The 62408-nt window shown below is 39.0% G+C and overlaps 1 protein-coding gene and 1 pseudogene across 1 annotated transcript; both read right to left on the bottom strand.

The window, feature by feature from the left end:
* Positions 1 to 1803: 1803 nt before the first annotated feature.
* LOC103723528 (putative methionine--tRNA ligase) lies at positions 1804 to 32225 on the bottom strand. Its single transcript, XM_008814459.6, has 17 exons — positions 31951 to 32225; positions 31686 to 31830; positions 23205 to 23358; positions 22930 to 23085; positions 22538 to 22768; positions 22231 to 22374; positions 20122 to 20212; positions 17261 to 17367; positions 17055 to 17169; positions 11350 to 11468; positions 10632 to 10697; positions 10410 to 10538; positions 10113 to 10256; positions 9888 to 10008; positions 7280 to 7509; positions 7077 to 7178; positions 1804 to 2252 (listed from the first exon to the last, which is right to left on the bottom strand). The coding sequence occupies exons 1-17, from the start codon at positions 32069 to 32071 to the stop codon at positions 2022 to 2024; spliced, it is 2406 nt and encodes an 801-aa protein (XP_008812681.4). The 5' UTR covers positions 32072 to 32225; the 3' UTR covers positions 1804 to 2021.
* Positions 32226 to 38990: 6765 nt separating this feature from the next.
* Positions 38991 to 39731, bottom strand: LOC148699867 (3-dehydrosphinganine reductase TSC10B pseudogene; annotated as a pseudogene).
* Between the last annotated feature and the right edge of the window lie 22677 nt (positions 39732 to 62408).

Genomic DNA, 62408 nt, shown 5'->3' with positions numbered 1-62408 from the left:
GATATATCTATGTACATACATATATATACATATATATCTATGTATGTACATACATATATATATATATATGTGTGTGTGTGTGTGTGTGTGTGTATATATATATATATAGCTTTGATTCACGACTGACGACGCCCTGTGTACCGTAAGCAAGTTACTCCACCAAGAGAGGATAGAATCCACCGAGGGCATCCCCAGGAGCATTAGCTAGTTATATGCAAATGACACCCAAGGAAGGAACTGGGTGTAACAATATGGTACGTTCAAATTGTTCAAAAAAACACATACTTCAGTCCAGAATAACACAGTCAGCCCTGATTATATGCAAGCAATTTTACCCAAAAATATTATACACAAGCCATATTGACGATAAGTAATTGAATAACAAATGCACTTGATTGTGAGGAAGGATTGGTCAAAATTTCCATTAAAGCTTTCCCCTTCTCCCTCTCACCACATGTATTGTTGTCACCTTCAGCAGCATATATTTTGCTGGAAATGGTGAGAGATGGCACAAAAAAGCCTTTAACTGCTCTCACCTATTTAACATATTCAATGGCTGAAGGCAAACCAAACTTTCAGAAATTGGATAAAATTCTGATGCTTAGGAATATAAAACTCTTATCATCTTCTTCATGGGGATGCAAATAGTCCAGCCCCATTGGCATACAGGCCCTTGCCTCCTACTCACCAAGCCCCTCTAGCACTAGTATGAATCTTCAGTGTACAAGTGACAGAGACCTTTAAAAACTAAAGACTTTCTGCAGGACGCTAGAATTGGGTTGGAAATCAGATGAATGGTCTATCCTAATAGAAAAAATGGTCTACTCTAATACAAAAAATGGTCTACTCTCAAAAGCTCTCAACTGATTGCAAACAATAAAATGAAAAATAAAAACTTCCAGGATTGGCAGGTACAGTACAGAATGGTTATTTTAAAAAATGGATATTGCTCATGATCCTAATGAGAGGTCTAGAAAGGTTACTGGATGCAAAGGTAAGACCGCCGAACCATTCTGTTTGTCAAAATTTGAGAAATTTCAAGGCTGGTAACTCAATATGTCATTTCAAGGAGCCACCCTCATGTTTACTGGACACACACTACGGATCTGGAATAGATGGTTCCTAAAGATCAAGGGAGGGAACCTCATCGTCTATCCCTCAGTCTTTCTTCCCCATCCGGGGAGCGAATGCTCGTTCTGTTGGAATAAAAACCTCTCGATCTGATCTTGAAAGAGGGGAAGGGAGATCGATCTCAATCTGTCGAATCCTTCTCTCCTGCCATCGATCGTCCAAAGGGTCGTTTCGGTCGAGTGTCCTCAATTCAATCGGTCTCTAGCAAGTCCATGCCATCTTAACATGAGCCCCTATCAAGCTCCACCAGTATGTTAGTACTGCCATCTACAAATAAGAGGAGATCCTAAATAACCCTATAGTGGTTAAACAAGTACACAGTTCTAGGAAGAAGAGAATACAATGGACAAGCATGACAGCCTAACTTCTCTCAAAATTGACAAAATGATGGAATATTGGGGTGGAAAACACCACCAAATTTGGATCTTTCAACTAACATGGAAGATATACCTAGGCCTTCAAATCCATGAGATTACTGAAAAATTACCAATCAAAATTGAGGACTGATATGTAGCTGAAAAACTTTAAAGGTGATCGATAAAAGTAAAAGGTTTCTAGATGAAGGTAGAATGAGAGGGTATTTCTGAGAATTTTAAATGGCCCAAACTTCCATTTCAAATGCTCAAGATGAATAGAGCCACCAAAGAACACCTACAACCCAAAACATGGACATTTTCATCAATGCACATATTTCACCATTTCATATCATATGACAAACTTGATACAATCCAAAACCATCTAACATTTACAATTCTTATCTAGGGAAACATTGTATTACCAGTCCAAAACTATAGTGAAGTAGATTCCTGTGACAATAAATTGTGACAAAAAACAATGGCCGAGGGCAAAATCTGTTGAAATATGTTCTGAATGAACAAAGGATCTCCAGTCTACCTTATGGCCCCGCTTGCTATGGATAAGACCTTGCACACACCCGCTGAAGTCGTGAAAGGTGCATTCTTGTAACAGGCTACTAGCTCTGCATCTGTATGAAGATCAGCTTGCACCTTTTCCCAGATCTTACTTTTGGCATTTAGCACACCATCTGGCTCACCGGAGTAACCAGGAAAGCTAACTCGCTCTCCCACAACAGCAGATTCTGGTGGATCAACCAATTCAACCTGAAATTGCATGTACAAAAAGAATAACAACATATTTCCTTAGATATTGTCTGTTTCATGCACTTTGCGATTCCAGAACAACCATGTGAATATAGATCCCTGGGAGTTTTCAAGAGTGCATTCCATTTAGATTCCCGAATCAAGGAAGCATGGATATTTCAAATTGCATTCCATGTCTGCATCAGATACATATCAAATAAGGGAACTTGATGGATTCTTCTAGGATAAGTGACATGTACTTATTTCTAGATGTGCTATCTTTCAGGATATCAAAGGACTTCGGATACTTTACAACTACACCTAAGATGCTTCCCTGATACCTCCAGATCTGAAATGAGGGCTTTCTTTTCTTTTGTTTGTTATGAAATGTTCATCCTTGAATGATGAATAGTTAATTTTGCTGTGATGATATTGTTGTATGGAATGCGTTTATGATCTATTGATTTGAACGACGATGAAATGATGGAGCTTGTGAACGTTAAAACTATTGTACAAAGTATGAGTTAAATTAGTTTGGTGATATACCATACATTTTTGCAGAAAAAATCGACAATTCACTATACTTTATAGCAAGGTTTTGAAAACCGGACTAGGCTAGCCAGTTGAATGGGCTGAATAGATAGTAGATCAAGCCTCCAATTTGGATATACCTAGATAATCAGATCATCCAAGAATTGGCTTATATTTATCAAACCCATAAAAAAAATATGGTTAAACAAGCAAGTTGCACCAACTGTTCCAAGTTTGGACAAAGTGATTGGTTTTTTATACATAAAAAAATTGATCCAATAATTAGGGATTAGAGTAGGGATGTTATTACCTGTCCGGAAGAACGGGGTGATTTTAACTAAAATTAAATGGGGGATGGTTTCAGTGATGGTTTTAAAAATCAAAAGCCTTTCAATTTCAGTTTTCGGTTTCGGTTTTAGCTTCGATTAATTTTCCGACCCGAACCCGACCCGAAACTAAACCAACCTGAAACCGAACATACCTAATATCTCTTAGTACCCTTTATATTTAGTATAAATCTTATCTCTTTATCTAATTCATCCGGACCATCTATATACCATGGATGGGTAAATGACTAAATTGACAAACCCTAGAGGCTACAGAGGTGGCCTTTTTCATCAATTCGGTTCTTTTTCATGATTATTGTGTTTGTTGAACTTACTTTTTTTAATGTAGTTAGACTTGTTTTCAACTTGGATTATCATGTTTGTTGGATGGTTTTATTCTTATTTTTTGACATATTTATTAGGTGAGTTGATATGGATTATATGAAAATTATAGATGATATCTTTAATTTGGATATTTATATATGAAAATTTTGAAATGAATAAAAAAAGTTAAACAATTTTCAGTTTCGGTTCTGGTTTCAGTTTTGCAATTTTTTCGGTGGAAGCTTTGGTTTTTTATTTCAAAAACTAATCGATTTCAGTTTCGGGAAGCAAAGATAGATTTCGGATTCGATTTCGGTTTTTTCACTAACCACGTCAAATTTGCCTTGTTGACATCCCAAGATTAGAGTTTGGCTCAATTCGAAGGGTTTCCCTCATCCCTAATGAAGCACCATGACTCGACACCTCATCTTCCTCCTACATGACATGAATTATGAGTGGAAGGTAGAAGGCAAATGGCAACTTGTGAGGACCATGCGGGCATGTGTTTAGTCCCACATCGGTTATTCGTTGGGTAGATCTTGGATACTTATACAGGATCAAGGAACCCAAATAATACCTTCCGGCTAACCATTTTGGGCGAGGTCATGCGTCGTTACAAATGGTATCAGAGCAGACCCGACCCATAACCTATGTGAACTAGGAGATACTGCAGCACGGATCTATTGGGACTGACCACGGGCCAATCGTGGTATTTGTGATTAGATTTGAATAGATTTGAACCCTTAGCCTGACGAGGACGTCACGGCTTGAACGGGGGGAGTATGTGAGGACCGTGCGGGCGTGTGTTTAGTCCCACATCAGTTATTTGTTGGGTAAATCTTGGGTACTTATACAAGATCAAGGAACCTAAATAATACCTTTCGGCTAGCCATTTTGGGTGAGGTTTTGGGTTGTTACACAACTAGTCCCTGTTCACCTCTATCCTTAGCCCTCTCAACATCGAAGTGCAGCAACATGCTGACACAAATGCATCCTCACTAGACACTCTTCTCTCCCTACTTCCAGGTCTCTTTCTCTCTCACTACTCTCAATCCCCTCAATAGCTGAAGCTCAGCAGCAGCATCCCCCCCTCCACCTCCTAGTTCCTTTCTTGCTCTCAACCCTCTTGGCAGCTAGAAACTGGCAACAACACCCCGTCTCTCCCCTCCTAGCACATTTCTACTCTCAACCCCCTTCAATAGTCGGAAGACCAATAGCAAGCCAACATGGCAACACCCTTTCACACACAATTTCTCTCGTTCTCTCCATCTCACTATCTCTTTATTCTCTCACTCCAATTCCTTTCTCTTCCCTTCTATTAGTCCCTTTGGAAGTATGTTTTCTAGGAACCAATCATCCAATTCTTGTATCCCAAAAAAGTCCCCTACCAATGATTTATACCTATAGCAAGTTAGAAGAAAACCCAATTTATTGTACTAACAAATATTGAATTTTCCACTTTATATTCTTTATAATTTAATCTATTTTATTTATAAACAATAATTAATATATTATTATATCATCATGACTTCATAATTTCAATGTTGATTAACTTGACAGTGAACCACTGACTGGTCATTGAACTCTTTTTTGATTCAGTCAACCATTTTGAGCTCAAATCAAAATTCTAAATGGTTAGCTCAAGTTCAGCTAAGGTTAAGTCAAGCGAGGTCGAGTCACCTCTTGCTCAGTTCATTTTATGCCTAGTTAGTTCAAGCTTGGCCCAGGTTCAACTCGAAACACTGCATCTAGGGATCACAAAAGAAAAACCCAAATCTAACATTTCTTTCTAAGGAAAAACCCTCAAACCGCTTTCGCTCTACCTTTCATGTTTGAAATGTTGAAACTACCTCTGGATCTAAAGCCCTATGTTTGATAATGGAACGAGGTGGCATCTCACCGAGTTGAACCCTTCATTGTCCTCAGTGCTTGGATTGCAACAATAGAGACATACAAGTCAAAAATTTAGAGAAGGATGAGCTTTAGAGGGATGAGATGTGATGCTCTATGACAAGGAAGAGGTAGGGGAGAGAGACAAAAGTAGAAGTTGAGGTCAGGGAATAATAGGCAGATAAGGGGTAATGAGAGGAGAAAAGACAGATGGGACCATGGTGGAGTATTCGATAAAGGAAAATGGAATGAAAGGGCTAAGGAAACTTCAATTTCCTCCACTAAAAATCACCATTAGATATTCATTTGATGTTACCAATGCTTATAAAACAAATAAAAAACTGGAGAAGCTAGGTCTGTGAATCTAATTTTTTGAATGTTTATCGGTAAATAAATATTTGAGCTATTAGATGCAGATCCAATGGTCATATCAATTCACAAATAGTTAATGATAAATATATAACTATTTTTCTTTAGAAATTTTATAATATTTAAATTTAAATTTCAAGCTAGATCAAGCCAAACACAAGTGAGTTAGACCAGCTCATGTTTGGCTCGTCTATTTTTTAAGCTTTAAGTTCTAGCTCAATTCGACTCATTTACAAATTGAACAAGATGATATTTAGCTGAATTTCGAGAACCCCCGTCTATTCGATAGCCCCAGTTTCAAAATATTGCCTTATAGATGCTTTTATATATATACATATATATAGAGAGAGATGGCTATACTCAAGTAGATCTCCACTTACATCCAGTCAGGTCTATGATCAAACAATAGAATCCCACATCGATAATCCGGGTCGTTGGATGTGATCTATTACCTTTAAATTGCTTGCACACCAAAAATCAAATAATTTGGTGGCCTCTAGCCTGTCTAACAAGTAGTCAAAAAATTGGCCAGTTTAAATAACACGAAATATGTTTTTTTATCACTTGGTACATAGGCTAGAGGTCTCTAAATTACATGATTTTTAGTGTTAAGTAATTTAGAGGTAGTATATCCCAACCAAAAACTTGGATCATCAATGTGGGAGCCTCATCATCCGTTCTAGACCAGACTGAAACTGAGTGGAGATACACTCGAGTGTAGCCAAGTCTATATGTCTATACATACACACTATTGATACACACAAAAGTAGACTACGATCCAATTGACCGGATTTCAAATCAAATCCAGTCAGATAAAATTGGAATATGAAGGTCCAACATTGATTATATGAGCTGTTGGATATGATCTTCTACCTCTAATCTGCTTAACAAATAAAAAATTATATAATTTAGGGATCTTTGAAATAAAATAAAAATAATTTTGTTTTTGCTCACTAGCTGTAATGCTGCCATTTATTTTTTTGCAGGTTTGGTGCATAGCAAGAGATCTGAAATTTAAAAACAAAAAAACTCTCCAAATATGTGATATAACTTAGATCATGATCAACGATGCTAATTTTGTCTCCTAGCTGTATCTTATCCTAAATTTTCAAAATTTTTATTAGCATTCATCTGTGTCATGTCATATCCTCTTGCACTCGTACCCATACTTCATAGACTAGGATCTGCTTTCAAATGACTAACAGTTATCCAAGGAAATTGAAAATGCCTATATGATCTCATGCCTAATTCTCTCAACTATATTAACATTGTAACAAATGAGGCATGGTTTTGAAATAGCCGGAAGTAGTACAAACCCACTGCTTTTCCATAAACTAAGATTTGACTCCAGCAACTTATTAGATGAAAGATTGAAAATTAAAAGGTCAGTAGCATCATGTCTTACTTTACTGTGGTCCTCATTCGATGCAGCCAAGACCATCGCATGTGATTTAATACCCCGCATAGTGGCTGGTTTCAGATTACAAAGAACACAGACTTTCCGATTCTGCTCATTAAGTAATTATAGTAAAAAAAAAGAAAACATATGTAAAAATTAAAAATTCTCTCTCCAACTGAAACAAAATAATAATTTATGGAAAACAAAACCTGCATTTCTTCAAGAGAGATGTATTTGACAAGACCGCTAACAACTGTCCTAGTTGAGTTGTCACCCACATCGATTTCTTCCACGTACAGAGAATCAGCATCTGGGTGCTTTTGAACTTTCTTGACCATACCCACACGAATGTCAAGTTTAGATATAGAAATTTCTGTTTCAGAAGCCTTTGACTTTGAGCTACCAGCAGGCTTAGTCTGTTGTTTCTTTGCATTTCCTTCTGTACAAATTACATATAAAACTTAGTAGTCTTCTATAACCCCGAACAGAATCTGTACATAAGATGGATTCGATCAGCACATATTAAGGACGAGCTGGTGAGGAACTTAATTGGCCTTTGAGATGGTCCATAGAATTCATGTTCAATACTTTTTATGTACATGCACATCTGTTACTTATTCAGTCTTCACAGCTAAAGTTTTCCACCTAGGGTTTCATAGAAACCCTAGAAACCACTCCCAGTACCATTATTCTATAAAACAGCATAGTTGAATATTATGTATGTACCTCGTATTTATTTTTGGTTATAGAACACCTCAGAATAAGAAAAAGGCAAGAAATAAATTGGCCTTATGGCATCATACTAAAGTTTAGGAACCAATGCATCAAGCAAACCTTGCATTTAACGGGTAAATTGTGATGCATACTGTGTATTTTGGCAAGGCCATCATTTTAATCTATTGTATATTTTACTTGCAAGTTTAGTCTTGATCTGCCAATCTGTGGTCATGCTGTAATCATTAACCAATTCTCAAATCAGTTGTTCTGACTACTTATCCCCATTTGCTGAGGAGAACTTAGACATTGATACATTTGTCACTGCCTTGGCCAAAAAGGCAAACCCACTTCTCAAATGAAAGAACTGGCCAATGTTTGGAATCCATGTACTACTTGTGGATCCAACAATTATCCCACACTTATTTAAGATGTGAAACAAAAATAGTACTCTTTTATTATATTAGGATTTTTTGCATGTATACTCTCCAAAATATACAAAATTGTATGGATATCCTTATAAAATTTCTATTTGCATGTATACCCTCATAAAATACTTATTTTGCATGTGCACCCTTTTTTCTTTCTTTTTTATATATATGTACCCATACCATCTAACGCTGTTAAAAAATAAACGATTTAAATTTGAAATGATTAAAATATCCTTACAGATAGATGCACAAAAAAAAACTTTATAAGGATACACATACAAATAGCAACTTTGCAAGGATATTCATATAATTACATATATTTAAGAGGGTCTATATTTAAAAAATCCAATAAAAAAAGATCAAAATTCAGTAAAGATAATTCAGTTATTCTTAATAAAAAAAGGTAGCAAACAAAAATTAATATTATTATGTCACATGATTCCATGTTAATATCAACTCTTATAGAATAAATCATGCTACTTTTACAAAATTCTCGCGTCAAAAACAAACAACTCAATATTTACAAATCACTAAAAAATATTTTACTAATCTAAGCATCTATAATTAATTTAAATTTAATATATTTTAATCTTTTAAAAATAATGAAAAATATATAGATGTCATAGATTCAATAATGATAATTATATCAAAATTAAATGAAAAATAGCATTACCAAAATGATCAACTAATATTCCAACTTGACTGAGTCATGATCTTAAAAAAGAAAATTGAAAATATGGCTCAATCTTTTTTTGACTTGTCGATCCAACTGAATAATAAAAGACTCAGCAAGTTCCAGCCAAGTTTTAATCTTTTTTTAATGAATTTTTTGAATGTATACCCTTCTAAATATGAAAAATGCATGAATATCCTCAAAAAGATTTTATTAGCATATATACCCTTACAATTTTTTTTGCATATCTACCCATAAGGATATTTCAGTCATCTTACTTTTAAGCCGTTTATTTTTTAATGATGTTAAATGGTATAGGTACGTATGCAAAAAGAAAAAAAAGAAGGATATACATGCAAATAGTATTTTTACAAAGGTATTCATACAATTTCATAAAAAATCATGACAACATATAAAAAAGCCTTAATTCATCCATTTGGAGCAGCGACTCTGTACATCCTTTGTCACTTACTCATATTGAAGTGATACTCCACTTTCAAGAAAGGATTTCTTTTTTCAAATTCATCTGAGAAACGCTATCACAAATTTAAGACTAACTCTTTCCAGCAAACACAAAATTTGGAGTCTCCTTGTATACCATCTCTGGAAGTTTTCCATCATTTGGCCTCCATTGGTGCACAAGTTTGACCCTAATGTACTCATTTCTAACTACTACTTGTCCGTGCTACTACACATTAATCTCATGTTCACATTGCTGCAAGTCATCCTATGAATTTACTCCATCCTTATTGCCCATCAGTCTAAACACAAGCCTTTCTACTAATCCATTATGCTCTAATTCTTGGAAAAACACAACTGTATCAACTTTGTAGAAAAGAAATGGGAAGATAAAACTGATCAGTCTGCAGGCCGTGATGTCCCAAGATCATTCATTCTACTTAAAGCCTCATTCTTAATTGTGATTTCTACAGGCAATGAATTTTTCCTGACTAACAATTTCATTTAAAAGATGAGAATTAGAAATATAAAAATTTCTACCTCTTATTTTTGTGTTTTTCAGCTGCTCAGCAATTTTTTTCTCTTCAGCTTCTGCTTTTACTTTTCTATCAGCTTGACTACCGGCAAATTTCAACCTAAAGAATTCCACATCTTCATCTTTCTGTAAAAATGAGCATTCTTTGCTGATTGCGAGCAATAATTAATTGACGAACAAAATTAATAAAGTAAAAATGGAGCAACATCTGAACAATAAATTATACATACCAGTTCCCTAAATAGTGGCTCAGGTTTTCCTATTTTATGACCAGAAGGTAGAAAATCCCAAGGTTTTTTTGCCTTCTCAGTTTCTCCTTTCTCATCACAGAATGAAAGATGTGTTTCTGGTGCTATATTAAGCTGCCTTAGTACCTTGCATACCATCAGAAGAAACAATTTAAATCTCACTGCAGTAGCTAAAACTATAGGAGATTTGACAGCATAAATGGTGGTTGTATCATCCTTAAGGAGAGCAAAATGGCAAACAAAAAGCAACAAACAAACAAAAGGGGCAAAGTAATTTACTTCAACAGAAAAGGAAGGCATAAAAGGTTCCAACAATGATGCAAGAAGGTAGACAAGTCCAACTGAAGTTTTCATCACAATTGCGCATGAAGATGGATCTTCTTTGTAAAGCTTCCAAAATTGGCTGTCCTGCATTGCATATTCCAGAGAAAAGTAACAGGTTGGCAATGAAAATATCAGTACTTACAAAAAAGAAAGAGCAGGAAATGATACAAAACCTACTTGTAAATATGCATTTCCCTCGCTGGATATGCTCATTGCAGTTCTTAAACCTTGTTTCAATTTAACCTGTCATATAACACATCATGTTCTCTGATAAGATTGGTCAACAATTATTAGAGCACCCAAACTGTGGCTATTTGAATGTTGCAACATCATGAAGTAGCATGTCATAGACTAGTTAATGGGTCGAGCGGCCCACCCAGCTTGCTCGAGCCCAAAACCTTTTGGGCTTGCTCAGGCCGAAGGTTTTAGGCCCAGCAGCCTATGTCGGGCTTGGAAAATAGGTCTATTTAATAAAAGGGCCAGGCTAGGGCATTATGGCTAAAGGCTAGCCCAAGCTCAGCACGGCCTAAATTTTTTTATTTTTCTTGTGTTACTTGTTTATATTTGATGCATTTTTAGATTTAATTGACAACTATATTTTAATTATTCATGTTGCATCTTGCATGTTGTTGGCAATATTTAATTATTCATACTTACTATTTTTTAAAAATATTCTTAAACATTTTTTAACATTTTTTAAAAGATCAAAAAGTGGTTATGAAGCCAGAGGCCAGGCCCGAAGCCTAAAATCTGAGTAAGGGCTGGGTAGGCCCGAAGGCTAGGCCGAGCTAGGCTTGGGCCTAAGTAAATTATGTTGACTCTGGGGCAAAACCCGGCCAGCCGGGCCCATGAACAAGTCTACATGATCATATTCAAGAAAAATATACTTACGCACCTTTTCCATGGCATCAAGATACTGGCCAACCAATTTACCAACTTTCTCCGCTAAAGATTTTGTTAATTGATGTGATTCTGAATCAAGTGCACCAGGAATGACAGAATCATATCCTGCTCCTGCAAACAAGGATAATTAACTAGTAAGTACAACATTTAATGAAGCTATAGAATTTGCACTTCCCATGCATGAAGAAATGACAACCAGCATCTAAAATATAGCACTATAGATGCAATTTAAGCAAGCTCATCAATTTTCATAACTAAAAAAAAAAGTGTTAGTTCATATCAAGGTTAATTGCATTGATAAAGACATATATGCTGTGATGATAAGAGATTTCGATAATAATAGTTTGGACTTTACCTATCTTCATAGAAATGTTGATTGGGATGTCTCACACTAAAAGAGTGATGATTGAGTTCAACTCAAGCATGATTTGGAACTCCATAAATGTAGAGAAATTAACACATTGAATAGCAAGATTCAGTTGTGTGAATTACGTGGGAAGGAAAAATCCTTACAAGCATATCAAAGGTTAGTTAGGAAGATACATGAATGACGCTGAGGTAAGTTTCATTTTACTAAATAGCTAACTTCTTCCCAATAAATTTTGTTTAATTACAAAATACTAAATGCTGTCAATATTGATTATTATATGAAAATTGCAGTAACTACAGATTGTATGTGTACCACTGAATAGATCATTAATAGCATGTCTGGATTTCTTATTTCGAAATGTTATAGCACATTATGCCCATGAATGGACAAATATAAATAAGCTTTCCATTTCAAAAGTCTCTGAAAATACTAACCATTGAACAAAAGAGATCAGGTTTAAATGATGCAATGACTATGAATAATAGAGTTGCTGCAAATGACTACTGGGTACCAGGTTAAATAAATGATGATAAGATAATTTGATATCACAAGAAATTAAAATTAAAATATTTAAGTCACAGGTAGCAGACATTCTAAATAACACAAAATTTCTCATAGACAGGACAGCCCTGAAAAGCCAATTTATCAGTAAAGTAGTTTGCCAAGGTTGGCAGCCTCCCCTATATGCAGTGAATTTGGGCAAATAAACCCTCTTTCGGGTTGCTTGGGGGAATAGTTTGTTACTTCATAAATGCTTTCAGTAGAATGGCATCCAAGTTTTTTGGGTACTGGGTTGGGTCCCACCACACAAAGCTCAATAGCAGAGTCCATCTCTGCATTAGTTGACACCATACAATGTCATTATCTCGAGGAGGAAGGATATTTCTGCCTCAACAATATCGATAACAGAATATTTTCCATATAACCACCTAATAACTCCCATTTATAAAGATCTCATAATATATTATACATCATTTTAAAGTGAAAATAAGAGCCTAAAAATTTCTCTGGGTATAATCTATAGAATTATCGGCTTAGGACTAAGGGTGCAAAATGAGTTGAGCCAAACCGAGTAACAGGCTGCTCAGGCTCAGTTCATCATGTAAATAAGCTGCTCAAGCTCGACTCAAACTTGAGCCACACTCAAGAGACCTGCTCAAGCTTGGGTTGGCTATGCTTTGAGCCGAGCTTCAGTTCAGCCAAGCTGAGCTTTACCACTATACTTGAATCTAGGTGTTCAGGCTCGGCTTGTTTACAAACCAAGCTTTGAGTTCTGTTCAAGCTCTGTTCATTTTTGACAGAGTCGAGCCTGAACAAAGTTGCTGTCAAGCCAAGCCCAAGTTGCTCATGAGCAGCTCGGGTGCAGCCCAACTTGAGACATCATATCGAACAATAATGGCCTGGATGCACTCGCTCAGCAGTGAAGGAAGCATACGTTGGTGTGGAGAGATATAAATGCCCCCAGCCCCCCACTATACACTTCTGGAGGAAAAAGATTTTCTTCAACAAACATGTGTAGAACATTTAAAGGCAAACTATGTGGAATCATTACTAAATAGTTGTATTACAATTTGCAATTTTTTAATGGCTAACAAGCTGAAAGATTAGTATGTATTTGAACTTGCTAGAATCTACAGTGCTGCATGGACACAAACCCAGGAATATCCAAATGACTAGCTCAACAAAAGTAAAGAAAGAACAAGATAAAATGGGAGAGGGGAGCGAGATACAAGGAAACACAAGAACATGTAATTTTAGGTTGATTATACATATTCCATGTTTTCTAAATAATTATATAAAAATTAAAAGAAATCATTTCTCAAGATGTTTAAATTTACATGTTCGTCATCAAAATTTCAAAATTAGCTCAAGTATAGAAGAAACATAACATTTCTGCTAAGTTGTTCTGACTTTTGCATCCTTAATTAAGCTCTAAAAACAATAAAAGACTAGTTCAAACATTAGCCAGTCCCCACTCATCGTCAGAAAGACCAACTCAGCATTGATCGTTGAACATTGCAACCAAAGAATTTGATAAGTATTTACAATTTTGACATGTATCAACTTGCAGATATGTATCCAACACCGATTATTTGAGATGGACACAGAAGTCCATGCGACATAGATCTAAAACGTGGTTTTACATTGCCAATCAAGACAATCTACATACCAGCAAATATATAACTGAAACTTAAGTATACGTAACATTTTAATAGTTAGACTTCAGATATTTTGATAACCCTTGACACACAATTCTTCTATCACCCTGCCCTGTCTCCGAAACAGTTTTCTGAATATAAGATCTTCTACCTGACTGTGTCAGCAATATCCAACTAGAGTCATATTGCCTACCCCAATATAGTATCTTGGTTAAGCTCAATTACAGATGGAAATGACAATGTGGACTCTAATTAAAAGTTGAGGCCAAAGAATAAAATGGTGTAATGAATTTACTAACTCATTCATTAGGCATGAAAACTTACTATCCAACTGCATCTTTATTCCAGCCTCTAATAAGCTGGTCTCCAGTAATTGTAACGGCGGCATAAAGCATCTTCTGTAGGGTTTTTAAATATGTTTGAAAGGTTTTAAGAAAAATGTTACAGGCCTTTATGGTGCACAGAATATTTACCTAGTCAAATTTGGCAAGTTAACCATGTTAGCTTGGTTGACAGGACCTACATATCAACTAGAACACTATACATGATAGTTTGAGTTACTGAGTGATAGTCAAATCCAACTATGTTAGCATTGCATAAAAGTCAGTTTACAGTTTTTAAGGTAACAGATAATTCACAAATGTAGTAATAAGCCTTTGGTGACACACAATGAGCATACGGAGAAAGTGGCTTGTAGGAGAACCCAAAAAGACTAAGCTTTATGCTTATGCTAAAGTGAAGCTATTATTCATACTCGTTAATTATGATGAGTTTGCCCATGTCAAAGCAAACACTTTTCTGCATTTACAGCAATGATATAAGTGGACTAAGTAACTTGAATTCGAACAAGAACCAAATAGATTTAAGCACAAATCTAACCCGATATCTAAAAGTGGCTTCTAGGAGGAGCCAAAAAACTAGCTTTAAGCTCACACTTACGACAAGTGACTAGTCATATTTGTTGATAATCATGAGTTTGCCATGTCAAAGCAAACACTTCCTCTCTACATTTACAACAAATACTGAGTGGATTAAGTAACCAGAATTCAAACAAGAACCAATTTAATTTAAGCCCAAACCAGACCCAATATCTAGATTAGGATGGGCGGAATCGTTCCGAACCAGACGGTTCCTGTCGTACCGAGTCATCCTGGTAGCGGACCAGGACAGTTCCGGCAACGGAAATGAAACCTATTGCCGGAGGGGGAGAAGGAGAAGGAAAGAGAAAAAGAGAGAGCAAGCGAAAGAGGGAGGAAGTGGGAGAGGGACGGAGAGAGGAGGGTAGCGAAGGCCGGCGAAGGGCCGGCGCCTAGGCAGGTGATGGAGGCCACGGCCAGGTCCCCTATTTCGTTCGAAACAGAGGTCCGGCGGCTTTTTAATTTCACGATTTTTATTTTTCCGACTTCACTTAAAAATTGCGAAATTAAAAAACAGCCGAAACCCTATTTCGAACGAAACAAGAGATCCGGCCGCAGCCTCCGCCTCTTGCCCAGCCTCCACCACCCCTCTCTCCCTCCCTCTATCCCCTTCTCTCTCTTTTCCTCTTTCTACCGTTCGCCCTCTCCCCCGCCTCCTCCACTGTGTCGGTACAGGCTCGGCACGGCACGGCTCAGGCCCAAATTGACTCATGCCGCCAGGCAACCAGTCCAGTACCCGATACTGGCACAGCAGACCATGATCTAGATCTTTGCAATAGGTGTGTGGTTGAAGGTAAAATAGTGGATTTCACAAAATCACCCTACAGAGAAAGAACCAAGATCTTATTATAGAAGCTAAAGGTAAATCTTCACACATAAAGCATATGCATCAAGAAATGCTGAATCAGCCTGTACCGGCTGGTTCAACCCGTACCGAACCGGTCCAGTCTCTGACTAGTCCGGTTCGGCGTTAAAAAACAATTCTGGCCTCTATGGGGCTAGTACTAGATGCAAACCGGACGAAACCGATTCGGTATGGCTAGGAGTCGGCATGAACCGGTTCGTATGGACTTCGGTGCCACAGCACGCCATGCGCGCTGCGTTAAGACGACCGGTCGGTACCGGTCCTAACCGGTACCAAGCCGGTCCGGTGGCCGACTGGTACGCCTAACGGTACCAGTTCGGTGATTCTTGATATGCATCATTGTGTCCCCCCGCCTCCAACCTCTTTTTACTATTTTTCCTCTCGCAGACCTTATCTTTTGTATTAAAGGCAATAACAGTTGAGTATTGAAACTTTAAGCACTCAAATGCAACATGAAGACTAGTTCTAGTCTTCCAGGAGCAAATGTTGGTTGACCTTGCAAAACATTAGGGTATGCGACAATAATTTTAGGATTTAGATGGAGTTAATAAGGTAGTTCTCTTTTTTTTGGTGATATAAGGTAGTTCTTATTCACAATAAACCAAATAGTTATGGAAGAGCTTTTACCTTTCAGGCCAAGCATATGTTCAGAGAGGCCAACGGGGCCGCGGACTAGGTGGCTGCTTATGTCGCCTGCCACTCCGGAGGTACCCTGTGGGCTGGGGAGGGAGAGTTGCCCAAGGCACTCCATGACTTATTGTTTTCTAATTTTATTGGGTGTATCCGTACTCGCCCATTTTAGCAAAAAAAAAAAAATGAAAGAGCTTTTAGCTATAACTGAATAATTAGAAGAGAGAGGGAGAGAGGGAGAGAAAGTTGCACTAGCCAACTTTAATTTACATATGATGTTTTCTAATTACAACAAACTCAATCATACATTATTGCAAACAATTGCAATAGAGATTGCAATTTAACTGCAAAAGTTCACCCATTAAAATAAATAGGACCATTGTTAAGTAATACGATGTGCTTATACAAGCATCAGTTCATGCAGTTTAGCAACAAAACAACACTGTTGTGCAAGAGTGGTTCTACGGCATGTTATGAATATTTTAATTTTACATGGTTTAAGACAGACAGACATTTTTGAAGGCAAATGGCAAATCTGTACATGCACCAGCATCTAATATCATTTTTACAAAAGTTTTTAACAGATTTAATGTTCAAACAAACTGGTGATTCAGTATGCAGGCCTAGTATGTTAAGTTTAAAGAAGCACCGCAATGTACTAGAGCATGCTTTTCTAACTAAACATTAGGTATCCTGTACTCAACATCCTAAGTGACCATAGGCATATTGATTTAACATAAGTCTTTGCCAACCAACCTTGTGGTTTAGCAATGAAGCTCAATACACGATTAATAAAATTGCCCAAATTATTTAGCAACTCGCTGTTTAACTTAGCCTGCAAGTCTGCCCATGTAAATAAAGTGTCTGATACCTAAAACACAAAAGACAGTCAGAATTAGGTCTCAAGAACAGAGACAATGGAAAAAATGAACAGTTCTCAATAACAGCAAAATTTAACTCACCTCAGGCCTATTAGTTAGCAAGTAGTATCTCCATACTTCTGCAGGAATCTTCGTATCTTTTGCATCATTACCAAAAACTCCAATTCCTTTGCTTTTGGAAAACTTTCCTGCAAGACCAAGAAACATATATGCACATTAAAATCTCATATGCCACATATCCAGCCGTCATAGTACTGATGCATCAAAGTCATTCAAAATGCACAAAAAAATTGCAGCATTATGTTACAGTTCTCACTCTTGGCAAAGAAAAAAATAACCAGGCATCATTTGAAGAAAATGTATTACGAGAGCCTAAAATAACAGTGATAACCTAATTATAATGTACAGATATGAAATGAAATATGGAATTTCGGCATACAACCTGGACTGGAGACAATTTAAACAAAATTCATTAATGTCGATGTCATGCACCACATTGCTCTCCTAAGATATGATAAATAAAGGAACTACTAAAATGTTTTAGGGAATTGAGTAAACTATAAAAAAGGAGCATTTCTCATTCAAATACCAAATATGATCCAATTCATAGTAATTGACATATTTTAATAACTGCCCGTCGATCTAACATCAACCCTTCACCTTTCCCACCTGAACTTGGGACCAGCCATGGAGATGATTATAATATCATAACACCAAGTTGAAGAAGGTTGGATGATTATGGTTACGGTATTTGTCATTCATAATACCATGTTGGACAACTATACATCAAGATGCACTCATGTGAGGAAGTGCATATGCTTCTGGTGTGCACATGTTGACTATGAAAAAAGAATCTCGTTAAAGAAAAAGGGCAATTTTTCAAGTATCGACGAGGTTTTATGCACAATCTGGTGTCTGAATCCAGGTTTCTGATACAGAAGACCAGATTGTAGAATATATACCTATATATGCAAAATCAACATAGACGATGATTTTAGATCACTCTGTCCTCAGCCTGCAAATCTGATGCATTGTTGATGACCTATATTGCAACAGCCTTTTCTTTAAAAAGTGAGGTACTTCTCTTAATATTACATGGCAGAGTATTCAGATGTTGTACGAGACCTTTTATTGATGTCCAGGTCACTGGTCTACAAGTTAAACTGAGGATGGTATAACAAACATTGACTCTAATTTTTCTAGAATTAGCAAGAAGCAAGACAAGACCCAATCCTCGAGCATCAAAAAGGTGAAAATGATGAGAATTTTATGAAAACAGCCCACTTTATTTCCCTTTTGGCAGAATCGGGCCACTATTTTCTTTCCTCTTTTGGCAAGAATGGCCAAGTTTCAACACTTTTGAAGGCTTTTTCCCTTGTCCCATGGATACGCTCAGGCAAGTCAATATATAAGATACATGCATTCAGCATCCAACAAACGTGCGCACTCAGTTATAAAAAATGTGTTTGTTCGCTATAGAAAATGTGAATTCACTATAAAAAGAATATACGAACTCAACTCCACTTAAACATACAACTTGAGTGAACCTACTAGGGCCAAAAGAAAGGACATCCTTAAATTTCAAAACTGGGCCACTCCTGCAAAAACATAAAAGCAAATCCAAATACACAAAAAGAAAAAAAAAAGTGGGCTATTTTTGCAAAATTCACATAGAAGATTGACTGAGATCACCTCAGTTGTTTGATTGTGTAAAGCCATGGTATGGAGAAGTTTGATGCAGAAAGCATTCCATATGACCTATGAAGTTAAAGATTGTGAAAAAAGATAGACAAATATTATTTTTGCTAATAAGGGGGATAACTGCAGGAACCAACTTATCAGAAAAAGGTTTAACAGCACAAATTGGAAGACAGATCTGAAATTCAGTCCATAGAAGAAAGATTAAAGAGGATCATTCCGACTTTCGGTTACCAAGAAAGGAGGTAACTTGGAAAGTAATTCCCTGGAGCAACATGAGCATGAAAAAGATATAAATACAACTCTTACCATAAGATTGCAAAAGGAAAGAGATGGAATTGCATCACATATTCAGATTTGATCAGAATGATGGACCATTATAAAGATAGTGTGTTTTTCTAAGTACTTGCCTTTGAGAACACAGGGATTTGGAGGAAAAAGCATTAAAATTTATATTACAAGACAACCGCTGGGAGAAGTTAAATGATACTGAGATGGACTTCAGCAAGGAGAAAGGTAGGTAGTAGTTGTTCAATTGACCGGACAGGGACAGCTTCAACATATAGTTTCCGATTCCCTTATATCACATTGTCAAGAACAATATTGAGATCACCAAGGTGTTGGGATTCCAATAATGGATTCGGTAATTCATTAGAGACAAGAGCATGGAGAGAATAGAAGGATTGAGTCTAGATTACTACTCCAGATTCAGTGTACAAGATTGTTTAGAGAGTCATATCCATTCCCACAGAATGCGAATGAAGCAACTAGTCCCGTCATAGCATTATAGCAGAGTGCAACAATATTTTTTTCAGTATTTTGGGTGGTTTTCAGTTGATCACAAGTTCATTCAAGCTACATGAGGACTAGGTTCCAGAGTGTTCCGCAACTTGGACTTGGAAATCACCTTGATAGCGTGGGTTGAGGTGGCATAGTTGCCATTTACAACAAGAAGTAATGCAGGTCCATGTCTTACTTTGATGTGAATGAACTATCAAGTGTTCATTGAACAGAAAAGGAAGACAGTTAAGACTGTATACATTGGTTAAACAATATTTAGGCTCCTACATTCCTATGGTGAGGAACCAACCAAGAATTAATCTTTTCTGTAGTAACCTTTCCACTTACTGATCCGAAGAAAAAGGACAATAGGCATTTCAGCATTCATGATCATAGTTAAGAATATTTTTTCCATGTTTTGGAACAACTATGATCAACAAAAGTAAATTGTTACTTAAAAATACCTGATTCATAATTTAAATATTCTGTGACACTTATAGTCTTCATCATTGTCCACTCTTCACCAGTTCCAAGAAGTGTAGAAGGAAACATAACCTAGAATTGCCAGGTTAAGATTCAGTAAAAATAAATATAAACTAATAGTAATCAAATATATACTAATAGACAATATTCTGGCAAGCATGTACACATACCAAAATATGCTACACACACAGCATAATGCATCTGTCTAAACAGGATGGCATTTACTCATCAAGAATGTTGACATTAAAAATTATTTCAAGTCACATATCACTTTTGGTCTCAGTCATTTAAGTACAAGTTTACACAGAAGAGTAAGTCACATACATTCGTTAAATTGTGCAAAAAAAAAAAGAGCACATAAAAAAGAATTGATCCAGTACTAAATTCGGACGATGATAGGATGTAATTTTGTATGTGCTTGCTTGCTACCATTACTATAATTTGAAAGTTAAAAAATCATGATGAATTTAATGTTTTATGATCTTCCTTAATAATTTGGATGTTTTAAGAGGTAGTAATAGAAAATAAAATAGCTAAGAAATTGAATATTCATTATGGTTGAAGTTTTGAAGAAAATTTGACTGACGATATACAGGAAACAAAATAAGGGGGAGTTCATGAATGAATGATGCACCATGTTTCAGAAGTCTTCTGGTGCACTTGAGGTACACCACATGTATGAACCATTTTGTGTGCACAACACAGAAGCACTTGGTGTAGACATGCACTTGGTATACATGAGTTTAAGAGATCCAACTGACAGGGGATACTGAGCCCACAAACAGGGCCGGCCCGAACCCTAGGCGACTGAGGCGGTCGCCTAAGGCCCCCGGCCAATGGAAGGCCCCCGGGAGGCTGACCAAAAGGAAGCAAAGGCCCCATATAAAACGGGATCAGGAGCTGGCTACGAGTCTTCCCCCTTGATGGAAGGGAGGTGGAGAGTTTCCTGCCCTGCAGAGGGGCAATTTGGGAAGTTGGGGACAGTAGTTTTGTTTTGGGTGGGGGGAGAGAGAGAGAGAGAGAGAGGAGGGATTTGGTTGGCTTGATAGACGCCTGAAGCCACTCTTATCTTTCATCCCTTCTCTTTTTTGGTTTTGGTCTTGGTTTTCCTTCCCTCACATTACTCCTGATCCAGCTGGGCCATCCGGAAGAAAGATAGGGGGATTGGAGATGGACTTCTTGGAGGGTGGAGATTCTTTTAGTTTTCTCCTCTCGGTTTCTTCTCCCCTCTTGGGTGGTAGAGAGAGAAAAGGAGGGAGGGGGTTGAATGGCTGCTTGCTGTGATGTTGCAGTTGCTGCTTGGGTACTCACTTGAAAGGGGAGATGGTGGGATGGGACTTTTATTAATTAGATGGAGTGAATTTCCCATAATGGCCCTACTTTGTCTTATAGAGAGGTTCCTTTATGGACAAATTCTTTTCTTTACCTTGACTATGAAGTGCCATGGGATGACCTTTTCCTATTCGGCTCTTACTTGACATGGTAAACAGTATTGCCAAGCATTATCCCAGTTATTTAATCAGTTTCATGGCCCTTCATTTAGAGTAATTACTTTTATGTGCTTCCATTCAAGAATTATATTAAATTGAAAAGGCTTCTTGTCTATCTTTGTTAGATACATGTATCTTTGTTAGATTCATGTATCTTTGTTGAAATAGTGTACTTGATAGCTATCTATTTTCATATATTTTTTTAAGTATTTTATATTTATTAAAAAAAATTATTATTAAAAAAAAGAGGCCTCGTTCATTGGATTCGCCTTAAGCCCCAGAATGTATTGAGCCGCCCCTGCCCACAGACCAACTGGTTAGGGCACTCTTGTTACTTACAATATGCAATTATAACCATATAACTGTTCTAGTAATTTGAACTATTAAAAAAAAAAAGGAAATGTATCCATTTAGACAGACATTCTTAAATCATAACCTAATATCTGAAAGAGAGACAAAGATGATGTCAAATATTGCAGGTAGAATAAATGTCCAATAAGCAATCAAAACTATCTTTATATAAGTCCACTGCAAGAATGTGAATGCAACTATTGATCAAAGAAAAAGCATGAGAAAAGGAACGTGTATAAAATATCTTACCGTGTGAAATGGCACATTATCCTTACCCATGAACTGATACAACTCCACATTTTCAGGATTCTTCCACCACTTCTCCCAGTCCATGGTGTAGCATGCAGTAATCGAGATATATCCAATGGGGGCATCAAACCAGACGTAAAATACCTGGACAACAATATCACCAGCAACAACTTATCATTCATAGTTCAACATAAAATTGGACTCCAGTATCAGTCTAGCATAATTTTAATACGAATTAGATGAATAGCTAGATCCCTGATAGAAACATCTTCTCACAATGCTAAGCATGGACCTTTTTTTGTCTCACCTTATCTTTATACTTCTCGTGTGGAACAGGAACTCCCCATTTAAGATCCCTTGTGATACAGCGAGGTTTTAATCCCTCCTTCAGCCATGCATATGTTGCTTGAATAGCATTTTGGCTCCAAGCTCCAGCCACTGACATATTGTTGATATACTCTTCTAATTTATCCCTCAGCAAAGGGAGCTCTAGAAACAAGTGATCTGTATCACGAATGCGAGGAGTAGTTCGACATACCTATAACGAGAATAAGTAAGTTCGGGTAAGGAAAGGAACAGATATTTTCAAATAAATTTAACACACTAGAATGCAAAATTTAGTACGAGAAACATATTTTAAGAGTCAAAGGAAGGAAATGCAATAAAGAATCTAGATAGATGAAGATAGATGAAACTTACCTTGCACTTAGGATCTTTCAATTCAGTTGGATTTAACAACTTCCCACATTTTTCACACTGGTCACCTCGTGCAGACTCATAATTACAATCTAACGTAGGGCATGTGCCCTCCACAAGACGATCAGCTAAGAACCGTGGGCATGTCTCACAGAAAAGCTACATTCAAGGTAGAGGGAATCAGTATCTAAACAAAAAAACAGACAGATGCAGGCAACATATGACTAGAAAAGATTCTATAAATTATGTCAAAGCTTATGTTAAACCTATCGCCATACTTGCTGCATTGTGTTTTCAGAAAGCCATTTATTCTCCATTAATTTCTGAAATATTGATTGGCAAACTTCAGTCTGCTGGGGAGTGGATGTGCGTCCAAACTCATCAAAGCTTATGTCAAACCATTTATAAATGTCCCTGTGAATCGCATGGTATCTGCATAGGCAGGAACAACATTTTCAAGGGTAGAAAGGCACAAGATTAGTCTCAAAGACACATGGTGAAGTTTGTTTTATGTTTCTTTTTTCTTTTCCTTCTTTTCTTTTCAAAGAGAAAACTAGCATAACAGGTTCTTCTGATTAAATGCAACTGAAACTTAAGAAACCAATATAAATACTTCAGCAATATAAGTTCATGGCATTGAGTAGTTATAAACACTTTATGAACTTCTCTCAGCAAAAAATAACGAAAAAGATTAAATATACATAAGCCAACAACCAAGTGGCTTGGTGGTTGGCACCCTGCCCCACTTTGGCAGTGGTTTAAGTTTTAATCCTGCTACTGTCCTTGGATATCCAAAGAAGGGTAATTTACTCAAAAATAAAGATAGCATCAAATGCAGGTTAATTGTGTGAGCACGAGCATGGTGTTGCACGTTGCGGATGCAGATCAAGCATGGCCCATGGTGAGTGGACTCGGGTGAATGTTATTGAGGCATACTTAAGATATTGGGCAGATAAGTCCAGAAGGCCGACCATGACTTCTTAAAATGTGACCTTAGCCTCCTGGGTTCCCTTGTAACCAATAAAAGAAAATCTGCATATTTAATTGCATAAACATCATATATGCTTTGCAATATAGAAGAACCAAAAAAAAAAAAAAGAACACAACATAAGCATATGAAGTAGGATTTTTATTTAAAATAGCAGATAGACATTTCCACCAGAGACCAAAATCCCTTCAAGTCTGCAGTAAGAAACATAAAACAATAGTATGTTTTTAATTACTTATTATCCTTACCCTTCATCATTGAGTGAACAGTAACATAGACTAGAAGCACAGGATGAAAGTCAGCTGATAGCTACTGCATCATCCAAAATTGAGTAGTTTCTAATAAGAAACTATGTATATCGTCAAATAATTCTAAACACAGAATGGGTCTTGTGACTCTGTTGTTAAAATTTTACTTATGTTTGTGTGTATCAACATTAAGAATGATTCTGATTTCTGACTATACTTAGGCAACGTAAACTAGAAAACAAAAGGCCAAGTTATATAAAGTAAGAGTCCTTATTTGTATCATACTTAAATTATTATGTCAGGTCCAGAAACAGTATTAGATAGAATATAAATAGTACACAAGCAGTATAACATTGGATAATGTTTGACATACAATTGCATACTTGGAGATGATACTTCGGACAATATTTCCAGGTTGATACGCCATTAACAATTTTCTATGATAACATTATATTAGTACAATGTCACATGATACTACTATTTTGGTAAGTTCCTTTTTCTCGATAAGAGTTCAAGACCAACAAAAGATTCACCAAGACAAGCCAAAACCTTTTGGGAAATGAAGTTTCATATTGTTGGACAAATCAATTATACAACAATCGAGATGAATATCACAGCATTTAGCACATATACTTTAAATTTTAAAGTAACTAGGCAAGAAGAACTTATAATTAATTTCATATAAAGGCTTTCAATATGTTTGGTACATTAGAGTGATTTTCTAAGCACCAAAAACAACTCTAATGCCAACACTGTTATTTGATGTTATTCCCTAGCACCAAAGGTAGGGTATCTTACACAATTTTGTAAAACTTGCATTGTAACATCACATGGTACAAATTATACGTGTTAAATTCCAATGAAATCTTTAAAAACAAATCAATAAAATGAGAAACAGAAACCAAAATTCTATGCAATGCTTGATACAGGTCCATGTACTTGAGGCCTACAATCAAAAAATAGATTCTTCATTTAAAGGCAACAACAGCATTTATTACTGAGAAGCATACAAGATAGAAGAAACATGAAACCAGATTGATTAAACATTGTGCATGTCTTCATTTTATCAGAGCTGTTGATTTGATCTGAGGGGCAAGGAGAAAGTAACAGGGCTGGCTTTATCAGTGTTGTCGGTTGATTTGTTTAGGCCAGTCCAAGCGGCAAGTCAAGGTGCACATATATTGGGGTTGGGCAGGACCAAAGGCCATCTTGGGGCCTTAGGTTGTATTGCAAGATAACAGCCCAAGCTTAGACCCAACATGACGCAGCCTAAGCTTAGCCTGTAGTGTAATTAGTTATGCTCAAGTTGGCAAAACTTATATCTTAGGCAAACCAAACTTTTTTTCAGCATAGAAATAGCACAATCGTTGGTTGCTAACATAATTTTTATCATCTATTTTTTTAAAAAAAAGAAATTGCATGAATTTTATTATTCTTATACATTGGAGTGAAGTTATTGAACTTCTTTCTTGTTATACTACAACCTACAATGCCTGGATTAGATTTTCACCAGAATGCATACCTTTTCCAAATAAGGGCCCAGTAAGACTGGGCTATAAAGCTCAGAAGCAACCAGCCAAGACATATTTTTTTCAAGCCCAAGCTCAGCCTGGTACAACAATATCTTGGCTGAACTTGTCTTCAATGCAAGATGGTTCCAGTAGAATGCACAACCCTACTAGCACATCTTATCTGAATCAAGTTGTGTATAAATATGGATCGCAGTAATCTGGATCTAAGGTCCAGATTCATATTCAAAGAGAAAGTTTGGGTGAACTAAGCAAGGTTTAACCAAATATATGTGTTCTTACACATTTTCATGGTTTCAAGCATGGTCTGCTGTGCCGGAACCGGGGCCCAGACTAGTTGCCCGACGACACGGAATAGTACGCCCCGTACCGTTTCGTGCTGGCTCCATACTGACATAGTAGAGGAGGCGTAGGAGAGGGCGAACGGAAAAGAGAAAAAGAGAGAGAGAAGGGGAGAGAGGGAGAGAGAGAGGAGGGTGGCAGAGGCTGGCGGAGGACGGCGACCTATGCGGAGGAGGCAGAGGACAGCAACCCATGCGGAGGAGGTGGAGGATGGCGACCCATACGAAGGAGGCGGAAGAGGGCTCCGCGGTCGAGTCTCTTGTTTCATTCGAAACAGGGGTCTGGCCCCTTTGATCAGGACGGCGGCGGAAGGCGGCGGAGAACGGCGACCCATGTGGAGGAGGTGGAAGAAGGCTCCGCGGCCGAGTCTCCTGTTTCGTTTGAAACGGGGGTCCGGCTCCTTTTTTTTTATTTCGCGACTTTTAAGTGAAGTCGGCAAGAGATTTGCCGAGAACAGCGATCCATGCAGAGGAGGCGAAGGAGGTGAAAGAGGGCTCCGCAGCCGAGTCTCCTGTTTCATTCGAAACATGGGTCCGACCCCTTTTTTTTTATTTCGCAACTTTTAAGTGAAATCGGCAAGCGATTTGCCAACTTCACTTAAAAGTCGCGAAATAAAAAAAGAGGCCGGACCCCTGTTTCGAACGAAACATGAGATCCGACCGCGAAGCCCTCCTCCGTGCGGCTCGCCGGCCGGCCTCCACCTCTCTCTCTTCCTTCCTCTCCCTCTCCCTCTCTCTCCCTCCCCCACTCGCTTTCTCTTTTCCTCTCTTTTATTCTCCTTCTCCCCCACTATCGATGAGTTTTGTTTTTGTTACCGAAACCATTCCGGTCCACCGCCGGTACGGATTAGTTTGCCCCAAACCACCCGATTCGGGACGGTTCTGGCGACCCTAGTTTCAAGTGTTGGTCCCTGCTAGCTAGCATGTACCGTGCATATAGCTAGCTAAGTTCTTTGTTTCCCTATCCAATTGGATCGTTTGAACTCCCTGTATTGTTTGGATCTTCGAGCTAGTTTCCTTAAGTGTCAGATTCTTATTTCAAAAAATTTGCCATGTTTATTCATCATTTAGCGAATTTGGATTATTTATTACCCTCCACCTCGATCACCCAACAAATTACTATTTCTCTATAATTGATCCTTTGTGTTGTTTTATTCAACTTTTGTGGGTTCAGGCATTAGGCTTCTTTCATTTCCTATTATGTCTTTTTTCCAAAGCATTATTACATAACTGTAGAGATGTTTTAAACCTAAATGTTAAACTTTATAATAGTAGCTGTTTTAAAGACTATATGCTTAGCTAATAAGCTTCACGGTATTCTTTGCTCAACAATCTCCAATACTCTTTTTTATAGAAAAAAAGAAGAACAATCTTTATCAGTCAAATCCACAGGAAGCTTGATAACAATTATCAAATTGGATACTCCTTGTGAAGCTTCAAATTTCAATCTTCGATAACAATGAAGGTCCTAATCACAAAGGATGGACTAAAAGTCCCCAAAATGCGGTTTATGAAAAGAGTTTGACAAAAAACCATCCCATTAATACAATAGTCAATTAATCAATTCATCTAGACACCATCAATTAAATTGCACCCTACACTAAGGCTTAATTTGGAACAGGGATGGGCTTTTCGAGGATAAGGAAAAGTTAAGCCAAAAGGGCTAGATTTTACCATATTTAGCTAGGATAAACCTCATGTTCTTTTTGGGATAAAATGTTCCTGTCCCAAGGATTGTCCATTTTTGTTTTTCTGTTTGGATGTTGATCGGGCATAACAAAGGCTGTTTGGATGTTATTTGAGGATAATTGGAGAAAAAATGTGAATTTATGAAATTGAACAATTTTTCCCTTCCAATCTATATTATATATAGCATAATATTATAAAATCTTATAAAATGTGCATTGTCCTTCTTGAATATGAATATGGAAGCATGTGGAATGGAAATAATTTTCCACAGCATGAGTGGGTCAACCCTATTCTGGAAGATGATAATATTATAGAATATATTATATATTATAATATTATATAATGACATCATATATTATAATATTATATGATAATATAATATATTATAATATTATATGATAATATAATATATTATAATATTATATATAATATAGTACATTATTTTTAAATAATATATTTCTAATATATTATAAAATTTTATTTAATAACATAGTATTATATCATACTAAATATTACATTATATAATATTTTATCGTATAATATTACACAATATAAATAACATAAGGCAATATATAATGTTATATATGATAGTATATATTATATGTTATCAATATATAATTTATAATATTAGTACAATATCATGATATTATTATATTATTAGTATTGTATATAAGAAGGCTAAATCAGTCATTTTTCCTCATAATTGCAAGGATATTTAAACCAAGTTAACCACCCCAAGTTTAAATCGATACTTGCGTACCTTTGGTAAAAGTAAAACCAAGTTTATATGGGAAAGCAAGGTGTCGTTCGAATTGTCGGGTATAACATATCTACCCCAAAATCCGGCATTTGGCAAGATACATCAGATAAAGTGCGGATAGAGCCCTTTTATCCTAGTTCTAAGCAATAAGATCAAATTACATGAAATTGTGCTCCTAAAAGGTGATTTCCGGTTAGAAGTATTTGGCCCAAAGAAAGAAGAATTCGCTCATAAAAATATTAAATGGGTCAAAGATAAGTAAATATGTGTTTATGATCACAATAAATGAAGCATAATGATAAATCCAAATATGATCATTTTTAACTTTTGACTCCATAAAATAGGATGTACACTAGTAGCACACAGCACAAAACATACCCTGTCGGTGCCTTACTAACACATGGCACTAGCATTACTAGCTCAATCTCAAACACTCGGCAAGCTATCGTGCCAGTGTGTGCCAAGCATGCCAAAATATTGGCATAACTAAGCATACCACCACCATATGTAGTTATGTACTATGGCAATGCTAGGCTAGCACACCATCAGCACATGATACTACAATGCTTGCTATATGAAATTGTTAGCAAGGGCAATTTCTAGATATGAGCTAATTAAGTGAATGAATTACTTGCACAAAGCAGAATGTCCAAAAATAGACCTCTCACGACACAATCAACTTCTTTATCGTTTTGCTAAGCAACCAAAAAAATCACAAGAATGGATAGGACCCATGTGAAAAGTGTGCCAAGGCACTCCAAAGGCATAAGGCCTATCTCTAGCACTTTGGCTCACCCCAGAAGATGCCCCTTTAATAAGGTGCCCAAAAGGCACTCAAGGCTTGTTTTTCTACATGAACCCCAGCACACATCAAGGCACACCTCAAGGTAAAGCAACAAACCCACTAAAACCCAAAGTCCAAAGCTATTCATCAAGTAATTCTAAGAATTAAAAAGCCTGAGAAAAAATGACTCATTCACCAAGAATAGAGAGAGAAAGACCAAGAAGAAGCAGTGGATTATAGATTCATCTAAGAGCTTCTTCACTGCTAAGTCCTCCACTTCTTCGGCCTCCTCAGGCCTTCTTCTTGCTCGATAAATTATAGTTTCAACTTAGAGCTTCTTTGCATGTTAGTCTTCTTTTTCTTCCTCCTTATAGGAGGAACAAGAAACTTGACCACTTTTTCTCTTGTTGGGTAAAAACATAAATTTGATCATTTTTTATATTTTTCAACTTACTTTACTAAAGTATGCATCTTGCTTTGCAGCTTGCACCTGGGTTCCAAGAAGTCTTGGCATCTTAACATTCCTTGAGCCTTTATTATACTTGGATAGGACTATTATTGAGACATAAGGATGGACTTTGATGCCATGGTAACTACACAATTCAAGAGTCTTGCACTACCATAATAAACTTTTGGTATAAGCTCTCAACTACAGAGCTAACTAAATATGCCTAGGCATTGTGATCATTAATAGTTGTATCCAAGGATCGCTATGCCGATACCTGGGCATGTACCAAACATCCGGCGGCACGGTTTAGTACGTCCCTTGTCGTTCTGTGCTGGGCTCGTACCGACACAGCAGAGAGGGCGGTGGAGAGAGAGAACATGAGAGAGGAAAAGAGAAAAAGAGAGGGAGGGAAGGAGAGAGAGGATGAGGAAAGAAGGGAGAGAGATGGTGAAGGCTGCGAAGCGCGGCCCGACACGACAGAGAAGGTGTGGGAGAGGAAGAACATGGGAGAGGAAAAGAGATAGAGGGAGAAGGAGGAAAGGGAGAGGGAGGCCTGTCGAAGGCCACTAGAGGGCCACGGAGGCCGTCGGAGGGCTGGAGGAGGAGCTCCACCCTTCAGACATTCAAAACAAGGGTCCGTCGGATCCCTCATTTTATTTTTGTAAGCTTTAGGTGAAGTCAGCAAAATAAAAGTTGGGGCCCGATGGACCCCTGTTTCGAACGTCTGAAGGGCAGAGCCCCTCCTCCAACAGCCCTCCCTCCCTCTCTCTCTCTCTTTTCCTCTCTTTCCTTCTCTCTCCCTCTCCCTCTCCTTTGTCAGTTTCTAGTTTTCAATGCCGGAACCGTTCCGGTCCGCTGCCGGCATAACTCGGTACGCTCCGAACAAGGCGATTCAAAATGGTTCCACATTCCTTAGTTGTTTCTATGATATACCACTAAGAAAAGTTTGGTCAGCATACAACAGAATCTAGAATGTCGTGGTTGATGGTCAAGGAGAATGCCTTCAAGCTTGTGGCATGACACATTCACAAAGCTCTAGTTTTACATCATGTAAGTATCAAGAGCAAGTTTAGCTCTTTTTTCCTTTTCTCCCTGATGCATCTTAAAATGAAGTTTGATTTTCAGTGATACTTTATAGGTCTCCTCTTCCTTACATGCATCTGTACACATTGTCAAAATTGTGCCTTGAGAAGATCCATCCTAGAGTCCTTGTCATGTCACATAATGCTTTAGAAGGATTCTTGTCTTGTAGCAATTATACACTACCTCCGCTAGTGCTTTAGAACCTCTTTTTATGTCTGTAATAGCATCACCACATCATCATTCAGCCCTGCATCTAACCTAACACAGACAAATTAGTTGACTAAAACTTTAATCTAGTTAACTTCAAAGCTTCCCAAATAACTATTACAAGGGAAAGGACACTAAATAAATGACAAATACAGAAATCAAGGCTTTCTAGATCTAATTTTGACTATTGTGCAACAATGAACATGATGCCTCATAGTACCCATACGCATCAAATAGTTACCACAAATCATCAAGTCAAGCAGATATTTTGAGCCAAGCTTGTTTTGAGAAGTTTAATCCACACTATTTCTATACCTATGTATCCATAACCACTCCCGCTAGATCATTTAGAGAAATTCCTACCTTCGCCACCCAACATTGGAAAATTGATTGCATCGGCTAGCTGCATCTTTCCCAAGTTGGAGAAAATCTAGTCAGGCACTTTCTACATCAACCTTCCATATTTTAGCTACGAGCAACTCTTTAGTCATAGCAACTCGTTTTTTCCGATTCAAAATTTAGATTAGCATTCAAAATCTAAAATCCAGAATGAGTTCAAATCCCATATACTTTTTCTTTAACGAGAAAATCTCCTATACGATTAAAAACAGAATAATTTACAGCTCCAGACTACAAATTTCAGTAAAATTAAAACCACTGGTGAAGATTGGGTGGCACTAACTTATCGCATATCTCTTTCGGAGAGCAATTCTCCTCCATGGCCTTGGTCTCCGTGGCCGTCCCATACTCATCCGTCCCGCAAATATAAATGGTATTATAGCCCCGAAGCCGGCAGTATCGAGCAAACACATCGGCGCTCAGAACACCTGCACCGGATCGAAAAGCTCTCACCCACAGCATCGAGAAAATCCAGAAAATAACCAACTTTGATCAAAAAAAAATCGGGAAAAAAGGCCAAGGCATTGAGAAATATGGGGAGAAATTACAGCCGATGATGTTGCCGAGGTGGGGTACGTTATTGACGTAGGGGAGGGCGCTGGTGATGAGGATGTTCCGGCGGCCGGGAACCGGAAGCTTGGGGGGTTTTTTCGCCGGAGAATCTCCCATCCCGAAGTCGCCGGAGAGGAGGTGGTGGAGAGCACCGATGAAAGCGAACCAGGGAGGTCAGCAGAAACCCTCTCAACTTTTAATTAGTGGGCTGCGGGCGTGGAAGAGCACCAGGTTCTCGTCAGGTAGAGAGCCGAACCGGACAGGCCACCTTAGCACTTGAACCAAAGCGGTCACTTATATCTATTATCATTTATTATTCTAATCATATTCGTATCCTGATATCCTGGATATCCTTATTCTAACTTCATATAAAAACGGCAATATTTTCCATTTTTCCAAGTAATGCAGTAACTTTAATAAGATTTCTATCTTCAAAGTTTAAGAGAAGAACTTTTCCATTTCCATAATAATTCTAATCAGTTTTCTCTCTAGAAAAATTAAACAATACAAGAAATTAATATCTTTCAACCCGTAACTGGAGACTGCTCTCGCGCATGAGAAATGCACTGGCAAAAAATCGCAGTTGGGAGAGAGGCTGCTACCTTGTGATTTTTTTTAAAAAAATAAAATAAAATAAGGCTGCTGGTTCTCTTTCCACTTTAGAAGTTCAGAGTCATGTTATACTCCGCTAAACACGGAAAACCTTGAAATCTAACACATGCTTGTTGGACAACAAGACTTTAGAATTATATAGAAAACATGAACAAAGAGGCTATTATATATGTGTATGTTTGTATGTATGGATACATATATGTATTGATATGGATTTGGCTACATACAAGTTCAAGGTTCGCCGTATCAGTACCGAACCCCGTACTGGTGCCGCACTAGTATAGGCGTACCGAGTATCGGTACGGCACGGTACGCGGTACGCCAAGTATACTGACATTGGCATACCGATACCGGTACCCATCGGTACGAGTACGATACGTCCGGTACCGACCGGTACAGCATACCATGTATGAGTTGATCTTCATTCTAATCAGATCAAGTCTATATCGGACAATAAAAGTTCCACATCGATGATTCAAGCCGTTGAACGTAATTTACTACTTCTAAATTGTTTACACACTAAAAAAATATATATCGTTTCATGTTATTAGAATGTTTAACTTTTTACAACTTAATGTATGGGCTAAAGGTCTCCAAGTCATATGATTTTTTGTGTGTAAGTAGCTTAAAGTATTAGATCACATCCAACATCTCGAATTATGGATGTATAATCTCTGTTTTCAATATAGACCTGATCGATTCTGAGCGAAGATCCATTTGAGTGTACCAAAACTAGTGCTACATATATACATACATACATACATACATATATAAAGAGATGTAGTTTATTTTCTTTTCTCTTTTAATAATTGATAGTAAAAAAATTGTTGTGATAAATAGAAATTGGATTCATTGTTGATGTAGTCAATGTTTCAAAATATGGAGTAATCATTAATCAGAAAGATAACCGATTTTAGTAATTTTACCATGAGGTCAATAAGAAAAATGGACATGAAAATAATTATAATATGATTATAAATAAATTAGATCAAAAGTATCAGTATTAGAGGGGTGCCTTCGGGAACGCGGACATAGGTGGTGCATGGCTGTCGTCGGCTCGTGCCGTAAGGTGTTGGGTTAAGTCCCATAACGAGCGCAACCCTCATGTTTAGTTGCCACCATTGAGTTTGAAACCCTGAACAGACTGCCGGTGATAAGCCGAAGGGAGGTGAGGATGACGTAGTCATCATGCCCCTTCTGCCCCTAGGCGACACACGTGTTACAATGGCCGGAACAAAGGGTCACGATCCCGCGAGGGTGAGCTAACTCCAAAAATCCATCCTCAGTTCAGGTTGCAGGCTGCAACTCGCCTGCATGAAGCCGGAATCGCTAGTAATCACCGGTCGGCCATACGCGGTGAATTCGTTCCCAAGCTTTATACACACCGCCCGTCACACTATGGGAGCTGGCCATGCCCGAAGTCGTTACCTTAACCGCAAGGAGGGGGATGCCGAAGGCGGGGCTAGTGATTGGAGTGAAGTCGTAATAAGGTAGCCGTACTGGAAGGTGCGGCTGGATCACCTCCTTTTCAGGGAGAGCTAATGCTTATGCTTGTTGGATATTTTGGTTTGACACTGCTTCACACCCAAAAAGAAGCGAGATACGTTTGAGCTAAGCTTGGATATGGAAGTCTTCCAACTCGTAGAAATCAATAGAAAAGGCAAAGCCCCTATGATACACCAGTTCCGGCTCGGTTATTGATAGAGTGAATATATCTGCTATTTCTTGAAATCTCTCTTCTGATTCAAAATCGTGGTGTAACGTGTATCCCCCTTTGTTCTGGTCATGGAATAGATGAAATAAATCAAAAAATGGATTTTTTTTCTCATTCAAAGAGAAAAATAGCAAATATCTGGAGTTTCTTTTTTTATCCTATACGGATGATCCGATCCGCAAGGACCATGATTGGGAATTGTTTGATCGTCTTTTTCTGAGGAAAAAGCGAAACATAATCAACTTGAATTCGGGACAGCCATTCGAAATCTTAGGAAAAAACTTGATTTGTTATCTCATGTATTTATTTCAGGGTAACTCGTCTCTTTGTTAAAAAAAGGAAGTTTGGGGAAAATGACAAGAAGATATTGGAACATCAATTTGGAAGAGATCATGGAAGCAGGATAATTAAAATTTTGAAAATCTCTATTACTTCTCTAACAACTTGTAGTACCACAAAAAAGTGGTAATATTTTCCAACTTTTTGATTCCCATAATAATATATGAGAAAAATAATTCTAAAACTATGAACTCTGAGGACTTACCAATTCCCATAATAATCCGAATTAGATTTCTCTCTTGAAAATTTAAATAGTACTAGAGATTGATATCTTTCTATTTGTAGATAGAAATTGCTTTGCACATGATGGGAAAAAAAAAAATACCAAACAACAGTTGTGCGAGAGGACACTTATGATTCTTCTTATTTTCTTTTTTTAGAATAGCTCATTTTCACTTCGCTTTAGGAGTTTGGAGTTGAATTGTACTCGAAAATACTAAATGCCTTAGAGTCTAATACATGCTTGTTAGACTCGAAGACTTTCCCATTATATATAGAACCATTGCACATAGACAAATATAATTTATTTTAATTTTGTTTTAATAATTGATAGCAAAAATATTTGATAAATAGAAATTAAATTTGCAATTGTTGTAAAAACATATTTCAAGATATAGATTATTTTTCAAATTTGAAAAAAATGGGTTCAGGTTACCAATTCAATCACTAGGTCAATAAAAATAATTATGATTTAATTATAAATTAAAATTAAGTTTAAATTGAAATATTCAAATAATTAAAAATTTTAAAATCTGTATTGATTCCTATATAATTTTGTCAATGAGAGGAAATTCATGACACAAAAATAATTATAATATAATTATAAATAAAAATTTGGTTAAAATTATAAATATTAAAACTAGCTAAATTTTTTTAAAATCTCTAGTACTTTTCTAACAAATTGCACTACTCTTTATAATCATGAGCATCATAATAGTAGATGGTATCACTCACCATAAAAGCAATTATCAAAAAAATAGTCACGGCACAAGAATTGATATGATACATTAAGAACCTGTTTGACATTGCTTTTATTTCTTATTTTTTATTTTAAAAATAAAATCAGAGAAATCGGGGTAAAAATATATTTAGTGCTATTGTTTTTATTTTCTATTTTGTAAGTTATTTTCATTATTTCTAGACAAAAAGCATTGTTAATGATGTTGTGATCAAAACCACCAATGAGATTACTAAGGAGTTGGAAAATGACCATTTCTCTTTTGTCTAACTGATGAATTTAACGATATTTTCAGTAAAAAAACAAATGGAACTTGTTCTGTGCCTTGTACATAGTCCAGAATGCGGCTAAATATTTCTTAAATATTGTTTGCATACTAAAGATACCATAGCTCCATACTCAAAACAGAGGCAATATTTAGAAATATGAACTAAGCATAGCCAGATCATATAGGCAAGATTGTGATGGAGCTAGTAATATGTGAGATGAGTTTAACAGTCTCAATGCACTTAATAATTAAAGAGAATAGGTCTGCTTATAATATTCATTGTTTTGCACACCAGCTTCAATCAGCAGATCACACTCAAACTGCTTTACTTTCTAGTTTGGATGTCAATATGCTAAATGTTTGCTGGAGCTCCCTGTAAACGTTATGATCAGCATCATGAAAAATGAGTTGATGAAGTCATTCATGAAGTTCAAATATGTAGCCTTTAAATAGATGTGGTTTGTATGAAGAGACAGCTCTTATACGTGCTAGCGATACACATTAGGGATCTTATTACAGTTCACTTGTTAATTTGATTTTCATGTTTTCTTTTGTGATGAATGTGCTATTGTAAAACATGGTTTACATTCTGAACAAAGGGCCAAGCCATGTTTTTTATTGAATTCTCTACAATCTTTTGATATTGCGATCAATCTACATTTTATGAGAAACATACTAGAATGAACTGTCACATGCATTATAGAGGAAGGAGCAAGATAATGTGAATTTCATGGCCTTGGTCCAAGCAACATGTACCCTGCCAAAAAAAAAGACTCAAAATAATGAGAGACAATGAATGGGACTCTTTGAGAAATAGTTCCAAAACAGTTATTCTATGACTAGCAACATAATTGAGTGATTTCACTTCTTATATTATTCTTGGCATCGGATAAATGACTCAGCTTTAAATGGAAGCATGAATGTTCCATGTCAAGGTAACTTAGGCCGGAATCAAACAAGGTGTCTAGGCCCGGCATTTTTTCTTTTTTCTTGTCTACTGATTCATTGAAACTCAACTCAACAACAATATGAGTCAATTATCCAGCCAAATTTAGCAAAAAGTAAGAACATGTAACATGACTATTTTTATTTTTCTTTTCTTTTGGTCAAAGATATGAATAGAATTTGTTAAGCTTGTCATTTTCATAAAACCCCACTAATGGACACTCAATAGAAGTTGAATCACCACACTTCCAAATTCCAACCAAAAGTCAACTAATTGACTTATGTAATATTCTAAGGACTTCATATGTAGAACTTAATTTTGTCGTGGCGCCAACTATTCAAAACGAGCTCTCCACGAGAATATGACCACAAAGAGGACACACAAATCGCCTTGGACTCCGAGCCGAGGCCTCCAGTTCAAGCACATACGGACTCTTCTCAAGCTAAGCTTCATAAAATCCCAAACGCTATCTTCTCTGAGAGCAGTTGCAGGTCATCGGATGCCCCTCCACACCATTTTCCATGCACCTACCATGCATGTCTTGTGTCATCCCTGCAACAGGCCGTTCAAAGAATCCATTCTCTTTTTGGTGGTGATATTTATGCTTTGAACTCCATCTCTTTGTTTGTTTGTTCTCTTGTTTTCTTGTCAACCATATATTTGCCATGACTATAAGCTTTTTTCTGGCATGGAGACTAGAACAGACTCATCTTATTCACAAGGTTTGGAAGGTTGAGAGGTCTTGTGATATTCCTGACTATCTTTGGCCCTTAGATTGTTAAATGGGAGGTTTATCGGAAGGAGTGCATGGATGGTGACCAATCCAAGAACGATTTGGCGGGCATCAGTTGGATTTATTGGTCATGTTGCGATAAAGAGCACGAAAGAGTACCGATTTTTTAGGGCGTCCCATAACATCAATATTTTGGCAGTGATTTCAGAGGTACGGAGACATCACATAAGGCTTTGGAGTTCTCCCTTTCTCACTTTCTGAGCTGTCGAATCTCTTGCCTCCACGTATCATGGTTCCAAGGATCGTCCAATCAAAACTCAGTAAAGTTGCATTGTGTGATGTTTAAAACTCTTACTTTTACCTCATAAAGACCCATCTTACTGTATTCCTTTTTTAAAAAAGTTCTATCTTATTGTGTTGATCTTTTAAGAGTCTGCAGGAAATTCAATGAAGGGAACAAAGCCTCTGATTGGCTTCTTGTAGTAAGTTAAAGAGGAAAATAAACTCCCAAACTGAAAGCCTAAAAATGTTTGTGCTTGTTGGATGTTTTTTAGCTTGTATTTTTCTATTATATTCCTTTAATTCTTTAAGGTAGTATTGCAAGACTTTGCTAGCCTTGTGGCCGTATTGCAGGACCATGCAAGCATGTGAAGTAGAAATGATATGTGAGCCCTTTCATAGAGAATTTTTATTGAAGTTGAAATTTAAAAGGCAATAGTTTCATCCAATTTTCTAAACTTTTACATGGAAGCTTTTTTTTTTCAACAAAAATATAGCAGTGATACTATAACTAAGATTAGACTTTTCCAAGGAGAGAAGGGTGCCAACAAGTTGAACTAAGAATGGTCGAGATAATACATGATAGAATTTATGTTAAAAAAATAATAATATATGATAGAATTTAATAGCTAAAAAAAATAGGAGAATTCTATTTTTATGTAAAACTAATGATCCTTAGCGAATTGATAGGGACCTAAGGTTGCACATCCGATAAGAATCTACCCATATTGTCCAATTGTAGGAATCTCCTAAAGTTAAAAGGGAATTTGCACTCCAAGCAAAAAAAGAAAAAAGGTTCTCCCCATCAATCTCATGCCAAATTTACTCCTTCACCATCGGAATTGAGCTTTTACAATAAATGGATGACTAGACCTTGCAGGTAGTTTTAGTTGTTGCTTCAACCAAAAGTAAGGTTGCAAATGGGTTAGGTTGACTCGTGATCCGACCCGACCTAACCCATTTTAAAGGATCTGTAGGGCCGGGTTGGGTCCTAAAATTGGACTCGTTCGATTTTTTAGGTCGAGACTAAGTTTACTGAATTCAGACCCGACCCGATCTATTTGAAATTTGGATAATTTTAAATTTTCAATCCTATGATCCATCCCGACCCAATCCAAATCTGTAAAATTATTTGGACTCGTGGGCTGCAGCCGTGGGGTTGCAAATAAGTTCTATTAAGGCCAAGCTCATGCTCTGTATCCCTTTGAAAATTGAAATCACGCTCAAACCTTAAAGAGTCAGAGACTAAAGGCCCAAAGTTGAGCGGGCGTTTATAAAATAGAGAGCAAAGCTGCGTGGCCCGCGAGTCGTGACTCATGAGGATTTCTAGTATGGTGGAGGCGACTCAGGCAAGGGGGAGGGATGGTCGAACAGGCGAAGAAGGCGCAGGAGAGAGAGAGAGAGAGAGAGAGAGAGAGAGCTTGTAGATGGGACCTGGTTGACTTGGGAGGATATGAGGGCAATGGAAGCAAGGAGGCCGGTCTCCCTGGCTCTGTTCTTCATGGCAGGGAGGGCAGCTTTGATGAGGTGGAATTGATCTCCACCATGAAGCAAACCTCCTCCAGCAATTGGGCCTCTAGCTCCTAGGGCACAAACATGCACTGGTTGCAGAGGAGAACGTCGACCGGGTTAGCCTCCTTGAGGGCCCGAGCTACGACAGTAGGGTCTCAAACGTCTGCGGCGAGGGCGGCAGCATCGACGCCGGTGGCGAGTCGGATGGCGTGATGAGCCTCCTAGAGGCGGGTGGAGTTGGGTGGGAGGATGGAGATGCGGGCGCCCTCAACGGTGCCGTGGCGGGCAAGGGCGATGCTGCTAGACTCGCCGGTGATGAGGATGTGGCGGCTCTTGATGGGGATCCAAATGTGTCGTGGGAGGACGACAGTGACCAGGAGGAGGAGGGCGGCGAAGGGTAGAAAGAGGGAAGCCATGGATGGGTTAATCCGAACTGGACCCAACTGCAACCCGAATTTTTGAGTTTGGGTCAGGGTTATACATGGACCCGACCTGACCCGAATGACCCATTAGGTCAAAAATTGTAGCGGTGGACCCAATCCGACCCGATCTTCTATTGGGTTGGGTCTTGGTCACTCCTGACCCGATTTGTCCTATTTGCACCCTTAATGCTAGCTTAATACAAGAATTTCACATGAAGAATTACCAGCTTACGTGTAAGTTTCCTTTTGCTCCACCATGGGCACCTCATAAGATGCCTGGTTGCGGGGTAAAAGGGCTCTATTCAATTATGTGCAACTTTTTTAGCTGAGCACTGCCATAGTCTCACAGTTAATTGTTACATCACGTACAACAATGAAAGATTTGGCTGAGGAACAGGGTTCCTGGTTCCATATTCCCTCACTGCACAGCATATTCCAAGCCACCAAACCTAGACACATCAGAAGCATATATTCAAATGGCACCATTGCACAACTAGACCTCCTGATATCACCTGGGACTTTTCTTTTTGGGGTGTATAAAACACCAAGCTAGCAAGACCGTTTTTTTTTTTATATATATAAAGCTTTCATCAGCGAGGACACTTTTTTGAGATCCTTTTCTAGGTTTCAAAAAATTGCTTAACGTAATATTGCATGCATTATCCAGACACTCGCCCGTGCTTCTGAAGATGATATAGCCATATAATCTCCAGAGTAATATGTCACTCTTCAATTAGCTAGCGTCTAATGGGCTCCAAATCTTATAATAAATGTGACATCAACATGTTTCTTGTGTTCAATATATAGGTCAGTGGTTAATGGACCCTAGTCCAGAATTATTTTTGTTTTCTTAAAAACTTTAGGATAGGATAAATCCTGATCGAAGTTGAAGGATGGAAATCGAATCCAAGGTGCTGGTATCGAATATCTAGTGACTTTATGGATTGATACTAACATTAGGGTCCATAAATTAAACTAAAAGCAAGCACTAGCTATCCTACAATAGATGTAGCTTCTATATATCCACTAACGATAGAGGTGAAAGTGGATCGGATAATATATGTCCGGATCCATTTTTATATCTAAATTTTTCTGGATATAGATCAAAATTTGAGCATCCGACTAATATCCGTATCCATATTCATATCTGTCAAAGAAAAATGGATATGAATATAGATAGACAATTATCCCATCCGTATCTGAATATCCGATTCCATTTATAACCTTATTTAATTTTATATAGTACTTATGATTTTTTTTTTAAAATAAATGACCACATTAACATGTTATTAACTTGATTTATTATCCACTTGGTAATATTTTTGATTCTATATTCATAGAGTTTAATTATCCGATTTATATCCATACTTTTGGTATCCGATTTATTTCCTATTTATTTAAAATAAATATTAATATAAATTTTTACATTTGACTAACGTTCGTATTTGTACCTGCATTCATCAAACAAAATAAATATATATAGATGTGTATATGCTAGTATTCGATCCATATCCGATTTGATTTCAGTCCTTACTAATGAATATTTTCTTGAATCATTATCCTTTCCTTCTCAATAATAACTTTTCCTGTGTGCGCGCGCGCGCAGTTTCTCCTGTAAGTTTGCATAGTTCCTTCATGATTCACATGCGCTCCTTGTTGGTTCATTGTTGGCTAGCATGATGGAGCTGAGGCGTGGGGCATGGGAGCCAGAACAAGCTCACCAGAGACAAAACAAAGACCCGGGTTATTCGCATTCCCTCCTGGCGTCGAGCCAAGAACCAGCCGTGGTTGGAGGCCCTACGTGGGGTCCATCCAAAGACCCAAACTCGACCTCACTTGAGTTGTGGGTCCCATTGGGGAGTACACAAGGCCGGTCCGGCCTCATATACCGCGTCGCCTTCCAAACCAGCTCGTAGCGGGTTTACCCTTAGGTCCTCCTTCGGTGGCTGGGGTCAAGTTAGTAGGGGTATTGTGGGGAATTTGTGCTGTTCTTTATCTGTACCTTGAGGCCCGCCACAACGGCTAGTATGGGGATGCGGCAAAGGGGCATGGGAACGAGTGACAAGCCTCAAGTGGTGAGATGCTTAGATAGGTGAGATGCCCTGTTGGGCTTCTAACCGCCAGAGCAACATGCATAAATGCAAGCATATTGCACTTTTTTTTAAAAAAATTTATTTTTATGTATGTTGCTTTGAGGTGAAATTGGTGATCTGGTCCAACCCAACCAATACTTTTTTCCTCAAACAAGATCTTGAATGAAATTCTCTAGCTAGACACTTTAATATAGGTTGGATTGGGTTGATATTTATGGCGTATGCTATAGTTGTTAGCTCAGATTAGTTGTATGTTTTCTTCTTTCTATAAAGAAATTTGTTCTTGCTAACTAATTCTTAGGATTGCCAGTTAGTGTGCCGGCTGATAACCTCTATATGTGAGAAAGGGAAGATGAAGGGGAATAATCTACGAGATCAGAAGAAACCTTCGATCCAACGTTCTATGAATCTTTAGAACAAGGCATTATGCTTCAAGGATGATTAATATTATCTCGAGATTAAGAGGTTCCCATCATGCAACCAACTTTCTTTCTATTGACCTTTTTTCTTCACATTTTTTCCACTGTCTGCAACTGATCAGCTGGATAACTAATGCAAATAATCAAATAAGATCTATATCTATTCTGCTTTTAATACTTCATATTCAAATAAGTCACATGCTTAGTAGGCACGTTGAGGGGATTTAAGTGTTTCTTTTTTTTTTTGGTAGGGATTTTAAGTGTTTGGATAAGGAAAAGAATGAACAAAACCAATACAAGAACTCAACGTGTTGTGCATTTATCATTATATATACACTGAATGCTAGCAATTAAAAGGGCCAATTGCTAAGTGATATGGCTCGAATTTGTCATCTCTAAAATCTCGTTTAATAGCTCGGCCAGCCAATTAGATGACGACATGTACCTAGTAAAATCAATGATCAATCAAATCTCTGAAAAATCAACGCGATCGATCACAGCTCGACATGATATCAATGCACCCAAAAAGGAATATCGCGACCAACTAGCAGATCAAGAAAGTGTCCGATCACGACACATCTGAAAATGAATGCCCTAACTGCCCTAACTAGTGGATATAGAAAGAGCTCAACTACTCATATGAGAATCACGCGATCCTAATCACAGAGATTCACATCCTCTCCTCTATAAATATCAAGTATGGAGATTTTCAAGTATGGAGAAAAATCTGAATATCATACTCTCATACTTCTATCTCTCTTTTAGCTCTCCTATTTTCTTTCGAAACTCTACCCAACTTAAGCATCGAAGGATCTTTAGCCAGATACGTTCTGTTGACCCTTTGATCATGCTCTATGGTTATAGAATAGCTCCAGCACCGTGCTATGCTCCTCCAGCTCCCCGAGCAGATCAGAATGTCCACCTATAAAGTCAAGTTTTGAGCAGCAACAGATTGATTCTAGAGGAAGGGCCTTCTTCTTTTGAGATTTTTCTAAAGATCTAGAGAGATGAAGTCCAGATGAAATAACCACCATTCCACTAATCAACCCAAGTAAAAGCTTAACAACTCCCAATCTAGCACTCAACAATCTCTAACTCCGCAACTAGCTCCCAAGGCTGTAAAAATTAAGTAGTTTAATTTGCTTATCCAATAAGTGCAGACTCTAATGGAGGTAGTTTAGGGCATGCAATGTCTGAACCGGCAAACTACTGTGGTACCACTAGACTAATAGGATGGTTCGGTGTAGCATGCTAGTCTTCGACTCAAGAACTCCGACCGTCACCAAGAAGATGATCTTCCGACACTTAATTCTGAAATGGGCCCTAGCCCGAGAGATTTGGAATCCCCTTGATTGAAAAAACCTTCCAATAGAGAGGTCAACCTCGATCGAAGGAACAAGATCAAAACCTTGAGAGAAAGGCAAACCAATAAATAAGAAGATCTAGATATTACAACCGATCTATCGTTCTCCAAGGCAATTATGGATGAACCGTTGGTGAGGAGATTCAAGATGCCCCAGTTTTAGGTGTATGATGGCACCTTGGACCCAATAGACTATCTAGAGAGCTTTAAGGCTCCCATGATGTTACAAGGGACAACAAATGTGGTTTTATGTCTAGCTCTCCTGAGCATTCTGAGGAGACCAGCTCAAACTTTGGTATTCTAGTCTCCGACTAGAATCTATTCATTTCTTTGATCAGCTCAGTTGATAGTTCGTGGCTTACTTTGTGAGCAGCCAGAGGCAGAAGAAGGACACCACCAATCTATTTGCGGTGAAGCAAAGGGAAGACAAGTCCCTTAGGAACTACATCAACCGCTTTAATATAGAGATGTTGGAGATTCATGACTTGGATGAGAAGACCACAATGTCAATAGCAAGGAGGGGCTGAAATTTTTTTGCTTCTATTTCTCGCTAGAGAAGAGGACTCCCAACAACCTAGCCGAAATGCTGTCCTGAGCCGAGAAATACATCAAGGCCGAAGAGGCCATGGCAGCTCGAAAGGAGAAAAAATAAAGGTAAAAATGGCAGAAGAAGGGGCTGAGAAGAAAGAGAAGAACTAACAAAAGGCCTAGATGTGAAGGGGACAGTCGCCGACAATTAAGGAGTCCAGTATCGAGGTTTAAAAGGTACACTCTTCTCAACATGACCAAGGCCTAAATCCTAATAGAGATGGAACGTCAAGAGTATTTATAGTGGTCGAAGAAGATGAAGACCCCTTCAATTGTAAGGAATTTTAAGAATTTTTGTCGTTTCCACAAGGATCATGGCCACGACACTGAAAAGTGCATTCACTTAATGGACGAGATTGATGCTCTCATCTGCTAAGAACATCTTAGTATGTATGTAGAAAATCGATGTCGAGAAGAGGAAGCGCGGCGGATAGGCACTCACTCGAGAAGCTAGAACACCACCGATCTATGGTGGGGGTCATTAATACCATCTCAGGTAGACCTGCAGCAAGAGGCTCGAGTTCGTTGTCTTGAAAGAATTACCCTTGAGAAACCTAAATAGGAAACTCAGCCCCAATGAGATAAAGATCCGAGGATGTCATATCTTTGTCGGTTGCCAATCTCGAGGGGGTGTAGATCCCTCATGATGATGCACTTGTAATCTTTCTTATAGTAGCCAATTATGATGTAAGAAGAGTTTTAGTAGATAGAAAAACTCTATAGTTGTCTTGTTCTATGAGGCATTCCAGTAGATCGACTAAGGAGAATTGATTCTCCTTTGATCGATCTTTTTGGAGGCTCTGTATTGGTGGGGAGAGTAATCACCCTTCAGGTCACAACCGATTAAGAACCTTGACAGATGACAGTCATGCTAGACTTCCTGGTCGTCAAGATTTTCTCAACATACAACGCAATCCTTGGTCAGCCCAAATTAAACATAATGGGAGCTGTGGTATCCACCTTCCATCTGATGATGAGATTTTCCATCAGCAACAGGGTTGGCGAAGTCAAAGACGACCAGACAGTGGTTTGACAATGTTACATAGCCATCCTCAGAAGAAATACCAAACCTTTGGAGACATTGCTAATCGAAGGTCTAGATGTTCAATGCGAACCAAAGGAACAACATGAGGAACCAAAACATAAGGAACCAACTAAGTAACTCATTTCCATCCTCCTTTCCAATGAGGGAGACAGTCAGGCAATCCAAATCAGCTCGTTGCTTGATGAGGAAATGAAGAATCGACTAATTGAGTTCCTCCACTCCAACACTAACATGTTCACCTGGTCGACCATCGATGTGCCAGGTATAGATCCTTCTATTGTGATGCATAGGTTAAATATAGACTCCAAGCATTGACTAGTACATTAAGAAAAGAGAAGCTTCGCCCCTAAGTGACAACAAGCTGTCTATAAAGAGGTTGGCAAGCTCCTGGAGGCTAGGATCATTTTAGAATTTAACTTTATCCTGAATGAATAGCCAACATGGTGCATGTCAAAAGGGTCAATGGATCTTGGAGAGTCCTCATCGACTTCACCGACCTTAAGAAGGCCTGCTCAAAAGATAGCTTTCCACTCCTAAGTATTGACGAACTCATTCATTCTACCTTGAGCCGCTAGTTTCTCAGTTTTATGGATGCATTCTTAAGATACAATCAAATCAAGATATACCCTAAAGATGAGGAGTAGTAAGGGATTATATCACTTCCGAATGATGACATTTGGACTGAAGAACGCTGGAGCCATATATCAATCACTGGTTAATCAAGTTTTCAAGGATCAGATTAGCCAAAATATAAAAGTACACATGGATGATATGTTTATAAAAAATTAGAAAGCTGAATCCAAGCAAGTATGTGTTTAGAGTGACCTCGAGGAAAATTTCTAGGCTTTATGATGACCCAATGAGGAATTGAAGCTAGTTTGGAGATGATCTAAGAAGTGTTAGCAATGACTATTTCGAAGATGGTGAAAAAGGCTGAGTGGCTTGCTGGTCAGGTAGTCACTCTAACCGATTTGTATCTAGGTCGGTAGAAAGGTGTCTCCCTTTTTTTAAGGTTTTGTAAAATGTCAAAAATTTTGAGTGGACCAAGGAATGCCAATCGGCATTGGACCAGCTAGCAATACCTTGGATCTCAGCCACTCCTCACTAAAACTGAGGTCATAAAAAATCTGTATCTCTACATAGTTGTCTCTCCCTCAGCGATAAGCTCAGTTCTTGTTAAGGAAAAGCTTATGAATGAGAAGCTATTTACTATCTAAACAAGCTACTAAGGATGCTGAGATAAGGTACCCAAGAATAGAATAAATGGATTACACCCTGATCATCTTAGCTTGAAGGTTGTGACCCTACTTTCAAGCTCATACCATCACCGTCATGATTGATCAATCGCTAAAGTAGGTACTATAGAAGTTAGAAACTTTTGGTCGCTTAGTCAAATGATCCATGAGCTTGGAGAGTTTGATATAAATTATCATCCCAGGTTCGACATTAAAGCACAAGCCCTTACAGACTTCATTGTTGAGTATATTGTGTCGGAGGAAGCTAAGCCCGAAGGCCAAATAAAAGCCGAAGTTGAGTCTAAGCAACACGAATCAGAGGCACAACCTTTTTGGACACTCCATGTTGATGGGTCCTCCAATGAAGGAGGATGCAGAGCTGGGCCAATCCTTGTTAGTCTTGAGGATGTCGTGGCTGAGTATGCCTTGAGGTTTCATTTCAAGATCTCAAATAATAAAGTAGAATATGAGGCACTGATCACCAAATTGAGGTTAGCCCAAGCTATTGGGGTAACCCAATGTTGGAGTGTGTGGAGACCCAAGGTGTTTCAAATTACACATGGATATATTCCGGATCGAAATCTTGGATGTAGAAAGCTTCTACAGTTTTTCAGCAGTTCAAGAGTCGACTCGCGCCGTGCAAGAGTCGACTCGCGCCGTGCCGGAGTCGACTCGTATTTTGTCCAGATTTTGGATGTTTCTGTCTCGCTTGAGAGAGTCGACTCGCGCAATCTGGAGTCGACTCGTATTGTGCGGGAGTCGACTCGTGCTTTGCCGGAGTCGACTCCAACTCGGACGGAATTGCTGAAACGAGCGTAAAGAGTATTTTTTGGAAAAATCTCAAAGATATAAATTCGTGGCGAAAGACTTTGGGGATAACATAAGGAGGAGGTTGTGACGGCTAGGGTTACAACAAGATAGAGAGAAAGACCTAAGAACGTGAGAGATTGGGGGGAAGAGATTTTTCTCCTTTGCTCGAGCAATCAGTTTGTGATTGACTCGGGATTGTGTTCTCCATTGTAATTGTTCTATTGCAATAGAATCGAGCGGGCTTGAGGAAGTAGGCAAGTTTTGTTGAACCTCGGTAACTTCTGGAGTGTCGTGTTAACCGTCTTCCATAGTGATTTGTTCGTATTGTTTTTTGTCTCGTGCAAGATGTAAGATCCTGCAGTTCCGCATTAGGATTGTCCTCTCCAACAGGTTATTGAACTTGCTGGGGATTACGGGCTCTCCTTGATTTTGGGCATATCCCCCCATCTTTCTCCCAACAATTGGTATTAGAGCGCAAGGTTCGTTACACATGGCAAGCTAAGGCAAGATGCAGATCAAGAAGTTCAATGGTGCGAACTTCGGATTCTGAAAGATGCAAATAGAGGATTACCTTTACCAGAAGGATCTCTATTTACCTCTCGGAGGAAAGGCACAGAAACCAGAAAGGATGTCCGACGCGGATTAGGAAGTCCTCGATCGAAAGGCGCTTGGCACAATCAGGTTAACTCTCTCTCCACAGGTTGCGTTCAACATAAAGAATGAAAAGTTGATGATGGATTTGATGGCAACATTGTCGAAGATGTACGAGAAACCATCGGCATCAAACAAAGTCTTTCTCATGAAGAGGCTGTTCAATCTACGCATGAAGAATGGTGGTAGCATGGCAGAGTATCTCAACGACTTCAACAGACTCATGGCTCAGTTGGAATCAGTAGAAATCAGTTTTGACGATGAGATTCGGGCGTTGCTGATTCTATCTGGATTACCGGATAGCTGGGAAGGCCTGATGATGGCAGTGAGCAACTCGTTGCCGACGGATAAGCTGAAGTTCGAGAACGTAATCAGAGTGCTTCTGAGTGAAGAAGCAAGAAGAAAGTCCACAAGTGCTGCAGAGTCTTCAGGGAGTGCATTGAACACATAGGAGCGCGGTAGATCGCAAAAGAAGGACGGTCGACATCGAAGCGGCTCGAAGTCGAGAAAAGGCATATCTAGACCACCTCAGAACAAGGAGGCAGCATGCTGGAACTGTGGGAAGAAAGGGCACTTTAGGAGGGACTGCAAAGCTCCTAAAAAGAAGCAAGGCGAACACACTAAGGAATCAGCGGAGATTCGACCAATCTCGCTGAAGGCAGTGATTCTGATGCCCTAATCTTATCTTTGTCTACAGGTGATGAGTCTTGGATAATAGACTCAGGCGCGTCTTTCCATGCTACATCCCAAAATAAATTTTTTAGAGGATATCAGATTGGTGACTTTGGCACAGTCTACCTAGGGGATGGAGAGCCTTGCAATATCGAAGGAAAGGGAAGCGCGAAAGTGAAGATCAATGGTGGTACTTCACTAGAGCTGAAGGACGTGAGGCACGTATCTCGGCTACAAAGGAATCTGATTTCTGTTGGACAGTTAGCAAGCGATGGGTACAGAACAACTTTCACGGATGACCAGTGGAAGATCTCGAGAGGCTCGCTGACGGTGGCTAGTGGCAAAAGGGTTGGGACTCTCTATGTCACAAATGGCATGCAAAACTCCATTGCTGTTGCAGCTGCAGTTGTGGATGCCAAGGTGTGGCACCACTGACTTGGACACATGAGCCATCAAGGCATGATGGCTATGCATCAGATGGGCAAGCTGCAAGGTGTTAAGGCGGTCGAGTTAGATTTCTGTGAGGACTGCGTTCTTGGGAAGCAGAAAAAGGTGTCTTTCAACAAAGACGGTCAGCCTCGAAAGCTGGAAAAGCTTGATCTCGTGCACACTGACGTGTGGGGACCTGCTCAGGTATCTTCAATTGGTGGAGCTTGGTATTTTCTGACCTTTATTGATGATGCTACCAGGAAGTTATGGGTATTCTTCTTGAGACACAAATCAGAGGTGTTTGATGTCTTCAAGAGATGGCGAGTAGCGGTTGAACTCGAGACAGGAAAGAGGTTGAAATGCCTAAGATCCGACAATGGTGGTGAATACTGTAGTAAAGAATTTGAAAATTACTGTGTAGAGGCTGGAATAATTATGCAGAAAACTATTCCAGGAACACCACAGCAAAATGGAGTTGTTGAAAGGATGAACAAGACAATCAACGAGCGTGCCAGGAGCATGAGGATACATGCTGGATTGCCACAGCAATTCTGGGTAGAGACAGTTAGTACTGCTGCCTATTTGATCAACAGAGGGCCATCTAAGAAGCTATAACTTGGGATTCCTGAAGAAGCATGAACAGGGAAGAAGATTGACTTGGCGCACCTATGGGTTTTTCGCTGTACCGCATACGTCCATGTGGATTCCACCGAAAGAGATAAACTAGACGCCAAATCAAAAAGATGCATCTTCGTTGGATATGGTGGTCATCAGTTTGGATACAGGTTTTGGGATCCAGAAAATAGAAAAATCATCAGAAGCAAAAAATGTGATCTTCAACGAGAACGAGATGCAGAAAAATCCAGTTTCAGAAAAAAACCTAAGGAGCCAAATTTTGTAGATCATGAAGAGGAGTCTACAAATTCTGATCAGAAGGTTCAGTCCGGGCAAGAAACGGAAACTACAGTTATGGCACCCCCTCCACAGCTAAGAAGATCTATCCGTACCGCATACGGAAAGCCTCCTCAGCGATATGACGAGACTCTTAGCTATTTGCTGCTCACAGATAGTGGTTAACTGAATGCTATCAGGAAGCATTGCAGGTTGACGCCAAGAAGGAGTGGGAGTTTGCCATGGATGATGTGGAGTGATTGATTATAACCCTATTTGATTTTGATGAGCTCAAAGCATTTGAGTATATCTTATGTTTACTAATGAATTCAATCTAGTGTTTCAGTGAAAATCTTGTAAATTTGTGGTTAAGTGTCTCTAGATTTGGTTCAAGACATTTTGGATAAGTTAAGAAGTCAACTTGAACCAAAGTCTGAGACTCGAGTCGACTCCGGGATATTACGAGTCGACTCCAAGCGTATCAGAAGCATTGGCACAGGCGCGAGTCGACTCCGGAACATTACGAGTCGACTCCGACTGAGAACAGACAGACGAACAGAAAGACCCAACTCACAACCTGTCAGCGAGTCGACTCTTGAAGAGCGCGAGTCGACTCCGATGCTTGCCGAGTCGACTCCAGAGTAGTATGAGACGACTCCAGGGAGTTACAGACAGAAAGACAGAGAAGTCATTTTGGACCCTGAGAGCCGAGTCAACTCCTGAGGAACGCGAGTCACCTCCGATGGTTGGCAGGTCGACTCCAAAGGAAGCGAGAGTCGACTCTCAGTGTTATACAAGGCAAAAGTCAGAGAGCAACTTTCAGGCACTGAGAGCCGAGTCGACTCCCGCAAAGCCTGAGTCGACTCCGAGACAGCGCGACCCCAAAAAGACAGAAGACAGTATTGTTGTCTCTGAGACGCGAGTCGACTCCAAGACACTTCGAGTCGACTCCAAGGCAGCGCTACTCCAAAAAGACAGAAGACTGTTTTTCGGATACTGAGAGCCGAGTCGACTCCGAAACAGTCCGAGTCGACTCCAAGACTGCACGAGCCAAAAGACAGAAGATCGGGAGTTCGGGCTCTGAACGCCGAGTCGACTCCCAGAATTTTCGAGTCGACTCGAGTGAGTGAAGTTGAAGAATATCTCTATGAATTCCTTGGAATGAGCCGACTCCAAAAGTGCAAGGTCAGCTCCAGAATTTGGCGAGTCGACTCCGGGTTAAGTCGAGTCGACTCCCAGTCGAGAAGACCACTTTAATTCAAATCCGGAACAGTTGTCGAGCCGACTCCAGAAAAGCATGAGTCGACTCCTGCTACAGCCGAGTCGACTCCAGATCGCGCGAGTCGACTCCGATCCCAACGGACACATTGTCAGGATGTGCAGAATGTGCAGAACGGCTAGTAAAGTGTGTCTAACGGATAGTTTCCGTGGGGAATGGTTTAAATAGCCACAGAGGACTGTAGCAAAGCACAGAAGTAACATTTCTTTCAAAAAAAACACAATAACATCATCTGCCAAAGGGATTTCAACGAAAAAGAAGGAAGAGAGCCATTAACTCCATGCAACCAACTCTTCCCAGCATTAAAGAAGTCTCCTTCTGCCTTCAAGTCTTCAAGACGTTCAAGAGGAGACCCAAAGTTCGAGAAGCCCTCCTCTACATCGTCATAAAATAGTTCGAGGGCTCTTAACTTCTCTATTGTTTATATTGTTGAATATCTGCTTTCTTAGAAGCTGTATTTTTCTCTTTGTTCCTTCTTTCCATTTGGTCCTTACTTGATTCAATCAGAGGATTGAATCAAGGGTGTATAGGTTTGTTGGTGAGCTTAGGTTGAAACCAACGTGTAAGGGTTCGATTGTGATCCCGGAAAAACAATCGGGTGGTTCTAGTCGGTGAGCCTGGGAAAACCGACCGAGTTCGTTGTGACCTCGTAAAACAACAAGTTGGGTTGTGAGCTTGTAAAACAACCGGCTGTAATCCGAGGGGTTATAGTGAATTTCCAAGTGAGGCTTGGGGAGTGGATGTAGGAGCAAGGGTTAGCTCCGAACCACTATAAAATCATTGTGTTTGTGATTGCATTTGTCTCTCTTACTTTCATTTCATTCACTGCACATAGCATCTAATTAATCAACTTGCAAAAAGTATTAATTAGTATCTCACAAACCATTTAATTGTAATAATTATTTTAAAACCCAATTCACCCCCCTCTTGGGTTGTCTATCTGGGCAACAAGTGGTATTAGAGCCGGAACTCTTTTACCCAAAGAGTAAAAGATCAAAATGACAACCCCATTTGGATCTTCCCACATTGAGGGCCAGTCTACCCAAAGACCCCCATTCTTTAATGGATCCGACTACTCATATTGGAAGGCTAGGATGAGAATATTTATCCAAGCCCAAGACTATGAGATGTGGACCATAATACTAAATGGACCATACGTCCCTTCCATTTATGTAGAGGGTGTCACTGTGCCCAAACTTGAAAAAAATTGGGATGACAATGACTTTAGGAAGGCACAACTCAATGCCAAAGCAATGAATGTGCTTTACTGTGCATTAGATAGAAATGAATTCAATAGAATCTCTACTTGCAATTCTGCAAAAGAGATTTGGGATAGACTTGAAGTGACCCATGAGGGGACGAATCAAGTCAAAGAATCCAAAATAAATATATTAGTTCATAAGTATGAATTATTTAAGATGGATTCTAATGAAACAATCACTTGCATGTTCACTAGATTTACTGACATTGTCAATGGCCTAAAAAGCCTTGGCAAAAATTATACTAACAGTGAGCTTGTCAGGAAGATTCTTCGCTGTCTACCAAGGTCATGGGAAGCCAAGGTGACGGCAATCCAAGAAGCCAAGGACTTGAACAAGCTTCCACTTAAGGAGCTTCTTGGATCCCTAATGACGCACGAGCTCACAATGAAACAACACAGCGAGGAAGAGTCCTCTCACAAGAAAAAGGTAATAGCATTAAAATCTATTTCTACTAACAAAGACTTATCTTGCAGCAGTAGCAGTGAAGAGAAAGATAATGAGGAAGATGATGATGAGGCTCTCCTTGTAAGAAAATTCAGAAAATTCATCAACCGTAATAAGACCTTTCATCAAAGGAGAGGCCCCTCAAGTTCCTATCACAAGGATAAAGGTAAGGAAAGGAAAAATGAGGGGATCGAATGTTATGAGTGTAAGAAGCCGGGGCACTTCAGAGCTGAATGTCCTTTGCTGAAGAAGGGGAGCAAGTACAAGAAAAAGAAAGTCCTTGTCTCCACCCTATCGGACTTCGACACATCATCATCATCATCGGATGAGGAGCAAGAAGAAAAGGCCAACCTTTGTTTTATGGCTAACGACAATGAGGTAACATCTGGAACACATTTAGATTTTACTTTCGATGAATTATATGATGCCTTCAATGAATTAATGGACGAGTACAAGACAATAAACCTTAAAAACAAAGAATTAAAACTAACTAACCAAACTCACCTCCGTAAGTATGATACATTAGTTAAGGATAAAGATGTTTTTATTAAAGAAAATGCAGAACTTAAGACTAGCAACCAAATCTTGAGTTAAAAGAATAATACCTTAACTAAAGATAACGAAAGGCTGAACAAAGAAATATTAGAACTTAAAAACAATAAACATATCTTAAAAGAGAGTCTCACAAAAGAACTAAATGATCTAAAAACAGAAAAATAAAAATTGACACTAGAACTTGAAAAGTACAAACCTTTTGTAGAAAAATTTACATATAGCTCAGAAAAATTAGAGATGATACTTAATAGTCAACGAGCTGTATTCAATAGAGCTGGTTTCGGGTATAAACCTAAAAATAAGCAAAAACTCCTTAGTAATTTCTTTGTTAAAGCTGGAGAAAGTAAAACTAAGAAAATAACATGTTTTTGCTGTGGAACATTAGGACACAGAGCAAATGTATGTGATTATAGAAAAGAAAAAACTAAAAGAAAAATTAAAAGGGTTTGGGTTCCAAAAGGAACCAACATTACTAACCATGAAGGACCCAAGAAAACTTGGGTACCTAAAATTGTATGATTTGTTTGTGTAGGAGTGTCTTGCAGCCAAGGTCGACAAAAATTGTTGGTATCTGGACAGTGGCTGCTCAAGACACATGACGGGTGACAAGGATCAATTCTTCACCCTTGAAGCTAAGAAGAGAGGTGCTGTGACTTTTGGAGACAATAACCAAGGTCACATCATTGGTATAGGTAAAGTACAAATTACCCCTTCAACCTTTATTGATAATGTTCGATATGTTGATGGTCTTAAACATAATTTACTTAGCATTAGTCAATTGTGTGATAGAGGTTTTGATGTTTTGTTCAAACCATCCTTACGCATAATAACCAACTCAAATGATAATAGTTTAGTTTTTAAAGGAATAAGACGTGGGAATGTGTATGTAGTAGACATTGAGGATCTAGCCAAACATAACCCATGTTTAGTTGTTAATGAAACTAAGGACAATGATGCTAGTTGGTTATGGCACCGTAAGTTAGGTCATGCAAGCATGGACACAATATCAAAGCTAGTTAAAAGAGATTCCGTGATAGGTTTGCCAAAACTAAAGTTTGAAAAGAATAAAATATGTGAAGCTTGTCAATATGGCAAACAATCAAGGAACTCCTTTAAATCAATAAATTATGTCTCTACCTCTAGACCTCTAGAACTACTGCACATGGATCTATTCGGACCAACTAGAACCACAAGTCTAGGTGAAAATAAATATGGTCTAGTTATTGTAGATGATTATTCTAGATACACTTGGGTCATGTTCTTAGCTCATAAAGATCAAGCATTTACAGTTTTTAAGAAATTTCATAAGGAAGTAACAAATGCTAGAGATATTTCAGTCATAGCTATTAGAAGTGACCATGGAACGGAATTTGAAAATCATTTATTTGATGAGTTTTGTAGTAAAAAGGGGATAACTCATAATTTTTCTGCACCTAGGACACCACAACAAAATGGAGTTGTGGAAAGAAAAAATAGAACTCTAGAAGAAATGGCTAGAACCATGTTATGTGAAAGTAACCTTCCTAAGTACTTTTGGGGAGAAGCCATTAATACCTCATGTCATATATTAAATAGAGTTTTATTGAGACCCATTATAAAGAAAACACCTTATGAACTTTGGAAAAATAGAAAACCCAAAGTAAATTATTTTCATGTCTTTGGTTGTAGGTGTTTTGTTCATAATAATGGGAAAGATAATCTAGGAAAATTTGACTCTAAATCTGATGAGGGTATATTTTTAGGGTACTCTACAACTAGTAAAGCCTATAGAGTTTTTAATAAAAGAATCATAGTTATAGAAGAATCTATACATGTTGTTTTGGATGATTCTAGTGATATCTTTTCTAGTAAGAGAGTTAATCTTGATGATGATGCTGAAATTCTTGAAGAAAAGATTGATGAGATGACATTACAAGATGATGAACAAAAATTAATTGGAAATGTATCATCAAGCCAAGAGGCTATTGTGGATCATGGGCTGACTAAGGCTTGGAGGTATGCTCACGGGCATCCCAAGGAATTAATTTTAGATGATCCATCTCAACCTGTTAGGACTAGGGCATCTCTTAGGAACTTAAATAATCATCTAGCTTTTGTCTCACATTTTGAGCCCAAACACATAGAAGAAGCTGAAAAAGATGTAAATTGGATAAATGCAATGCAAGAAGAATTAAACCAATTTACTAGAAACAAGGTATGGAATCTAGTTGAACGACCTTCTGAATATTCAATTATAGGTACCAAATGGATATATAAAAACAAACTTGATGAAAATGGAATTGTAATAAGGAATAAGGCTAGACTAGTAGCAAAGGGGTATAATCAAGAAGAAGGTAAGTATAATCAAGAAGAAGGTATAGATTTTGATGAAACCTTTGCTCCTGTGGCTAGACTCGAGGCAATTAGATTATTATTAGCATTTGCATGCTCTAAGGATTTCAAATTATTTCAAATGGATGTAAAAAGTGCATTTTTAAATGGATATATTAATGAGGAGGTGTATGTAGAACAACCTCCTGGTTTTGAAAATCATCAATACCCTAATCATGTGTATAAACTGAATAAAGCACTTTATGGTTTGAAACAAGCACCTAGAGCATGATATGAAAGACTTAGCAAATTTCTACTAGAACATGAGTTCTCTAGGGGAAATGTAGATACAACACTGTTTCTAAAGAAGAAAAACAAAGATATGTTAGTAGTGCAAATTTATGTTGATGATATTATTTTCGGTGCTACTAACAATCGCCTCTGCGAGGAATTTGCTGATTTGATGCAGAGTGAATTTGAGATGAGCATGATGGGAGAGCTGAACTTTTTCCTCGGGCTTCAAATCAAACAATCTGAAGAAGGGATCTTCATCAATCAAGCTAAATACATCAAGGAGATGCTTAAGAAGTTTGATATGGAGGAAAACAAGTCAATCAGCACACCCATGAGCTCATCATGCAAATTAGACCAAGATGAATCAGATAAATCTGTAGATCAAAAGATGTATAGAGGTATGATAGGATCTTTATTGTATCTCACTGCAATTAGACCTGATATCATGTTCAGTGTATGCATGTGTGCTAGATATCAGTCTAATCCTAAGAAATCTCATCTAATTGCAGTCAAGAGAATCTTTGAATACCTAATAGGAGCAAAAAATATAGGTTTATGGTATTCTAAAGAATCTAGCCTGAACTTAATAGGATACACAGATTCAGACTTTGCTGGTTGTAAACTTGATAGAAAAAGCGCCAGCGGGTCGTGTCAATTCTTAGGAGAAAATCTAATCTCATAGTTTAGCAAGAAACAAAACTCGGTTGCATTATCTACTGCTGAAGCTGAATATGTTGCAGCCGGAAATTGTTGTGCTCAAATCATGTGGATCAAACAACAATTGGAAGATTATGGAATTAAATAAGATAAAATTCCTATTAATTGTGATAACACTAGTACTATTAATCTAACTAAAAATCCAATTCAGCATTCAAGAACTAAACATATTGAGATAAGACATCACTTCATAAGAGATCATGTACTGAATGGTGATGTGACACTTCAATTTATTTGCACTGATGATCAATTAGCTAATATCTTCACAAAACCCTTGTGTGAAGAGAGATTTAGTGTGCTTAGGAGAGGATTAGGAGTGATTGATCATCCTAGTGATATTCTCTTCTAGTTCATTGATTTTGATGATTATCTTGTGTTAAATATGGAGTTTCTCATCAAATCAGATCATAACTTAGTAATTGTCCCTTGGTTGGTACGAAAATAGCATGATTTTTAGGTGCGTGCCAGAGTTCGAGTCGACTCGAGTAAGTTTCAGAGTCGGCTCACACGGGGGAGTCGACTCGCACATAGACGGGAGTCGACTCGAGTCGACTCGCCCATAGACAGGAGTCGACTCGAGGTCGATGACAGCATTAGGGGAGTCGACTCGCGCATATTTTGGAGTCGACTTGAGGTCGAGTCGACTCGAGACTTACAGGAGTCGACTCGCGGTCGGGATCCGAGTTTTTAACCCTAATCCAAGCGTTTAATCAAAACTTCTATTCACCGCCGACACTGTTCACAAACCCTAGAGCCGTCTCCTACTTCGTCTCCGACCGTCGTTAGGGCTTTTCCGTCGACCTTCTTCCGTCCCTTAGGGTTTTACCCCATCCCTAGGTCAACCATGCCCCGTAAGTCGGTTGTCTCAAGCCGGAAGAGGCCCCAACCCGCGACCGGTGCCGAGCGACGGTCCAAAGCTCGGAACGATCCCATGAGGCCACAACCTCCGGCTCGTTCCCCGCCGATCCCGTGCGCCGGGAAGGCGGTCTCCACCAGGAGATACGTCAACTTCGACTATCTCTCCCGGGAGGGCTTCACTATAGGAGATAGGTTGAGGGCCCAGGGACTCGAGTTCTTTTGTTCACTAGATCTCCCCACATACCCAGGTCTAGTTAGGGAGTTCTATGGAACAGTACATAGGGAAAATGGTGGGATAGAGGGGACCGTAGCGGGTGTCCCATTATTTATTTCGGAGGATATCATTGCTCAAATCCTCCATCTTCCCCAAGTAGGGGTATCTCCTACTCATCCTGAGGATAGGACTGAGGCCCTTACGGCCATTTTAGGGAGTCCACCCCAGTCCCCACTCGATGAGGTGTCCGCTAGTTCACTGTCAGTTGAAATGCGGCTCCTCTTGAGTATCATCTCTAGGACCCTTTTTCCTAAGACCGGCCGCTTTGATTTTGTATCTGAGAGGGACCTAGCTCTTATGTTCTACATCCTTCAGGATACTCCAATTAACTTCCCCAAACTCATTTACAGATACCTATGTGAGCCACTAGACAGACCTAGCTCACCCTTCCTTATGGGATGCTATACACTCTTATCTTTAGGGAGTCTGAGATCCCCATTCCTAAGGGGGAACCCTCTCGCGCACTGCGATGGACAGATCGCAGTGTATAAGGGAACCCTACACAGGATGGGATTTCATAAGATAGAGGGAACCTGGGTCAGGAAACCATCCTCCTCCACACCTACCACTAGACGCTCCCCCAATCCTGATCCAGATTCAGACTTTCCTACCTTTCCCTCCACCTCAGCACCCTCCACCTCAGCCGGACCCTCCTCCTCAGCTCCACCCACTCAGTTGATGGAGGTCCGGATTTCTCCTGAGCAGCTCCGAGAGTTGCGGCAGGAGATTGTGCGGGATCTTCGGGACGACCTGCTGAGGGAGCTCCGAGGTCCAGCCACTGCCCCTTCTTCTGCGTTGGTTCCCTCACTTTCAGCCGTGACCGAGATGACGGCTCATCTGAGGGAGGAGATCTTCAACGTCAGGAGCCTGATACAAGCCCAATTCTCCAACATGAGCGATGTCACAAGCAACACAAGACAGATGCGAGATGACATCCGACACGACATGGGCAGCCTGAATCAGGGGGCCGAGCGCTTGGCGAATGTCTTGATTGCCAAGTTGGACACACTCCAGCAGACTCTGACCGAGCTATCCACGACGCACAGTAGGGCCACTCGGCCATTATCACCCAGCTAGGGAACGTCACGGATGGAGTCAGTCTCCTAATGGAACAATCCAGACTGAGGGGAGGAGCCACATCCTCGAGGAAGCCCTAGCTTATTTTGTTTACTTTGACATGTATTTACTGCTTTACTTATTGTATTCACAAATGTACTTACATATACATCAATACAATGAGTAGACAATTTTCTTCAATATTGTGCACATTGATCTCTACTTGCTTGTGTGCTCTGCTTTCTTCCTTTTTGATACGATGACAAAAAGAGGGAGAAATATTTAATAGATATGTAAAAGGAATCAAAATGAAAATCAATTAAAAAAAAAACTCTTAAAACACACAATAATTTGTTCTTAGTGGATTCGATACCTCGAGGCTCATTATCTCTCTGTTGGGGCTCCTAATGGAGTAATCTCCAGAATCTATTCAAGGGATATTCGGAGATTAGTTGAATCCTACTTAAGAACAAATTGGCAGATTTTCTCTCTAAAAACTAAAAATTTAAGTTCAAAAGCTTTCATACACTAAAAGAAATTTCAGAGAATCAAAACAAAGTTGAATGCATGTGTTGAGGGGGAGAATCTGAATTTTTAAGAAAGCAAAATCATTAAATATATATAAGCCAAACAATTGATTGCATGACATGAAGGCTTATATAATTCCAAATGAAAGGGGGAGCTTTAACTTCGAAATTTATTGTTTCACATCTTTCAAGTTTGGATAAATTAAATAACCAGACACTTGAATTCATTTTAAAATTTTATTATAAATTTCCTTGTTTGTTGAGCAATTCACTTTACATATACTCAATGTTTTGTCATCATCAAAAAGGGGGAGATTGTGGAGTGATTGATTATAACCCTATTTGATTTTGATGAGCTCAAAGCATTTGAGTATATCTTATGTTTACTAATGAATTCAATCTAGTGTTTCAGTGAAAATCTTGTAAATTTGTGGTTAAGTGTCTCTAGATTTGGTTCAAGACATTTTGGATAAGTTAAGAAGTCAACTTGAACCAAAGTCTGAGACTCGAGTTGACTCCGGAATATTACGAGTCGACTTCAAGCGTATCAGAAGCATTGGCACAGGCGCGAGTTGACTCCGGAACATTACGAGTCGACTCCGATTGAGAATAGACAGACGAACAGAAAGACCCAATTCACAACCTGTCAGCGAGTCGACTCCTAAAGAGCGCGAGTCGACTCCGATGCTTGCCGAGTCGACTCCAGAGTAGTATGAGACGACTCCAGGGAGTTACAGACAGAAAGACAGAGAAGTCATTTTGGACCCTGAGAGCCGAGTCGACTCCTGAGGAACGCGAGTCACCTCTGATGGTTGGCAGGTCGACTCCAAAGGAAGCGAGAGTCGACTCTCAGTGTTATACAAGGCAAAAGTCAGAGAGCAACTTTCAGGCACTGAGAGCCGAGTCGACTCCCGCAAAGCCCGAGTCGACTCCGAGACAGCGCGACCCTAAAAAGACAGAAGACAGTATTGTTGTCTCTGAGACGCGAGTCGACTCCAAGACACTTCGAGTCGACTCCAAGGCAACGCTACTCCAAAAAGACAGAAGACTGTTTTTCAGATACTGAGAGCCGAGTCGACTCCGAAACAGTCCGAGTCGACTCCAAGACTGCACGAGCCAAAAGACAGAAGATCGAAAGTTCGGGCTCTAAGCGCCGAGTCGACTCCTAGAATTTCCGAGTCGACTCGAGTGAGTGAAGTTGAAGAATATCTCTATGAATTCCTTGGAATGAGCCGACTCCAAAAGTGCAAGGTCAGCTCCAGATTTTGGCGAGTCGACTCCGAGTTAAGTCGAGTCGACTCCCAGTCGAGAAGACCACTTTAATTCAAATCCGGATCAGTGGCCGAGCCGACTCCAGAAAAGCATGAGTCGACTCCTGCTACAGCCGAGTCGACTCCAGATCGCGCGAGTCGACTCCGATCCCAACGGACACATTGTCAGGATGTGCAGAATGTGCAGAACGGCTAGTAAAGTGTGTCTAACGGCTAGTTTCCGTGGGAAATGGTTTAAATAGCCACAGAGGACTGTAGCAAAGCACAGAAGTAACATTCCTTTCAAAGAAAACACAATAACTTCATCTGCCAAAGGGATTTCAACGGAAAAGAAGGAAGAGAGCCATTAACTCCATTCAACTAACTCTTTCCAGCATTAAAGAAGTCTCCTTCTGCCTTCAAGTCTTCAAGACGTTCAAGAGGAGACCCAAAGTTCGAGAAGCCCTCCTCTACATCGTCATAAAATAGTTCGAGGGCTCTTAACTTCTCTATTGTTTATATTGCTGAATATCTGCTTTCTTAGAAGCTGTATTTTTTTCTTTGTTCCTTCTTTCTATTTGGTCCTTACTTGATTCAATCAGGGGATTGAATCAAGGGTGTATAGGTTTATTGGTGAGCCTAGGTTGAAACCAACGTGTAAGGGTTCGATTGTGATCCCGGGAAAACAATCGGGTGGTTCTAGTCGGTGAGCCTGGAAAAACCGACCGAGTTCGTTGTGACCTCGTAAAACAACAAGTTGGGTTGTGAGCTTGTTAAACAACCGGCTGTAATCCGAGGGGTTATAGTGAATTCCCAAGTGAGGCTTGGGGAGTGGACGTAGGAGCAAGGGTTAGCTCCGAACCACTATAAAATCATTGTGTTTGTGATTGCATTTGTCTCTCTTACTTTCATTTCATTCACTGCACATAGCATCTAATTAATCAACTTGCAAAAAGTATTAATTAGTATCTCACAAACCATTTAATTATAATAATTATTTTAAAACCCAATTCATCCCCCCTCTTGGGTTGTCTATCTGGGCAACAGATGATGAGATGAAGTCATTGTTGGGAACCCGCCCATGCCGCTGATATTTCAAAAAAAATTCAGATGGCAGCGGAATCGGCATAAGCGGGATCGACGTTCATCGCATGAACGTTGTTTCATGAATCGTTCGTAGTTAGATAAGAATTAAAACTTTTTAAACCTTTAGGAAGATCAGATCTTCACCTTGTGCGGGTAGATGATCACCGCAAACTGAAGTTCGTGGTCTAGGATGAAGGTTTGCTTGAAGCCGTTCAAGTGTCCGGCCTCTACGGGTATCCACACGAAGCAGTGATCCGATCAAAGCTCTCTTGTCTTCCCGGGGTGCTAGCTCCCTTGCAAAGACTTATTTTGATGGTTGATTTCCTCTCTTTCAATCAACCCTTGATTGTGCTTGAGAGGTGGAAGAAGAAGGATGAAGAAGAGGAAGAAGAAGAATCCCCACGCAGCCTTCTTTCTTTTCCCTGCGTTGGAAGGAAGAAGGGAGGAAGAGGATGCCGCCAACACCTTTGGCTTTTATCTTCCTTGCTTGCGGCTGAACCAAGAGGAGAGGAGAGGGAGGCGTACGGCAAGGAGGAAGAGGACTTCTTCTATGCCCTAGGTGC

The sequence above is a fragment of the Phoenix dactylifera genome, chromosome 15, assembly GCF_051530095.1.
Source record: "Phoenix dactylifera cultivar Ajwa chromosome 15, Ajwa_hap1_PhDact_Kaust_v1.1, whole genome shotgun sequence".
Taxonomy (NCBI): Eukaryota; Viridiplantae; Streptophyta; class Magnoliopsida; order Arecales; family Arecaceae; genus Phoenix; species Phoenix dactylifera.
Note: the sequence above shows the minus strand (reverse complement) of the source record. Positions and strands in the feature narration are given on the sequence as shown.

What these genes read in the sequence shown, in the direction of transcription:
- LOC103723528 (XM_008814459.6), bottom strand. Translation starts at nt 32,071, where the DNA reads ATGGGAGATTCTCCGGCGAAAAAACCCCCCAAGCTTCCGGTTCCCGGC. An exon ending in AGGGAAATGCATATTTACAA is followed by an intron (nt 10,539 to 10,631) that starts GTAGGTTTTGTA and finishes TATGCAATGCAG; the next exon opens with GACAGCCAATTTTGGAAGCT. An exon ending in CGAATGAGGACCACAGTAAA is followed by an intron (nt 2,253 to 7,076) that starts GTAAGACATGAT and finishes ATGCAATTTCAG; the next exon opens with GTTGAATTGGTTGATCCACC.